Source organism: Medicago sativa, chromosome 4 (genome assembly GCF_051527215.1).
Source record: "Medicago sativa cultivar Bolivia chromosome 4, Bolivia_mono, whole genome shotgun sequence".
NCBI classification, from domain to species: Eukaryota; Viridiplantae; Streptophyta; class Magnoliopsida; order Fabales; family Fabaceae; genus Medicago; species Medicago sativa.
The window spans coordinates 27,690,603-27,762,691 of NC_140752.1; the positions used below are offsets into that span (position 1 = coordinate 27,690,603).

Sequence of the window (72,089 nt, forward strand, 5' to 3'; positions counted from 1 at the left end):
TATTTTTAGTTTTTTTTTTTTTTTAAGTTGTTCATGTGTTACCTCATTGTTCTGAAAAAACAATAACAATTGAAAAATGCTAATAGCTTTTCATTTGAGTCAAAAATGAATTTTTTGATAAAATGGTTTTTCTTCAAAATCTTGAACAAACACTTAAAAATGACAAAATATATATTTTTACAAAACAAATTTACGTTTATACATGTATTTTGTATTTACTAAACTAAGTGTTTCTAAACTATAACTTGTGGCGCATCAAAGGGGAATCCTGGCATCTCATTCTCAGGTTGTGGTGGAATTTTCAAAGACCATGCAGCTGCAGCTATTTTGTGTTTTGCAGAACCTCTTGGCTTTACCAACTCATACTATGCTGAGTTAAGTGCTTTCATGAGAGCTGTTGAGATAGCACATCAAAACAATTGGCATAATATTTGGATAGAGTCTGACTCAGGTCTAGTTGTCTTGGCAGCCAATAGTTCCAATCAGGTTCCTTGGGAGCTTAGAAATAGATGGCTCAATGTCATGGTCATTTTAAATACAATGAACTACTTGGTTTCTCACATTTTTAGGGAGGGGAATCAAGTAGCTGACCTCCTTGCAAATCATTCTCTTACCATTCCTTCCATCAATGTTTGGCAAGAAGTTCCTCTGTTTATTAAGGATTGTTATATCAAAAACAAACTAGAGTGGCCTAACTTTAGATATTGTATGTAATTTTGGAGTTTTGGTGTAGTCCCCTCCAGTCTGTACTTCTTGCATTATATATAGTTTTCTTTTATAAAACGATTCGCTAGCGTAGCTAGTGTGCTTAGCAAATTTTTCAGACTTTGTGAATATTTAGTTTTATCTTCTTTTCTTAGTTGTTGTTAGTTTTATTTTCTGAGAGTCGGGAAAACCATTTATTGAAGCTAACAGAGACGTAGTCAAACAATGGCTTATAAAGGTGCTACATCAGATGGATCTGGTGGACCTCGAGTGTAATGTTCAAAGGCAAAGCTCTAACACCTAAGACAATTGTTGATGATCTTCATGAAATCTATGACTTCCCTCCTTTTATTGAAGAAGAACTTGTGAGTATTTCTCTTGAGCATCTGATACTCTGGAAGTGTTGATCTGCTACCTTCCTCATCTTTTGTTGCTTCTACTTCTGAACTTGAAGCTTTTAAAGAAGAAATCATATATGAGATGGCTGCTCAGAGGGCAAAGCAATAGGCAATGTCAGCTAAGCAAGAGAAAATGGACTTGAAGCTTGATGCTGAAATTTCCAAGCAAGATGCTATGGATGACAAGCCCTCAAAGATGTTGAACTTGCTGAGAAGAAACTCATAAATTTTTTTCTCATCTTTTATTGATTTTTGCACAAGCTTTGTATTGTTAATCAACATTTTGACTTGTATTGAATGAATATTCTCAGTATCTTTTATGCAAGTTGTGTGCTTTGATTGCTTATATTTTTGTTGATGACAAAAAGGGGAGTAAGAAAATATAAATTTAACTCTTTGCTAATTAATTGCTTAACACTATGCAAAAAAATAGATTTTACAACTTCTGATGCTTTAACTTATTTGATTATGAATTAATTATGTAACACCCCGTTCTCCCAACAACGTAATATTAATTAATATAATCAGAGTAAACCATACAACGGAGTGTCACACTGCTAATCAAAATTTCATAAATAGAAAATATCTATTTATTTAAATAAACATTTAAAATATCTCCAAAACTGCAGCGGAATAATTCTTTAGAAAATACTATTTCAACCAAATCCAACATAAAGGGAAAATCTTGGCACAAAGGCCTCAACGTAATCAACATTATTTTCGACAACGATAAACTCCATTATTAAGTCTTTTACCAAAAATATGATACATAAAAGAAATGAAGAAAACGAAAACAGTTGCGACGAATCCCCATCCTAATATGTATCAGAGCCCTAGACACTTGAGCCGACCAAACCTACAAGCCATCATTACCTGCAAGTTACCCATACGAAGGGCAACGTTTTCAAGCAGAAGGGGTGAGAAACTTATCCAATAATAATAATATATAATTCATCAAATTAATGAAAACAACAAAGCATATCACAACAGGCATCATTAATAATGTATATAAATAAATACATAAGCAACAACATAATTATTTTCAGCAACAAGGTACAACAACAACAACAACAACATTATCCACAACGACACCGACAACTCGACCATGCAACAACGACGACAACAACTCAACAATGCGACTACAACTTCAACAACAACTTAGACAACTTCATTATGCATGTGGTACCACCAGGGCATTAAGCCCCCTTCGCTAAGGTCATAATTGGACCTGTCGGGCATTAAGCCCGCATCGCTAAGGTCATAAAGGACCTGTCAGACATTAAGCCCCCATCGCTAAGGTCATAAAGGACCTGTCAGGCATTAAGCCCCCATCGCTAACTATGCAACAACACAACTCTAAATGCAATGGACTCAACTAGTGTATATCAACATACAACTACAACAGCACCTACAACAACAACATATGTGCCTAAAACAATTATGACACACTCCCCAACTTCGACATTAGACGATACAACAACGTCAACAACGGAAATCAACAACATAACATATATATAAATCAATTACATTCATCTCAAGGTTCAAAACATCCTTCAATAGCAATTAAGTTTTGATCAATAGAACATAAGCCAAATACCCATAAAACACCTCAATTAAATCACTAACACTTAAGTTTGAAGTTGGGAAACCAACCATAAGTTTTTGGACTAACTTGGGATTAGTTATGCTAAGTTTTCTTGAAGTTTTCTGAAGACCCACCTGGACTATTTTTATCATAACTCAAAATCTACAAATAATTTTCTAGTCACTCCAAAGCCATTAGAAAGCTAACTCAATTATCTACAACTTTCATGTTTACACCGAAGGCTAATTCAAAACAGAAATGGGTGAAAAATGTGAGTATTTCCTAGATTGGCCTGTCAGAAAATCGGTGGCCGATTTTGACACATCGGTGGCCGATTTTTCCAGAACTAAAACTGGAAACTTAGATTAGAAAATGGTGGCCGATTTTGACAATTCGGTGGCCGATTTTGGGCTTCTCAGCAGTTCAAAAATCAGTTTACCAATGCGTTTTTCGCTTAAGAATCACTATTAAAAACCAATTTTCAATCACCCAAACCCCCAAAATGATTTAGAACAATGTTTACAGATTCTATATACAACATAGCAAGTAAAACAACATATAACCATGCATTCAACAACATAATTCATCATAATTCATCAATTATCATAACTTCTCTAACACTAACCTCAAGAACAACAATTCACCAATTTTCAGAATTACATATCAAGATTATTGAAAGGAATCCCACCCTTACCTTAGATTAGTTTTTCTGAATTCCAACAACCGCGTTCTTCGTCCAATTAAGGTTCTCTCTGACTTCTCTGCTTTCTCTCCTCTTTTCTCAGTTATACGCGTTATGTTTTTCTTTCCCAATTACTGATTTTATTCTTTCCCTAATTGCTCTTCTCACCACAGTCCTACTCTTTCCCTTAATAATTAATTATTTCTACTAATAATAATATTTCTCCCCCACTTAGAAAAATACATATTTAATAACTATTAACATATATTTCACCAATATAACATATATTAATAATATTTCACATAATATTCTAATAAATCAATTCAAATAACAATTATGAAAAAGTGGGTGTTACAACTCTCCCCAACTTAAAAGAATTTCGTCCTCGAAATTGTACCTTAGATCAACGATCCTCATCCTCCGTTTGAGTACCAGACAAGGCAAACACCCTTCCCCTGGCCGGGGCCTTCTTTGGTTCAGTACACTTAGCAGAAATGTGCCCCTTTCCACCGCAATTGAAACAAATAATGTCGTCGTGCTTGCAATCTGAAATTGTATGCCCCTTGACGCCACAACGGAAGCACCCTTTCACCTCATCAGCACCACAAGCATTACTCTTGTGACCTTTTTCTCCACATTTGAAACAAATAATCCCAGCAGGAGTCTCATTCTTCCTAGGCATTCCCTCATTATTCACCCTTTGCTTGCCCTTATCAGCTGGAGCACTATAAGGCTTCCCACGATCTTGTTGCTGCTTACTCTTCCTCTCATTCACAATCTTATAATGAGCCTTTGAATCATCTTCATAGATTCTGCATCTTCTCACCAAAGCAGAAAAGTCACGGATCTGTTGGTAACCAATGGCTCACTTAATATCAGCACGCAAACCATTCTCAAACTTGATACACTTAGAGAACTCAGCATTGTCTCCAGTATAATGTGGATAGAATTGAGCCAGCTCCACAAACTTCGCTGCATACTCTGTCACCGACATGTTCCCTTGCTTCAGCTCAAGGAACTCGATCTCCTTTCTTCCGCGAACATCTTCATGTAAATATGGGTTTAGGAACTCTCTCCTAAACACAGCCCAAGTAATAACCTCATCTTCTTGCTCTAGGGTAGTTTGAGTGCTCACCCACCAGTCATCAGCTTCCTCGGCCAGCATGTGCGTACCAAAACGCACCTTCTGATCATCAGTGCATTGCATAACTCTGAAAACTCTTTCAATCTCTTTGAGCCACGTCTGTGCTCCATCAGGGTCATACCTTCCTTTGAAAGTAGGAGGATGATTCCTCAGAAAAGCCTCCAACATTCTTACATCAGCATTAACACCAGCACCAGCATTTTGTTGTTGTCCTATAGCTTGGGCCACAACTCCCAATGTAGCAGCCACCGCAACATCGTTTCCTCCAGCCATTCTAGTTCTTTTGTAACAGATAATATTCGCAGCTTCCAGGTCTCTACTCTTCATAACAACAAAAATCAGCACAACTAAGACAATATAAATTGTCAAACAACTCTACATGGCTCGACACGACTCTACTAATTTGTCGGACGGACCGACCTGCTCTGATACCAATTGTAACACCCCGTTCTCCCAACAACGTAATATTAATTAATATAATCAGAGTAAACCATACAACGGAGTGTCACACTGCTAATCAAAATTTCATAAATAGAAAATATCTATTTATTTAAATAAACATTTAAAATATCTCCAAAACTGCAGCGGAATAATTCTTTAGAAAATTCTATTTCAACCAAATCCAACATAAAGGGAAAATCTTGGCACAAAGGCCTCAACGTAATCAACATTATTTTCGACAACGATAAACTCCATTATTAAGTCTTTTACCAAAAATATGATACATAAAAGAAATGAAGAAAACGAAAACAGTTGCGACGAATCCCCATACTAATATGTATCAGAGCCCTAGACACTTGAGCCGACCAAACCTACAAGCCATCATTACCTGCAAGTTACCCATACGAAGGGCAACGTTTTCAAGCAGAAGGGGTGAGAAACTTGTCCAATAATAATAATATATAATTCATCAAATTAATGAAAACAACAAAGCATATCACAACAGGCATCATTAATAATGTATATAAATAAATACATAAGCAACAACATAATTATTTTCAGCAACAAGGTACAACAACAACAACAACATTATCCACAACGACACCGACAACTCGACCATGCAACAACGACGACAACAACTCAACAATGCGACTACAACTTCAACAACAACTTAGAAAACTTCATTATGCATGTGGTACCACCAGGGCATTAAGCCCCCTTCGCTAAAGTCATAATTGGACCTGTCGGGCATTAAGCCCCCATCGCTAAGGTCATAAAGGACCTGTCAGACATTAAGCCCCCATCGCTAAGGTCATAAAGGACCTGTCAGGCATTAAGCCCCCATCGCTAACTATGCAACAACACAACTCTAAATGCAATGGACTCAACTAGTGTATATCAACATACAACTACAACAGCACCTACAACAACAACATATGTGCCTAAAACAATTATGACACACTCCCCAACTTCGACATTAGACGATACAACAACGTCAACAACGGAAATCAACAACATAACATATATATAAATCAATTACATTCATCTCAAGGTTCAAAACATCCTTCAATAGCAATTAAGTTTTGATCAATAGAACATAAGCCAAATACCCATAAAACACCTCAATTAAATCACTAACACTTAAGTTTGAAGTTGGGAAACCAACCATAAGTTTTTGGACTAACTTGGGATTAGTTATGCTAAGTTTTCTTGAAGTTTTCTGAAGACCCACCTGGACTATTTTTATCATAACTCAAAATCTACAAATAATTTTCTAGTCACTCCAAAGCCATTAGAAAGCTAACTCAATTATCTACAACTTTCATGTTTACACCGAAGGCTAATTCAAAACAGAAATGGGTGAAAAATGTGAGTATTTCCTAGATTGGCCTGTCAGAAAATCGGTGGCCGATTTTGACACATCGGTGGCCGATTTTTCCAGAACTAAAACTGGAAACTTAGATTAGAAAATGGTGGCCGATTTTGACAATTCGGTGGCCGATTTTGGGCTTCTCAGCAGTTCAAAAATCAGTTTACCAATGCGTTTTTCGCTTAAGAATCACTATTAAAAACCAATTTTCAATCACCCAAACCCCCAAAATGATTTAGAACAATGTTTACAGATTCTATATACAACATAGCAAGTAAAACAACATATAACCATGCATTCAACAACATAATTCATCATAATTCATCAATTATCATAACTTCTCTAACACTAACCTCAAGAACAACAATTCACCAATTTTCAGAATTACATATCAAGATTATTGAAAGGAATCCCACCCTTACCTTAGATTAGTTTTTCTGAATTCCAACAACCGCGTTCTTCGTCCAATTAAGGTTCTCTCTGACTTCTCTGCTTTCTCTCCTCTTTTCTCAGTTATACGCGTTATGTTTTTCTTTCCCAATTACTGATTTTATTCTTTCCCTAATTGCTCTTCTCACCACAGTCCTACTCTTTCCCTTAATAATTAATTATTTCTACTAATAATAATATTTCTCCCCCACTTAGAAAAATACATATTTAATAACTATTAACATATATTTCACCAATATAACATATATTAATAATATTTCACATAATATTCTAATAAATCAATTCAAATAACAATTATGAAAAAGTGGGCGTTACAACTCTCCCCAACTTAAAAGAATTTCGTCCTCGAAATTGTACCTTAGATCAACGATCCTCATCCTCCGTTTGAGTACCAGACAAGGCAAACACCCTTCCCCTGGCCGGGGCCTTCTTTGGTTCAGTACACTTAGCAGAAATGTGCCCCTTTCCACCGCAATTGAAACAAATAATGTCGTCGTGCTTGCAATCTGAAATTGTATGCCCCTTGACGCCACAACGGAAGCACCCTTTCACCTCATCAGCACCACAAGCATTACTCTTGTGACCTTTTTCTCCACATTTGAAACAAATAATCCCAGCAGGAGTCTCATTCTTCCTAGGCATTCCCTCATTATTCACCCTTTGCTTGCCCTTATCAGCTGGAGCACTATAAGGCTTCCCACGATCTTGTTGCTGCTTACTCTTCCTCTCATTCACAATCTTATAATGAGCCTTTGAATCATCTTCATAGATTCTGCATCTTCTCACCAAAGCAGAAAAGTCACGGATCTGTTGGTAACCAATGGCTCACTTAATATCAGCACGCAAACCATTCTCAAACTTGATACACTTAGAGAACTCAGCATTGTCTCCAGTATAATGTGGATAGAATTGAGCCAGCTCCACAAACTTCGCTGCATACTCTGTCACCGACATGTTCCCTTGCTTCAGCTCAAGGAACTCGATCTCCTTTCTTCCGCGAACATCTTCATGAAAATATCGGTTTAGGAACTCTCTCCTAAACACAGCCCAAGTAATAACCTCATCTTCTTGCTCTAGGGTAGTTTGAGTGCTCACCCACCAGTCATCAGCTTCCTCGGCCAGCATGTGCGTACCAAAACGCATCTTCTGATCATCAGTGCATTGCATAACTCTGAAAACTCTTTCAATCTCTTTGAGCCACGTCTGTGCTCCATCAGGGTCGTACCTTCCTTTGAAAGTAGGAGGATGATTCCTCAGAAAAGCCTCCAACATTCTTACATCAGCATTAACACCAGCACCAGCATTTTGTTGTTGTCCTATAGCTTGGGCCACAACTCCCAATGTAGCAGCCACCGCAACATCGTTTCCTCCAGCCATTCTAGTTCTTTTGTAACAGATAATATTCGCAGCCTCCAGGTCTCTACTCTTCATAACAACAAAAATCAGCACAACTAAGACAATATAAATTGTCAAACAACTCTACATGGCTCGACACGACTCTACTAATTTGCCGGACGGACCGACCTGCTCTGATACCAATTGTAACACCCCGTTCTCCCAACAACGTAATATTAATTAATATAATCAGAGTAAACCATACAACGGAGTGTCACACTGCTAATCAAAATTTCATAAATAGAAAATATCTATTTATTTAAATAAACATTTAAAATATCTCCAAAACTGCAGCGAAATAATTCTTTAGAAAATACTATTTCAACCAAATCCAACATAAAGGCAAAATCTTGGCACAAAGGCCTCAACGTAATCAACATTATTTTCGACAACGATAAACTCCATTATTAAGTCTTTTACCAAAAATATGATACATAAAAGAAATGAAGAAAACGAAAACAGTTGCGACGAATCCCCATCCTAATATGTATCAGAGCCCTAGACACTTGAGCCGACCAAACCTACAAGCCATCATTACCTGCAAGTTACCCATACGAAGGGCAACGTTTTCAAGCAGAAGGGGTGAGAAACTTATCCAATAATAATAATATATAATTCATCAAATTAATGAAAACAACAAAGCATATCACAACAGGCATCATTAATAATGTATATAAATAAATACTTAAGCAACAACATAATTATTTTCAGCAACAAGGTACAACAACAACAACAACAACATTATCCACAACGACACCGACAACTCGACCATGCAACAACGACGACAACAACTCAACAATGCGACTACAACTTCAACAACAACTTAGACAACTTCATTATGCATGTGGTACCACCAGGGCATTAAGCCCCCTTCGCTAAGGTCAAAATTGGACCTGTCGGGCATTAAGCCCCCATCGCTAAGGTCATAAAGGACCTGTCAGACATTAAGCCCCCATCGCTAAGGTCATAAAGGACCTGTCAGGCATTAAGCCCCCATCGCTAACTATGCAACAACACAACTCTAAATGCAATGGACTCAACTAGTGTATATCAACATACAACTACAACAGCACCTACAACAACAACATATGTGCCTAAAACAATTATGACACACTCCCCAACTTCGACATTAGACGATACAACAACGTCAACAACGGAAATCAACAACATAACATATATATAAATCAATTACATTCATCTCAAGGTTCAAAACATCCTTCAATAGCAATTAAGTTTTGATCAATAGAACATAAGCCAAATACCCATAAAACACCTCAATTAAATCACTAACACTTAAGTTTGAAGTTGGGAAACCAACCATAAGTTTTTGGACTAACTTGGGATTAGTTATGCTAAGTTTTCTTGAAGTTTTCTGAAGACCCACCTGGACTATTTTTATCATAACTCAAAATCTACAAATAATTTTCTAGTCACTCCAAAGCCATTAGAAAGCTAACTCAATTATCTACAACTTTCATGTTTACACCGAAGGCTAATTCAAAACAGAAATGGGTGAAAAATGTGAGTATTTCCTAGATTGGCCTGTCAGAAAATCGGTGGCCGATTTTGACACATCGGTGGCCGATTTTTCCAGAACTAAAACTGGAAACTTAGATTAGAAAATGGTGGCCGATTTTGACAATTCGGTGGCCGATTTTGGGCTTCTCAGCAGTTCAAAAATCAGTTTACCAATGCGTTTTTCGCTTAAGAATCACTATTAAAAACCAATTTTCAATCACCCAAACCCCCAAAATGATTTAGAACAATGTTTACAGATTCTATATACAACATAGCAAGTAAAACAACATATAACCATGCATTCAACAACATAATTCATCATAATTCATCAATTATCATAACTTCTCTAACACTAACCTCAAGAACAACAATTCACCAATTTTCAGAATTACATATCAAGATTATTGAAAGGAATCCCACCCTTACCTTAGATTAGTTTTTCTGAATTCCAACAACCGCGTTCTTCGTCCAATTAAGGTTCTCTCTGACTTCTCTGCTTTCTCTCCTCTTTTCTCAGTTATACGCGTTATGTTTTTCTTTCCCAATTACTGATTTTATTCTTTCCCTAATTGCTCTTCTCACCACAGTCCTACTCTTTCCCTTAATAATTAATTATTTCTACTAATAATAATATTTCTCCCCCACTTAGAAAAATACATATTTAATAACTATTAACATATATTTCACCAATATAACATATATTAATAATATTTCACATAATATTCTAATAAATCAATTCAAATAACAATTATGAAAAAGTGGGCGTTACAACTCTCCCCAACTTAAAAGAATTTCGTCCTCGAAATTGTACCTTAGATCAACGATCCTCATCCTCCGTTTGAGTACCAGACAAGGCAAACACCCTTCCCCTGGCCGGGGCCTTCTTTGGTTCAGTACACTTAGCAGAAATGTGCCCCTTTCCACCGCAATTGAAACAAATAATGTCGTCGTGCTTGCAATCTGAAATTGTATGCCCCTTGACGCCACAACGGAAGCACCCTTTCACCTCATCAGCACCACAAGCATTACTCTTGTGACCTTTTTCTCCACATTTGAAACAAATAATCCCAGCATGAGTCTCATTCTTCCTAGGCATTCCCTCATTATTCACCCTTTGCTTGCCCTTATCAGCTGGAGCACTATAAGGCTTCCCACGATCTTGTTGCTGCTTACTCTTCCTCTCATTCACAATCTTATAATGAGCCTTTGAATCATCTTCATAGATTCTGCATCTTCTCACCAAAGCAGAAAAGTCACGGATCTGTTGGTAACCAATGGCTCACTTAATATCAGCACGCAAACCATTCTCAAACTTGATACACTTAGAGAACTCAGCATTGTCTCCAGTATAATGTGGATAGAATTGAGCCAGCTCCACAAACTTCGCTGCATACTCTGTTACCGACATGTTCCCTTGCTTCAGCTCAAGGAACTCGATCTCCTTTCTTCCGCGAACATCTTCATGAAAATATCGGTTTAGGAACTCTCTCCTAAACACAGCCCAAGTAATAACCTCATCTTCTTGCTCTAGGGTAGTTTGAGTGCTCACCCACCAGTCATCAGCTTCCTCGGCCAGCATGTGCGTACCAAAACGCACCTTCTGATCATCAGTGCATTGCATAACTCTGAAAACTCTTTCAATCTCTTTGAGCCACGTCTGTGCTCCATCAGGGTCGTACCTTCCTTTGAAAGTAGGAGGATGATTCCTCAGAAAAGCCTCCAACATTCTTACATCAGCATTAACACCAGCACCAGCATTTTGTTGTTGTCCTATAGCTTGGGCCACAACTCCCAATGTAGCAGCCACCGCAACATCGTTTCCTCCAGCCATTCTAGTTCTTTTGTAACAGATAATATTCGCAGCCTCCAGGTCTCTACTCTTCATAACAACAAAAATCAGCACATCTAAGACAATATAAATTGTCAAACAACTCTACATGGCTCGACACGACTCTACTAATTTGCCGGACGGACCGACCTGCTCTGATACCAATTGTAACACCCCGTTCTCCCAACAATGTAATATTAATTAATATAATCAGAGTAAACCATACAACGGATTGTCACACTGCTAATCAAAATTTCATAAATAGAAAATATCTATTTATTTAAATAAACATTTAAAATATCTCCAAAACTGCAGTGAAATAATTCTTTAGAAAATACTATTTCAACCAAATCCAACATAAAGGGAAAATCTTGGCACAAAGGCCTCAACGTAATCAACATTATTTTCGACAACGATAAACTCCATTATTAAGTCTTTTACCAAAAATATGATACATAAAAGAAATGAAGAAAACGAAAACAGTTGCGACGAATCCGCATCCTAATATGTATCAGAGCCCTAGACACTTGAGCCGACCAAACCTACAAGCCATCATTACCTGCAAGTTACCCATACGAAGGGCAACGTTTTCAAGCAGAAGGGGTGAGAAACTTATCCAATAATAATAATATATAATTCATCAAATTAATGAAAACAACAAAGCATATCACAACAGGCATCATTAATAATGTATATAAATAAATACTTAAGCAACAACATAATTATTTTCAGCAACAAGGTACAACAACAACAACATTATCCACAACGACACCGACAACACGACCATGCAACAACGACGACAACAACTCAACAATGCGACTACAACTTCAACAACAACTTAGACAAACTCAACAACAACTTAAACAACTTCATTATGCATGTGGTACCACCAGGGCATTAAGCCCCCTTCGCTAAGGTCATAATTGGACCTGTCGGGCATTAAGCCCCCATCGCTAAGGTCATAAAGGACCTGTCAGACATTAAGCCCCCATCGCTAAGGTCATAAAGGACCTGTCAGGCATTAAGCCCCCATCGCTAACTATGCAACAACACAACTCTAAATGCAATGGACTCAACTAGTGTATATCAACATACAACTACAACAGCACCTACAACAACAACATATGTGCCTAAAACAATTATGACACACTCCCCAACTTCGACATTAGACGATACAACAACGTCAACAACGGAAATCAACAACATAACATATATATAAATCAATTACATTCATCTCAAGGTTCAAAACATCCTTCAATAGCAATTAAGTTTTGATCAATAGAACATAAGCCAAATACCCATAAAACACCTCAATTAAATCACTAACACTTAAGTTTGAAGTTGGGAAACCAACCATAAGTTTTTGGACTAACTTGGGATTAGTTATGCTAAGTTTTCTTGAAGTTTTCTGAAGACCCACCTGGACTATTTTTATCATAACTCAAAATCTACAAATAATTTTCTAGTCACTCCAAATCCATTAGAAAGCTAACTCAATTATCTACAACTTTCATGTTTACACCGAAGGCTAATTCAAAACAGAAATGGGTGAAAAATGTGAGTATTTCCTATATTGGCCTGTCAGAAAATCGGTGGCCGATTTTGACACATCGGTGGCCGATTTTTCCAGAACTAAAACTGGAAACTTAGATTAGAAAATGGTGGCCGATTTTGACAATTCGGTGGCCGATTTTGGGCTTCTCAGCAGTTCAAAAATCAGTTTACCAATGCGTTTTTCGCTTAAGAATCACTATTAAAAACCAATTTTCAATCACCCAAACCCCCAAAATGATTTAGAACAATGTTTACAGATTCTATATACAACATAGCAAGTAAAACAACATATAACCATGCATTCAACAACATAATTCATCATAATTCATCAATTATCATAACTTCTCTAACACTAACCTCAAGAACAACAATTCACCAATTTTCAGAATTACATATCAAGATTATTGAAAGGAATCCCACCCTTACCTTAGATTAGTTTTTCTGAATTCCAACCACCGCGTTCTTCGTCCAATTAGGGTTCTCTCTGACTTCTCTGCTTTCTCTCCTCTTTTCTCAGTTATACGCGTTATGTTTTTCTTTCCCAATTACTGATTTTATTCTTTCCCTAATTGCTCTTCTCACCACAGTCCTACTCTTTCCCTTAATAATTAATTATTTCTACTAATAATAATATTTTTCCCCCACTTAGAAAAATACATATTTAATAACTATTAACATATATTTCACCAATATAACATATATTAATAATATTTCACATAATATTCTAATAAATCAATTCAAATAACAATTATGAAAAAGTGGGCGTTACAAATTAACCTTACTTAGACTAAGGGGGAGCTTAGAAACCTCACACTTTTGCTTCTTAGACTCAAAGGGAGCTTACAAACCTCATCCTATGAAGTTACCAAGTTAATTAATGAAGATAATTGTTCATGAAAATACATAGGTTTGTCATCGTTAAAAAGGGAGAGATTGTTAAACCAAAATGGGGTTTGAACAACGCCTCTAAAATTTTGATGATAACAACGTATATAAGAACAATTGGATATGCTAATGTGCGTTCAAGTATGCGGAACCATATAGTTAAATTTTGACTCTCAAAGTTAGTTTTAGTTCCGTAAAATCAAGACACTAAACGCATAAGAAAGCATCTGAAGCAAAAGAGAAACATACATGACTTGGAACAAGATCCGGAGAAAGATCAACCAAAAAGTCAACACCCTGATCAAAAGATGCTTTTCTCTAATAAGCATCTGAAGGAATGAATACTCTGAAGGTGACGTCAGCAGCTGAAGACTCTTATTCAGTTTAGGGGTGTTCAAAACTGAACCAATCCAATTGAAAAGCTGCAAAACGAACCAAATCAAACTAAAACCGCAATAAACCGCATTTGGTTTAGATGTATTCGGGTCAACTTTATACTCAATCGCATAGTTTTGTTCAATTTGAGGTTTTTATTTTACCAACCTAACCAAACCAAAGAAAACTGCAACATAAAAAAAAACATTAATTAAACTTATGTCACCTAGACCAATACTCGTAGAAACTCCATGAAAACTTTTATAAAATGACATTTTTCTCTTGTTAAGTTTCTTCTTTACTTTTTATTTTAAAAATGTATTTATGTTCTATTTGAACTTTTAGATAATGTCCAAATCTTTGTCTTTTACATTTATTACGTAATAATATTACTTTTTGTTCACGTTTTTAACTTGATGTATTTATGTTGTTGTGTAAAACAGAAAATGTAACGTTGGATGTAATTTAAACAATGTTGGAAACATTTTAGAAAATATGTTTTGTTTTAACTTTTTAACTTGATTTTAATGGTGGACACACAAAAATTGTATCTTCTTAAAAAACCGCATCAACTGATCCAACCCAAACCACATTGGTTTGCTTTGATTTGGATTTTATTTTAAAAGTCAACCAAACAAAACTAACCGCATGTATTTTTATCTTACGGTTCAGATGACTTTTAGCCTCAAAACTGAACCAAACTGCATCGCTAACACCTCTAGTTCAGTTTGTTGTCTTTTGAAGGAATGCCACTATCAGACTCAGAGTAGTAAAAACAAAGAAGGACATTCACGGACAAGATAATGTCACAGATCATTCTTTTAGAAGCAAAGGAATTTTGAATAACTACCCAGCCCCATTATCCATTTGAGGCAATATCTCAATGTCTCTAATTAAGCTTTTCAATGACTAATTTGATGCGCTGGCACTTCTTCAACAACAACTTTCTCATTCTCTCCTATATATGGACCTGAGCAGTTGAAGAAACATAACAAGACTTCTGTCATTTTACAAGTGCCCTTACTTTGTCAAATGAGGTATAGCACAAACACTTAGAGAAATTATTACAAACTTTCAATCTTAGAATTTCTTAAGTATTCAGAAGTCATCTGAACTTTAATTTGTTTTCACCCCTAATTGTATATCAAGTGTAAACACAACCTTATTTATTTGTATAGAAGTCTCTTACTTGTGTGTTTGAGCAAATGAAGTCTCATATTATGTGGTTGAACAAATAGTAAACTAGTGAGATTATAGTGAAATCCCTTGGAAGTGTAAGGGGACTTATGGTCAAACTATGAACTGTTTATCATGAACATTTAATTTAAAATAAATAAATAAAATCAACACAATTCAACCTCCCTCTTTTTATTTTTCCATTTACACATCCTCACTTATTGCATTTCAATCTTTTGTAATCAATAAACACTTAAAACTCGAATAAGACACCTAATATGAGATAGAATGAGTATCATACAACTAGGAAAAATGCTGACAATGAGGTGTAGCAATCGAGTTGCATCTATACATTGATTGCAATTATTCTCCTATTAATTCCCACGATGATTAACAGTTTTGTATGGCATGTGTACATTGATTGCAAATATTCTCCAATTAACTCCTAGGATAATTATCCCATAATAATGTGAGTGAACTCACAAAGACCAAAACTAGTACTATAAATTTTACAGTATAAAAGAAACCAGTCACTCTTGTGTTTTATGCACCATACTCAAAAATCACTAAGATGGCTTCCTTTCGCTTTCTTGTATTACTTCTGATTAGTTTGATGGCTACCGCTCACGGTTGTATTGATTGTGAAAAGTATCAACCTCGATTTGGTGCTAAATGTTGTGATCCACACTATTATGAAATACCAACTGAGAAGTTATCCGCCGTGCACAATCCATCGGTGGAGAAGCCGCCGGTTGAAAATCTACCGGTGTTTAAACCATCAATTGAGAAGCCATCAGCAGAGAAATCACATGCATACAAACCACTAGTTGATAATCCTCCGGCTACAAGATACCATTCGAGCCACCATTTTACAAGCCATCTATTAAGAAACCTCAGGTGTAGATGCCTGAAATATATGATCTCCTTGTAAATTATGAATAAGAAAGAACTTCAAATTATGAATAAGAATGAACTTTACGGTTCAGATGTTGTGTTGGTTGACCAAATCGTGATGTAACATATTAATTTCTTTCTATATCGCCTTGATAAACTGTGCCCAAATAATTTAGTTGATTTCTTTTCATAACGTAATTAGGGACAAATGTGCGCATGAATTGAAGTTCAGTATTAGAGCCGACATAAAGTTAGAATAACTAATTTAGGTAAGGCTAAAATATGGTCTTGATCCCTGCAAATATAGCCAATTTGGGTTTTGGTTCCTGGTAAAAAAAAAATTGAAATCAATCCCTGCAAAATTTTTTGTTTTTTAAAAAGGTCCTTCGCCCCACTTTCTTGCCTATGTGTCTGATTTTTGCCTACGTGTCACTTGCTGACTGTTCACTTTTGCTCATGTGGCAGCCAGGTGTAAAATTAAAACATATTTAATCATTTCATTTCAATTTTTAAAAAACAAAAAACAAATTTACTTAATAAAATTAAAACAAATAATTTTTATTAATTGAAATATATATATATATATATATATATATATAATTGAAGAATTGGTGGGAAAATTCTAGGGTTTCTCATTTCCCCCTTTTCTTCTCCATCATTCCATCTTCTTCCATTCCTGTTCATCTTCTTCCATTCCTTTTCAAATCAAAGTCATCTAAACTGAAATCTAACACAATCGATTCGTTTCAGGTATGTCGTGTTCGTGTTCATCGCTAAGTTGAATCCGTTTTCCCTTTGTTCGTATCCGTTTTCCCCTTTTTTGTTGTGGTTTTGGTTTGGTTAATGTATGGCTGCGATTTGCAGGCTCTTCTTGGAGTGGGGCGAAGCTGCAACCGACGGCTAGGATCTTGTTAGGGTTTCTTTATACTGTAAGTTTTCCTAAAAAACAACATATTTAATGTTGAAAATAGTAGTAGTTGTGTGTATTTATGCACTGTTTTTTCGTTTTCCTTGTGGGGACCAAATTGGAAAAAAATTTTGATTTTTTTTTTGTTCCATTTTGCATGTGTAGCATGTCTGTAACTGTTGGGTTTCATCATGGTGGGTCTTTTGTAAGGGACTGGCTTATCTATTACAAAGATGGTGTAGAGTCAGTCATAGATGTTGATGCAGATAAGTTTTGCTATTTTGAAGTTAAAGGAATAGTGGATGAGTTAGTGAAACAGTTTAAGTATGGGGAAAATTATAGGTTGTGGTGGCAGGTTGATGAAGAAGTTGGGTTTAGACTGTTTAGGTTGGATGAAGTTGCTACTGAGATCATGAAATATGCAGCAAGAAAAAGATGTAAGGTTACCATATATGTTGAGCATGATGTAGTTGATAAGGATGTTGATGTCATCTGGATTCTTCTTATCACGGATGAGCCAGATATGGGCCACACGCACAAACAACTTCAAATCCTTCTTCCCACCTTTGATGGCTGAAATGGGGGTGAAAATGTTGGTCATCTTAAAGATAAAAAAAAAATATTTTTGCTTACAAAACATAATAGATTTAATCTCACAACTAAGTGGTATTTAAACAGGTAATTGGCAAGCTCAAGGTGAAAGTTTTAAATGTCGATTCTACTGGTACTAATTATTATTCATTGCAGCCATAAAATGCAATTACTGCGAATTGATTTGTTATGCTCTCATACCTGAATTTTCGAGTAGCAATTACTGTATTTTTAATAGTAAAGGAATTACATATTGGCATATTCACTCGAGTGTATACATAGGAAATTTATATATAAATTTTTTTCTATTAAAAGTAACTCTTATTAAATGCAATTACTACATATTTATTGGCGTCATAAAAGCAATTAGTGCAAATTAAATGTATTCTTCTAGGAAAGTTATTTTGTTAATATGATCATTGCAGTCATGAATGCATTCAATACGCACTAATTGGCAGAGCAATTAGTGCATACTGCATAAAAGAGTTTACGATTAGATCAAACATGTTGCATAAAAGAGTTTAAATTTTTATTCGAACTCTTTTGGCAATTTGTACACTTTTTTTGTTGCAGGTATGATTTGTTAAATGAATACATAAAAGTTTACGGAATCCGTTTAAATAGAAAAAAAGTTTACAGAATATCATATCATACCTAACAAAATTATAGACAGCATAGAAAAAGTTTACTAATTCTATATGACAGCATAGAAAAAGTTTAAAAAGGATCAAATTTTATTTAAATAAAAAAATATTAAGGGATCGAACAGGTGACCTTAAATAAAAAAATATTAAGGGATCGAACAGGTGACCATGTGATGATTGTTAACACACTTTGCCGCTCGGCAACATGAAATTGACTGATATGTAGCGCTTTTTTAATAAATTTAAATGCTATCTTTCTTAAACTTACCATAGCGTTTTTAAAAACGCTATTTAAGGTTCAGCCATAAATGGCGCTTTCTATAGTAAACGCTATATAAGATTATTCTTTAATTTTTAATTATATTTATCGTTTTTCAATAAACTTATGATTACGCTTTTCCAATAAAACGCTATATAAAGTTACTACCATAGACAGCGCTTTTTTTAAAAAGTGCTATCTAAGACCTCCATGTTCCCATTTATAGCGCTTTAGTGTTAAAAGCGCTATTAATGAGGCGCCTTATTTTCCACATTTTGTAGTAGTGTTTACGGAATCCTTTTAAATAGAAAAATGGACTATCTTATATATTTATATATATATATATATATATATATATATATATATATATATATATTATTGCAGGTATTATTCGCTAAATGAATACATACGATTTGATTGGCATTAACTACGATTTTATTCACGAAATGAATACATATGATATGATTCCCTAAATAGAAAAGTTTACTAATCGTTGGGAGTTATGGTGATTTGATTGACATTAACTACGATTTTAATAGACATTATGGCGCATCTGTATGAGATAGGAAATGAGTAGTTTGAAACATAGCCTTTGAATCAACGACTGAGATTAGATTAACAATGAATTCACATCAACGGCTGAGATCATATAAATGTTTAGGAGGGAAAAATAGGGAGTGATTAGGGCAAACATGATAGCTTGGCAACTCTAACTTTTATAATAAAGGATGAATAGATGCAAATTAACCCTTGATACCAATTGAAAATTCTTGTTCATTCATATGCTTAATTCTAATCTTAATTTCACTAAGGAATTATGAGTTATTTTAGAATTAACATTTTGTCACTAAGGAATTAAGGCAAAAATAATTTAGAGAATTCAGTAATGTGATTCAATAGTCACATTAAGTTGATAACTCAAGTCAATCATCTAGTAAAACTCATCTCTGAAAATTTAATTGTTATAAATTTCAAACAAATTTTATTTTGCTTACTTTTCATTATTGCTGTCAAACAAACGAAAACTTTTTGTTCAATTAAGTTATGTAAATAATATTCGACAATATAACGTGATCCTCGAATTCAACACTCGATCTTACTGTTTTAACTTTACTACTTACATGATTTCGTATATCTGAAAAAATCACTATCATTAAACTAGTTTATAAGTGAAAAGAAATAATAATATTTTTAACTTGTTTATCACTATAAAAAATGAACAAACTACTAAATTAGTGCCGGTCTTTGTAAATCACTTTTAAATTAGTCAAAGTTTCTCGATTAACTCTTTGTTTTATGTTTTTTCACATGATAAAATATATGTTTGAGAAACTTTTAACGACTAATTTGAGAGTGAATATGACCAATTTAGGAGTTTATTTCACACAAAAAAAGATTTAAATGTTGGTATCTATTCCATATTCCTATCTTCTTCTATTCATCGCGTTGTGGTAAGCCAGTTTGAGTGCCACACAACACAATGCTACTATCCATGGCTATGGCTATTTCATCATCTCTACCTCACAACTTCACCTTTCTTCCTTCACATCTTTCTCCACTATCTTCTTCACCTTCTTCAATTTCTACTACTAAATCTCTTCGAAACACTTTATTCAAAATCAAATGCATTAAAACCGAAAAGGAAGCTACTGATGCTGCTAATTCACTCAATTTTGCTCTTCAAGATGGAAAACTGAGACTCGAAATCGATTTCCCATACGTTTATTATTCATTCTCTTTTTTAGTTACTATATTTAGTTTACTTGAGTGTAAGTGCTTTATGTTTGGATACATTTATGTAAGAATTTAATTAGTATATTATGCATGTAATTGTTTTACACATGCATGTGTACAATTATTTTACATATGCATATGTGTCGTCACGTCAACTAAAGAATATAAAAACACATGAATTGTGCAATAATTGTACACTAAGTGAGACACCGACATGTAGACACCGATAATTTGAGAAAATAGCAATGATTGAAGGTAATCACATGTGTCAGGGTCGTATTATTCAGTGTCGTGGCGCATACACATCTTGAACCGGAAGTGTTAGTGCTATGTACTACATAGACTTTACATATACCTAAGGACAATCGCAGCGGCAGCAGTGTAAATGAAGATAACACAGTCCTCATAAGCAAGAACTTCTTCACTCTTCATCATTGAGAGCACTGAAATCAGGTTCTGAGGGCTTTGGGATATTCACCAGTTCTCTTGAACTTGGTACTCGAAGTCTATGACCACGAAGATTAGCAGCAAACCGAGAAGCATAGACTGTTGTATTAAGTCCAAATTTTGACGAACTTTGAGGACCCGGAACCAACGCCCTTGCAGAATCATCACTTCCCGGGTAATCAGATTCGTAGTATTCTTCTTCCTCCTTCCTTCGCCTTCGCCTTAAATGCTTCCTCCATGCAGCTTGAATATAGATTGCAGCCTTTGTTCTCCATTGTTGCGAATAGAAACGGAATGTATGCTGAACCTGTCTACTATGTATGTGTATAAACTGTGATGCAACATACTTCCATTCCTCTGCTTCTAAAGCAAATGCCTCTACCTCACTCATAGCTTTCACGGTTCTTGTTGATGATGGTAAGCTTGCTGCAGATTTTGGATCCAATGCCCATGTTAGCAACTCTTCACCACAAAAATCACCTTCCTTCAAAACTCCTCTGTTGAAGAAGCCACTTCTTCCACCATCTGTAGTAACACTCTCTAGACGACCACGAATGATGAACAACATCTCATCAACTGGATCACCTTCCCTAACTATGTAAGTTCGCTCTGTATATAAACTCGGTTTCAATCGCTCACATATCGTGTCAAGCAAGCGTTCGTCCATAAGAGAGGAACCTGAATAATATATGTCATACACAGAATACTAAAAGGGCAACCCGGTGCACTAGAGCTCCGGGAAGGGGTCCCACCATTTGGTGTATTGTACGCAGCCTTACCCTGTTTTACACAAGAGGCTGTTTCCAGGATATGTCATACACAGAATACTAATGAGAAAATAAAGAGTTAGAAGCAACACTTTTCTGTTGCAATGAGTCTCAGAAAGGACAAACTAGTTTGCTCAGTACTCACCCTTCTGACTAAATTCAAACAAAGATGACGTTTGATATCTCTTCTAAGATCTTTTGGAAGACTCTGAACCAAATTTTCTTCATCGACCCCTCGGGTGTTCAACCACTTGTATTGGTCGTAACGTCTGACTCTTTCCCTTAGGTCTGGAGGAAGCAAGCGATGATGCATCCACTGCTCGGAGTCACGCCTTTTGATCCTCATTTCCTCCAGACGAACCGACATTGATTGAAGGTAGGTCTGTCCAATTGTATTTATAACACAGGGATTAAAGTATTATAGTAATCAAGATGCTATAAATCAATGTTTACAGTAAAAAAAACTCTGTTTACCTGCATGTTTCCAATCAGAAGAGCACAAGCCCCATAATTGCTATTACTATGGAAAACAAAACCTCTCCAGGGTAGGTACTAGTCAGAAGCCCCTGACCAAGTGTACTGTGAAAAGCAAAACAGAAGGATATTTGGTCAAAGTGTGAACATGTTATCATCTTATGTGTTCATATTTTGAATCAATAAGAATCAAAGCATATTTATAAAGGATGATATAGGTTAACCCATCATCAAGTGAATCTACAATCTAAAATTCTATAAATTATAGATTTAAGACATATGAAGCACCGACTTTGATATGAAGACCAGACACACGATATGGGCACATGCACCTCTACATGGCTAATGTGAAAAACATAGGACACCGACACTAATACATATATATTTATTAATTATAATTACATTTATAAACTGAGTGTTTTATAGGTGTTATGAAGAGGACTCATGTAGATAATATATAGTTCTAAAGAATCATAGAAAGAACATACCTTAAATTCTGAAGTCCCCACCATAACAAAATTTGGGGAAAACTTCTATGGAAGCAACAATATGAGATTCTATAGCTTGAGAAAAGATTCCATAGTTAAAAGCTGAGTTATCATCTTCAACAAAGCATTTACTTTTGAGCACAGATTGACTGACATTTCTCCAACTGTCATACCCTGGTATATGCTTACTTGAACTTCCACAATACAAGAAATGTGAATTACATCCCTCAACTTCTTTACATGCTTTCTTCCAGCATGTGTCGTTACGTTCTATCGCTAGCAAGTACCACACAGAACCCGTTATCTACAAAATAATAGTCAGAAAGAAACATTGATCATTCGTGTCGGTAACAAGAATGCTAGAGCTTCCGCCTATAGCGTAATCTATTCTAACCTTTATGTCAGAATATCTACAAAAGCATCATAATTAAAACTCAAAAAATTGAATATAAATAAATTTTGGTGTCCAATAGGGAAGTATCAAGAAGTGTATGAGGAGTATCAATTTTAATGGGAAGTTTCCATAGAAAAATTGGATGCTTTTTGGACACGTATCGAGAAATATCCAAAGAGAATATGTGAATGATAGTGATACAGATACAACACCAACATTTTTTCTTTTATGGAGTATCTGAGCTTCATAAGTGATACAGAAGCAATGGAGAATTAAAACATAAGAATTGTCTTAAGAAATGAACTTACATGGCTAGCAAGCATATACCAGATCAAATAGTACATGGCACCAAGCAATGCATTTTCAGAAAAAACACCAGCTGTTTTTTTAACTTCTGAAGCCAAAGGTATGAACCGTACCATTCTCGGAAAATATTGCATGATAACATGTCTCAATAGTGATGTTTTTGTATCCAATACCTCCATGCGTCTTGCACTATAAAGATACCTCCACACTACAATCTACAACAAACATTAAAACATATTGGCAAAAAAAAAAAAAAAGACGAGACGATATGTAGTACACAAAACATAGAGCATGGATTGTGTCTCAAACTTGTGGCAGTGGCATTACAGACCAGAAGTCAATAATGAAATAGCACTTTGCGATCAATCCAGGATCTATGACAAGTTCACCTCTTCCAAATACTCGAGATGAAGGTGCAATGAAGGCGGTGCGGAATTGGAAACTTATGCGAATGACATAAATACAATCACATATTGTTCTCAATGTAACAGTAAAACTTGCTAGCTTGTTATCTATGGCTAAACAATACGATTTGTGGTTGAAATAAGGAAGATAAAAAAAGAAAGGATCACAAGCTACAGAAAGGATGCATAGAATCTCAAAAAACTTGTTCCAATGCAGAAGATTCTTATCTTGAGGATCAAATACTTTTTTCTGTGACACTTTAAGATCTTCTGGAAAAACTCCCCAAGTGACTCCACTTTTGAGTGATCTTCCAATATTCATTAGTCCATCTGATCCCTTTTTCACTCCGACTCGAAACGATTTCGACGAATTTTTTTCCCGCGGCCGGGAATAGGAAAAGGCAAACAATCTAAATTAAATCTTAACTTCTTCATCCCACTTGAGCTAGATGGCATTGACGAATTGGAATCCAAATCATCCAACCTACATCATCCACTGTATATTAGTCTGAAAGATGCTTATGTTAACAAATTGGACATTGCATACCCTAAACTTAAAGTGGAATATAACAAAAAAAAAATGCAAGTAAAATCAAAATTTAGTCCATGTTCTTAAATTAACCAATAGAACCAAGTGGTTAATGAACTTCCGTTATTGACAAATCTATCGAAAGTATATCCAGGTTCGGATCTTGACTGGAACAATCATTGATCAAACTTTACTTACATCCTGACCAAAATCCAGATTAATAGAGTCTCTTTCCCCCGAGAACCAGAGAGTTAAGATAACGGAAAAAAAAAAAGTAACCAATCACATTGATATGTTACCCAAAAATAAAAATACCTCACAAATTTCTCCTTCTGACCTTCAATATACTGTGACTTGTAACCAGAATCAAACATTGTGAAGAAAATAACATAGAGATCTACCAGAAATACTAGATATGTCTAGCAATTTCCTGTCATAAGAAATTCATACAATGCATAAGCTCTAGTAGAATATGAAATTCAAACAATTATAATGTAGAATGAAAAAATAGTGAAATTTAAAATAATCGTTACAAAATAAAAAGGATTAAAAAATCACACACAAAGGAAACTAATGAATTATATGATGAAGCATGGACACTCTTCAGATTAGACGTGTCCAGTGTCGTGTCCGACACCACGTGTCCGACACCGACACATATAATTACAATGAATTATATGATTTACTCAAATTATTAGCGGTGTCAGCGTGTTAGTGTCCGTGTCCGTCCCGTGCTTCATATATCACAAGGAAACCTTGAAATAATAATTTTGATCAAACATGTCTCTTTTTAGATTTGAACAACCTATGTTCCTATAAACCATTTTTGTTCATAAAAATGATTTCAAACACAATTCTTAGAATAATTTATTTATAATGATTTTCAACAATCCAATTCCCAGGTATAAATTAAGAAACAAAATCATCTTCAGGGTTGTTCATATCCAACAATGAAAAATAATATATTTTCTATTTCTAATCTATGAAAGATGAAAATTGGATTTAAAAAGGTTCTCTAAATAAATAAAAAATGAAGAGAAAATATATGCAGAAACTTACTGTGAGAATGTTTGAAGGCATTGATTATACCAAAATATGGTACATTGAGTTTTCTGGAGAGGAAAAAGAGAAAGAGAATGCATGGGAGAGGGAGAAACCTTGTCACCATGTTTTTCGACTTGATTTAGGAACATTATAAGACCGTTATGACAGTTACATGTGTAGCCCCCACATTTCAGACACGTTTCAGATTGCTTTTTTTTGGAGTTTTTTTTTTTTTAAATAAAATGTAGCTACCATATACTTTATATAATTTTTTTAAATCAAAATATCACCGCTTACAACCAACCTCAATGTAATTTTTTTCCTCTTAACAACAACCAAAGTTGAGTTACAAACAAATGAAATTGTACCACAGTTGTTTTCAAAGAGGAGATAAAGAATGACAAAGGGTGTTCATCAAAGGTGTGTCAGAGATGCATCCATTTAATTTACTTTCATTTTCATCCTTGGGCCACATCATCATGCCACTTGTCTAAAGAAAGATAGATGAACTTTTTTTGAAGAATTATCGTCTAAAACGAACGTCAAGAATGAATTGATTAACAAATTTACGAGTCAGGAGTTATTGTGTTTTTGTGTGAATCACAGACTACTATGACAACGAGCCAAATTGATGATTTGTTCATTTTCTTACTTAACAACTTTGTCATTTTCATCCATAAGGTTTGGAGTTGAATTATTGTCTACATCTAATTTTGCATATCCGCTAATTTTATACTTTAACGGTGTAAAACTTGTTTACATGTGCATCCAATCAAATCACACTAAAAATATAATTTTAAAGATATTTTAGGAACTAGCTTAAAAAGGTGGCATAATGATGTGATTTGATTAGACGCATATGTAAAACAGTTTTACACCGTCAACGTATACAAAGTAAAATCCTCATCTTAATACTAAAATACACACCATTTAATTTAAAATTTATACCTTGTTTAAGATTATGGACGTTTACCCAGTAATTGTGTTCAAGTGATTAACGAGCTTCACCAAAAGACGAATTGTTCAGAAGAACTTTAGTTTGATTTATAGATCAATTCTTAGTCAGACATTACTTACCTTTTGACTGAACTTTGGATCACGCCTCCTTCCCCTAGGAATGGAAGGTTACCACGCAAAAAAAAAATGGATGTTAACCATGCCGAAGTCGGATAACAGTATTTCTTTTTACATTTTCATTATATTATTTCTCGTATTAAATTAACTTTATATTTAGCTCTTCAAAATATTACTACATGAGTCCAACAAGCCGACCTTAGTCAAGCCGACCTTAGTTCTCTCTTTTAGTTCTCTCTTTCATTATCTTCATTGAGGGGGTGATTTTGGATCAATATTTGATCTGAAATCACCTATCTTTATCTTTTTCTTTCAATTTCAATCTAAATAAGTGATTTTCACATAAATTCGTTTTTTTCTTCGTGATTTCGTCGTCTTGTGCAACGTTGTTTGCGGTGCTCATTTGATTCATATTGAAAGATCGACTATTCAATGATTTTGACCTCAATGTTGCATATCTTGAGCCATAGGTATATTGGTCACCTTAGAACAAAAATCACTTTTTTTGCATAAAAATGAACTAAATATGGACTAAAATTTAACAAATTTTATATAGGAAAAAAGTTTATTCCTTAAAATAATTGAGAATAACCTATGGTTTCAACTTTCAAGTGACTAATTAAGCACGTGTCCTTATATCATACTAGTAATAATTCATTTATTCACTGCGTAAGAGAAATCCCAGTAATTGAAGCAAGATGATAAGTGGGATTATTATTAATCAATTGCGTGATTTTGTGTTTACTGTCACTGCCTCATTGGGCTAGGGAAGTCAGAACAACGTTTAAGGAACGACATCTATGCCACCTAAATTTTATTTTATTTTTTTCTAAAGCAAAACACATTTTAAGAGACTATTTGTGTTCCAATAAGAATTCACTCAATTAGTGTAAATTATGAAAAATAAAGCGACTTATGATTTAAAACTGAAGGAGTGCACTTATAGATCTAACTAGTAACTACAATCTTTCAAATCTTAAAATTTTGCAATTTCATGAATAACTTCTTAAATTTTTTCAATTTCATGAATAACTTTAGAATATTACTACTTTAGTGGTCAAATTAGGTGCCCTTTGTATTTCATTTACTAAAATATCGAGTAAATAGGTGGTAATTTTATTTTTTATTTTTATTTTTTGATAAAAAAATTGGATTTTTTTCTGTTATAAGCAAATACCCCTGAAGTTTTGCACTTATGTGCAAAATGCCCCTAAACTTGAAAAATTATATTTTTTTTCTTATACTTATTCAAAAGATGTTAAAGGCAAACAATAAACGGCTAGCGTTAATACATTAAACTCTACAAACCCCCTAAACACTAAGCCATGGTGGAAAATTCATGCTTAATTCTGGATACTTTGGATGAAAATGATGTTGACTGCTGCCCGAGAGCAAATGCTATGGACTGTGAAATGATTTGTGCTAGAGTGTGCTTAGTTGATGAAGATTAGAACTTAATCTTCCACACATATGTAAAACCTCAAATCCTTGTTACTAATTATAGGTACTTCATCCTTTTATTGTATGATCGTTTACCTTTATTATCAAAAGAGAGAGTTAGAGTCCTCGTGAGCTTAATTCAGTTGGTAGTGACAATGCATAATATATGCAAGGTTAGAGTTTTTTTTTTTTTTGAAGAAACTAAAATGAAATTATATAACCAAACCAAGAAGCAGGTTCCCAAGCACAAGGTGTGCCTAGGAAACCACTACAGAGTTACATAGTTTGTACACAAAAGCAGCGAATAGAAAATTAGCCAATGCCCAGACAAACTAAAGGGCTTGACCACCACCTCTGAGTGCCAAACACAAACATGGCATTTTTTGCTTTCAGCCACTCTAGAGATAACAATTTGACTTTATCTAACAGACGGGGAACAGGAGTTACAATATTATTGAACAGACGGTTGTTACGTTCATTCCACACAACCCAAGTACACAATAGCCAAATAAGTTACATGAGCGAGCGTTTAGCTTTACCGCCACCTGTCATGTACATAAACTGCACCAAATGATCAGAAATATTATTAGACTCCACCCCAACGAATCCAATCCACTCGCGCACCTGCTGCCATAAAGATGCAAACATTGTGCATGAAAGAAAAAGGTGCTCTCCTGTCTCCACGTTACCGTAGCCTGAAACACACACAATGTCATCCGCTGCAATAACACCACGCATAGCCAGATTAGCTTTTGTAGGTAAGCGGTCTCGAATGAGTCTCTAAGAAAATATTGCGACCTTCAACGGAACCTGTTTATGCCACACTAACTCCAGAGCCTTGTCCATCTGAGAAGTATCACAATTGAGTAACAAATCATAGGCACCTCGCACAGAATATTCGTCAGCAATGTCTGGAAGCCAAACCCATTTATCTGAAACATTTGGAACCAACAAAACATCAAATAGTAATGCCCTACACTCCTCTAACATATCCTCCTCCCACGCCCACAACCTACGCCACCAACTCCACCCCTCCCCTTCCCGCTCCAGACCCAATGAGAACAAGTTAGCCACCGTAATGGTTTTATTCTCAGCCAAGTCAAAAAAACGACGAAACCGAACACTAAGTGGTATCAACCAATCCACCTATGCGACGAAAACAAAGTTTCAGCCCCATCACTCACCCTCCGCATAACATTGTGGCCGAACCACCCACCACCAGACTCACCATCTCCATCACGAATCCTACCTATATCACGCCACCAAGAAGAAACACTCCGGCCTCCCACCTCCAACCTCCCACCTACTTCGCCATAACAGGCGACTAGAACATGGTGCCACAAACCTTCTATATCGACTAACATCCTCCAACACCATTTGCCTAGTAAAGCAATATTAAACTTCTTCAATTTTGTAACCCACAAACCTCCATGCTCCTTGATGACAGACAGTCATTCGCTATTTTTAATGTCATTTTCATGATATTTCTGAGTTCACAAGCAAGATTAAGCTGCAAGAAAAACAAGAAAAAACTGAAGAAACTGAAAAAGGGCATCGTGTCAAGATTACTGAAAAACGTGTCACGATTTGGAGCTTTCAAGAAATATGCATTCAACATTGGTGAAAACATGTCACGATGGCAAAAATGTGACACGATTATGGAAACCTTAATTTGGGTGGTTTGTTACACAAGGCAAAATCGTGTCACAATTTATTTAAATCGTGCCACGATTTCAGGAGCAGTTGTTGCCTATTTAAGCTGAAGACTATTCTGAAAACAAGGGTTACGAATTGGAGAGAGCAAAGTGCAATTTTGAGACCTAAAGACGGCTAGGAGGGCAAATTCTTCAACCTTCTATCAGTTCATGTATGTTTTGATTCCATTATTGATTATGCTATTTGTAATCTCGATTATGAGTAGCTAAATCTCTTAGAGATTAAGTCTGAGATGATTCTTTGTAACCCTAATTGAACCATGTTGCTGTGAAACTCTATTTATTGTGAATGACAATCTAGTTTTTATTTCAATTCAATTGTTCTTAATGCTTTTTATATATTGACACCATATAAACATGATTTCGTGAGAACGAATGACTGCTGACCATAGCTTTCGACTTAGACCTAATTGAATTGTTCTAATAAACATGGTTAATCTAGGAATGGATAATCGTTTGTTAGTGATATTAGGTTAACGTGCTTAAATCTTCAAAGATTATTAGATCAGCTAAGGGATTAGGGGCTGTAGTTTGAGAAGAGGATCCTAACTCAAGGGATTGATTCGAAAGACCTGATCTCATCTCTCTCTCCTTATCTTTTCCAAAACTATCTTTATTTTCTGTTTATTTAATTTTATGCAATCAAAATTACTGCCTCGGGCACTAAAATAATTTACACATCCTAGATATTAACCTTGTTGCTAAATTGAGATTAACACAGTTCCTGTGGATACGAACTTATAAATTTTATTACTTCGATAGTTTTAGTACACTTGCTAAAAGTCTATCAAGTTTTTGGCGCCGTTGCCGGAGACTGTTGAATCATTTCAATTTGGTAATTTCGTTATTATTTAGGATTTCTGTCATTTATATTTTTGTTCATATATATAAAAAAAATTATTACTCTTGTTGCTTTTATTTTATCTTGTGCGGTGCTATGATGGTATCTTTTTCTTTTTGTTGTTTCTGCGAGGTCAAGCAAAATACTATTTGATTTAGGATGGGAGATATGTCATCTAGACGCACCTTAGGGGACTATGGTATAGGAACAAACCGATGTCTTATCACTCATGGGTTTCAACCGGCGAACCCAGTTGCCTTCAACATAAAAAATTCAATTCTTGTGGGTCTTAGAGAAAGTCAGTATGATGGAGGATCACTTCAAGACCCATACGAACACTTGAGTTTATTTTATGAATCTTGTTTGTTCTGCTGCCCAGATGGAGTGACTGAAGATCAAAAGAAGTTGCAATTGTTCGCTTTGACATTAACTGGAAGAGCAAAAGATTGATTGCATGCTATGCCTAATGGTACAATTCAAAAATGGGATGAGTTAGAAGAGAAGTTTTTAAAGCGGTTCTTTCCATTATCGAAGTTGTTGAAGAAGAGAGCAGAAATTAGTGGTTTCAAACAAGGTGATACAAAATCTCTCTATGATGCTTGGGAGAGGTTCAGACTGTTATTGAAGAGGTGTCCACCACATGGTTTTGATATACTGGAACAGATGCAAATATTTACACATAGGATGAATGTTCAAACTAGGATGCTCCTTGATGCCTCAGCTGGGGGTAGTATAAGAGAAAAAACAGACCTTGGGGTTCAAACCCTAATTAAGATCATGGCTCAGAATGAGTATTGTGTTGAGATTGAGCAAGGTGAGAAAGGAGTGCTTGAAGTGAATAAGAATAGTATTATCCTGGCTAGTCGGGCATTGTTGAGTAAACAAATAGAAGCACTTTCAACACAAGTACAAGCCATAAGTATAAGACAAGTTCAAGATCAACAGATTCAACAACCACAAACAAAGCCAACCGCACTTGAAGAAGCCTTGACTAGTTTCATCAAATTAACCCAAACCAACTTCCAAGAGATAAAGTCAAATCAAGAAAGTGTGCAAAAGAACAATGAAGCTTACTTTAAGAACCTTGAAACTCAAATTGGGCAGTTGTCAAAACTAATGGCAGCATAATCAAGGGGAGGTTTTGGTGGCAAAACTTCCAACAATCAAAAGAATGACACATGTAATATGATTGGAGTGAGTGATGGGAGAGTAGCAGCTATCCTTATGGGAGTGGATAAAAGTAAGAAAAATAAAGTTGAGTGTGAATCCAAGAAGGAGGGAGATAAAATAGAGAAACTCATAGATGCAAGCTCCATTTTGAGAAAGTCTAAAAGTCAGCTCCTCAAGGATGGTGATAAGCCTCGAGTGATTCCATACTATGTGAAGTTGCCTTATCCTCATTTCAGTAAAAATAAGGAGAATGTTGAATATCCAAAGAATAAAAATCGCCAAGTCATTGAATTGAGAACCATAAAAGTGCTCAAGCCGGTGAATCTTGAGAGTACCAACAGAAAGGTTGATGAAGTGGATAGTGAAGATGAAGTTGGAAATGAACAACAAGAAAAAAAATAAAAATGAAAAGAGAATGCTTGTGGAATCAAAATGGAAATATCCACCCTGACTTGGGTGTTGGTGCGTCAAGCTCAATGACGTAAAAGTAAGCGCTTGGAGGGAGGCAACCCATCCTTTTCTTATTTCTTTTTGTTTTCAGTATTTTATTTCTATTGTTGAGTCAAGCAATTTTTCTTTAATTTTCATTTTGGATTAACTTAGTTGTATCCCCCTGTTATGTGATTGAAACTGAACTTGTTTATTATTGATGAGTTTGCTTATTTTATTGACTTTTTCCAGTTTAGTAACAAATGTTTGTTCAAGTGGTATTCCAAAAGTTCAAAAGGAGGAGTGACTTGTGATTCAAAGGCGAAGTGTACGGCAGTTAAAGATAGGTAGTCACAACTCCCAGAAATCTAACACTGTAAGGTTCATGGCCAAATTTTATTTTTCCAATTTACTTATATAGAGTGTTCCATGCTTTTACATGTCTAGAACTTGCATTGTTTCTCTACTGTCGATTGATTTTTGTCATTAGCACACTGAGGCAAAAGTGCTTGGTCATGTGAGTCTTTTTGAAGCCTACCTTGATACTAATTGTTATGTTTATCCTTTTCTTAGCCAAATTGAGCCGGTAGGTTTAGATCTTTTTGTTCGGTGACAAACTACATTACAAGCTTAGAGACTTTTAGGATTTATCCCAAATTGTATTTCTGAGTTAGGCATTGTAGAATGTTGCTAAATAATAAGTTTGGGGCTGCTATCGGAATTTGCAACTAACTAAGTTTGGGGTGGGGGTACTAGAGAACATAGAAAAGAAAAAGAAAAAAAAAAGAACATTCTCATGAAAACAATATCCAAAAATGGTGTATTCAAAAAAAAAGAATAGAATGAAAAAGGGACAAAACATTGAAAATCCGAGTAACTTAAAACTCGATTGTCTCAATTGTTAGGAATATTCTCTAGTACCCTTGCAAGAATTGTTGTTCTAAAAGGTGAATGAACGATGGATTGAATTTTGTGCTTAACTTCCATAGGAATGCCTAACTCAAATTTTGTGTAGCCTACTTATCCAAATATTATCCCACCTTCACTAAGCCCCGTTATAACCTTTTAAGACCTCAAAGTGTGCATTGACATTGATTTTGATTGACGTTTAGAAACTTTTCAAGCGTATGGTAATATGTAGATTGCATGTTGACTGTGTGTGAACCCTTTCATATTGTTGCGTGCAGTTGTGAATTGGAGGATGCTAACAAGTCAAACTAGCTCATCTTTAGCTAGTAAGGAGTTGAATTTTTGGGTACTATCACTTGATCAGGTAATTGTTATTTTACCGTCGATTGTCAATATTGCAAGTAGATTCCTTGAGGACAAGGAATGGTTCAAGTTTGGGGTTGTGATGACAGTCAGTCATTCGCTATTTTTAGTGTCATTTTCATGATATTTTTGAGTTCACAAGCAAGATTAAGCAGCAAGAAAAGCAAGAAAAAACTGAAGAAACTGAAAAAGGGCATCGTGTCACGATTACTGAAAAATGTGTCACGATTTGGAGCTTTCAAGAAATATGCATTCGACATTGGTGAAAACGTGTCACGATGGCAAAAACGTGACACGATTATGGAAACCCAAATTTGGGTGGTTTGTTACACAAGGCAAAATCGTGTCACGATTTACTTAAATCGTGCCACGATTTTAGGAGCAGTTGTTGCCTATTTAAGCTGAAGACTATTCTGAAAACAAGGGTTATGAATTGGAGAGAGCAAAGTGCGATTTTGAGACCTAAAGACGGCTAGGAGGGCGAATTCTTCAACCTTCTATCAGTTCATGTATGTTTTGATTCCATTATTGATTATGCTATTTGTAATCTTGATTATGAGTAGCTAAATCTCTTAGAGATTAGGTCTGAGATGATTCTTTGTAACCCTAATTGAACCATGTTGATGTGAAACTCTATTTATTGTGAATGACAATCTAGTTTTTATTCAATTCAATTGTTCTTAATGCTTTTTATATATTGACACCATATAAACATGATTTCGTGAGAATGAATGGTTAGTCTAGGAATGGATAATCGTTTGTTAGTGATATTAGGTTAACGTGCTTAAACCTTCAAAGATTATTAGACCACCTAAGGGATTAGGGGATGTAGTTTGAGAAGAAGGTCCTAACTCAAGGGATTGATTAGGACTATTTTGTTAACTATCGCGGAACTAGAAAATCATTCATAAGAATAGGTGCAGTATACCAATTAGGGGAACATAGATGATTCGAAAGACCTGATCTCATCTCTCTCTCCTTATCTTTTCCAAAACTATCTTTATTTTCTGTTTATTTAATTTTATGCAATCAAAACTACAGCCTCGGGCACTAAAATAATTTACACATCCTAGATATTAACCTTGTTGCTAAATTGAGATTAACACAGTCCCTGTGGATACGAACTTATAAATTTTTTTACTTCGATAGTTTTAGTACACTTGCTAAAAGTTTATCACTCCTTTTTAGAACACACGGTATTCCAACCTATCCAAGTAATTTTGCGACAATCCTCACTCCCACCCCAAAAAAATTTATTCAATAAAGATTCAATGGAAGAGATTATACCTGATGGAGCTTTGAAGAAGGAAAGGGCATAGACAGGTAGAGAGGTCAGAACTGCTTTAAGAAGGATCAAGCGGCCACTAAACGAGAGAAACCTGTTGTTCCAACCCGATAGTCTAGGTTTAATGCGATTCACAATAGGGTCCCAAAACGATAGTCTCCGCGGATTACCACCAATAGGCAGGCCTAGGTACATAAAAGGAATTTTTCCCACCTTACAACTCAACACCGCCGCTGCCTCAGTCATCCATGAATAAATTATTATCAACCATGGATTTCATCAGAATGTTTAACCCTTCATCCGCAATTAGAAACAGAAAAGGGGAAAGGGGGTCCCCATGTCGAAGGCCTCTGTGTAAATGAAACTCATCAGTGGGGCATCCGTTAACAAGAACTAAAGTTGTTGCAGTACCCACGCATTCTCTAATCCATTTCCTCCACAGAACCGGAAAAGACATACCCTTCATAACCGAATTTAAATAGCCCCAGTCAACGGAGTCATAGGCTTTTTCAAAGTCCACTTTAACAACAAAAGCTCCTTCTTACGTTTACGAGCCTCATCAACAACCTCATTAGCTATAAGAATACCATCAAGGATTTGACGATTTTTAACAAAAGCAGACTGAGTCTCAGATACCACACTACTGATCACCATTCTCAATCTATTTGCTAACAGTTTTGCTATAAGTTTATACATGCTTCCCACCAAAGAGATTGGACAAAAATCATTAAGTCTCTGTGGATTGTCCACCTTCGGAATTAGAACAATGAAAGTAGAATTTATACCTTTAGCCAGTTTTCCATTGCGATGGAACTCTGATACAAACCTCATAACATCATCTTTCAAATCTAGCCACAAGTCTTTAATAAAACAAAAATTGACCCCATCCGGACCTGGGCTTTTAAAGCTATTGCAATCCAAAATAGCTTCCTTAACTTCATCCATTGAAAAAGGTTTTGTAAGGCTCCCACCCTCCACCACAGACAGCGTAAGAAAACGAAGATTAGACACGCTCGGTCTCACCTCAGCTTGCGACTTAAAATGATTGGCAAAGTGAGTGAAAATCGCATGCTTAACAGGATGAACCCTTCAATCCTCACACCATCAACCAAAACAGAACAAATGGCATTACGTCGACGCCGCGTAGACAAAATGGAATGAAAATATTTTGTATTCGCGTCACCTTCATGGAGCCATTGATTCCTCGATTGTTGCCAACAAATACTAGTATTTAACCGAGACAATGAATGGATATTAGCTGAAACTTCATGTAGCTCATCACAGTCATCCGCAGACAAAGCCGCAAATTCCCCTTTACCATCTAAAACCGCTTGCCTGTCTTTCAAGGCATTAATTTTCGCAGACATGTTTTGAGAGTGAGATGCATGCCAAGCTTTAAAAGCTGATTAGATTAACTTGAATTTTTGTTTAAGCACATAACCTCCCCAACCTTCGACCTGCAAGGACTTCCACGAGTTACTCACAAATTGTTTATATCCAGGCGTGTCTAACCAACATTTTAAGAAACGGGAAGATCGAGGTCCCCAATTTTCTTCATCCACCGCGAGAAGCAGAGGACAGTGATCTGATAACCCTCTTAATTGAGCAATCTGTAAACAATTCGGCCACACCAAGCACCAATCCTCGGACAATAAAAACCGATTAATACGACTCATCGACTTTCCATCACATTTGTACCAAGTAAAGTTACGGCCACACAACGGTAAATCAAGCAGCGCATTTTCATCTATAAAATGATTAAACGATGCAAAGTCCATCACCCCACCATAATATGTTACTGGACGTTGATAGACGTTTGGCAAGTGCACCAAATACTATCGAAGTAGTAAAAATATCGATCCCACGAGGACTAATTTTAACTTCAATAATTCAATCGCGTTATAAAAATAGGATGTATAAAAGTTTATTTTGGTTTGCCACTAGGCAGTAGATTTGGTTTGATTTTATGAAATCAAATAAAAGAAACAGATTTGATTAGGAAAATATGGAGAGAGATGAGATCAGGTCTGTCGAATCCTCTATGTTTCCCCTAATTGGTTACTGCACCTATTAATACTAATGATTTTCTAGTTTCACGAAAGTTAACAAATTAGCCCTAATCAATCCCTTGAGTTAGGACCCTCTTCTTAAACTACAGCCCCTAATTCCTTAGGTGGTCTAATAATCCTTGAAGGTTTTATGAACGTTAACCTAATATCACTAACAAACGATTATCCATTCCTAGACTAACCATGTTTATTAGAACAATTCAATTAGGTCTAAGTCGAAAGCTATGGTCAGTAGTCATTCGTTCTCACAAAATCATGTTTATATTTGATCAGGATATAAAAAGCATTAAGAACAATTGAATTGAATAAAGACTAGAAATTCATTAATAACTATAAGAGTTTCACAGCAACATATGATCAATTAGGATTACATAGATTCATCTCTGACCTAATCTCTAAGAGATTTAGCTACTCATAATTGAGTTTACAAATAGCATAATCAATGAAAGAATTAAAACATACATAAACTGGGTTAGAGATGATGAAATCCTCTCCGCTGCAGCCTTCTGGGTGTTAAAATCGCACTTTAGCTCTCCAAAATCGTAATCCCCTTTGTTTGAGACTGACTTCAGCTTAAATAGGCAAATCTGGATCGCCCACAATCGTACCACGATGGCACAATCGTACCAAGATGGCTTCATTAAACCCTAATTTACTTCAAAGCCCTTCTTGAAATCGTATCACGATTGGATGGATCGTATTGCGATCCAGCTCCTTCAAAAACATGCTCTCTGACTTCAAGAAATCGTATTGCGATGGTGAAAATCGCAATACGATTGGCAGCTTCCAGTTCTTCAAATTTTGTTGCTTTTAACATCTCTTGGATACTTTATATTGCTTAGAACTCTATCAAAATGTCAAAATAAGTCCTAAAAATTACGTAATGACAGCATGTCATCAGACGTCTTTCCTCCCTACATCTGACCGCGTTAAAGTAGCCACAAATACACACCTTCTTCCCCCTTGAAGCCTGAATACGTAACGATAAAGAATCCCAAAACACTTGTCTATCAGTACCATCACACGGAGCATACACATTAAACAAATAAAACTCCTCATTAGATACAATAAACCGATCGTGAATGTTGAGAACATGATCAAAACTACCGGAGGACCACACCTCAACCACCGTCGGATCCCATATAGTCAATGTAACGCCCTATTTCTATTAAAGCGATAAAACACGCGAATAATACATATATTAAAGAAATAGACGCTACGTCTCAACTAAATGCACAAAATCATGCATGCATAAAAATATCTCAACAAACGCAGCGGATACAATCATATATCTCCAACATATACATGCCATGGTCAATAATACATCATCATATAAAATCCTCCAAGTCCCGACAAGTGGACAAATCTCAACAAAATAAAACAGAATCTAACAATAACATAATGACACCTAATCAGAGCCTAAACCTACGACTCCAACCGATAGCGGAGATAGCTCCTGCTATCCAAGCACTCACCAACAGCGAACTACTCCTGCACAGCGTCTACCCATCCATACAGACAGGTAGGCGGTCAAAACCACTGGAGGTTAGCTTTACATCAATCATAATCAATAATAAACAACTTGACATAATTAAATCAATTCAATCTTTCACTAATCAACATGAGCAATTAACTTCCATATACATATTCACACAATAATTCCAATCATCACAAGTATGTAATCATCAACCACACTCAACATCAACATTCATCATTCAAGTGCAACAGTCAAGACTCATGCTAATATGATATGCGCCTATATTCGACACATAAATGCATGTGGTATCAAGCATCCTCAAGGTCGTCACCCGTGATGCAACAAAAACATCATAATCACCTTAATTGGATATAAAATCCACCACCATCAATCATGAATGAATGAACATATGACTCGACTACAAATGCATATGTTCACACAACAATTCACCACACCATCACCAACATTTAGTATATATGCATTCAATAATAATTCACCACCACTTGACATATATACAATCACCATCAACATTTACAATTCAATCAACATAGAGTTGTCACATATATACATCAATCAACTTCACATCATTATATTAACCTATCCATAAAGGATTCATAAGGCAATCGACTCTTAAAACCATTTTCAACAAGGTTCGTCTATCATTATTCCATTTTCAAAATAATTGAAGCTATTGAACCAAAACCAAGTAAACAAGATTCAACGCCTCAACTAAGTATACCTCTAGGCCACATATAAGTGCAGTAGAGCATACAATTACGTTTCACGGGCTAAATGCGACGAAATCATGAAAATCACAAAGTTCGCCTCTCTATATCACTTTTTCAAGAAAAATTCATTTTCAAAGCAAAACAAGTTAAGACTTGACGAAACCAATCACAACCATTTTTAGAAACCATATAAACAGTATACAACCTTAATCCTACTTCAATTTCCCGAGAAAAACGAGTTTCCGGAAAATTGACGTTCTTGGACCATTTTTCAAAAGTTTAAGTTTGATTCACAAAATCAAGTCCAATTCGACTCAAACGATGTTCCAGTAGGATTAAGTGTATAAACAAAGGTTGAACAAGTCAAAAGAAACATTTTAGAAAGCCCGAATTGGTCCCCAAGTGCACGAAACGAAAAATCAAAAGTGGCTGAACTGGGTGCTGCACGCTTAAGCGTCCTCTGTACGCTTAAGCGTCCAACTTCCAGTAGCTTCTGGGTTGGCTCGCTTGGAGCATGCTAGCAGCTCGCTGGCCGCTCGCTTAAGAGTGGTAGGCACACTTAAGCGTCCTACACCAGAATGTCAAAAGCCAGTTACGAGTTCTACCCCTTTTCACCCCAAACCCCCAATTTTGATCATTCCAAACCTCAAAACTTAATCCCAAAGATGTTTATAGGTCATATACACTTCAAAACACTTAAACCTGCATAAGTTTTGAGATTAAAACATCAACACAACAAAATTCACCAATTCACCAAACTTCCACAACTTTCAACAACAACAACAATCCTCATCACCAATTCACCAATTCATGATACCCAATGCATCAATTCATCAACAACACATTTAATAACAACAACAACAACAACATCTAATCATGAATTCATCCTTAATTTAACAACCACAACATCATTCATCATCAATTTCACACAAAAACACATCATGTTCTTATATACCCATTTTGACATACAAATTCAACAACAACAACACAATTATCATTCAATTCATGTACATAATCATGTCATCATAATTAAGCACGAATTTCTGCAACAAAATTCAAATTAACCACTTAAGCAAGGAATTAGGGAAGAACTACAATTATTAATTATGATTGAATTCTAACCCCCTTACCTTAATTCTTCTCAACCTCAAGCTAGGGCCTCACTTTAGCTCCAATTCTTGAATCTCTATCTTCCTCTAGCTCTCTCTAGCTTTCCTCTTCAAACCCTTATCTTTTCTTGCTCTTTCTCTCTCTACCTCTTCTCAAATGTGAAAAATGATGGTGTAAACCCTACTTCTCCAAAGAATATAGTTTATATAGGCTCTACCTAATTGGGCTCAACTCACAATGCCTTAATGGGCCTAACCCATTACTAATCTAATTCAAAATGTTACTACTCACTTAACGGTAAAATGTAATAATAACGGTCACTTACCGATTATAAAATGATTCGCTACAACTCTAGCACTTAGTAAAATAATACTAGCTCTCACTAAGCACTAAAAATAATCCTCATCAAAATTACTAAATTACCCCTGCTCACAAAATGACCAAAATACCCCCGAGTCTAAAATGACTAAAATACCCTTCTAACACCGAATTCTACAACTTCCAACCAAAAATTTACACAGAGGCAATTAATCACATATGAGCACAAATAAACACATATAAAAACAATTAAATTAAATCTAGCGAAAAATCGGGCTGTTACAGTCAACAATCCTCCATACGCCCTTATGGACGGGCGAAAGGAAAACTCAGCCTGCTGCCCATCCCACACCGACAAACACACACCCTCATCACACCTTTGTAATTTAGTTTCTTGAATACATAAAATCGACGGACGCTTCTCCTTCACCAAAGAACGAACTTCCTTACGCTTCTCCAAACTACCCAACCCCCTAACATTCCAGGATAACATCTTCATCTTCCACACCCTCACCCCTCACACCACTCCCTCACCACCAACTACGCACCCTCAACCGAACCCAATGACCCTCCGTCACCCTCAACCATGCCCTTCTTCTTCCCCTTCCCCTTTCTAGCCAACACACCAAACTGTTTTATCTTGGTTTTCGGGTGTCAAACATTGATTACGTTTGAACCTTTTAAACCGGTGATATCTTATTTTTTTCTTGGGAAGGGAAAAAGTAAGCAAAACCCTTGAGAATCGAGGTCCGGGAGTTGTTTTCGCTACGGGAAGGTGTTAGGCACCCATAACGACTATAGTATCCTATAGGAACCGTCTTTATGTTCTACGCGCGCTTTATTTTTAAATGCTATTTTGAAAGTGTTTATTTAAACCTAAGAGTTTCTAAGTGAAGAATTGGAGGGAGAAGAATGTTTTTGGATTTTTTATTTTATTTGAATTGAAGGAATTTTGTTCCTTGCCTACGTACCCGATTAAGGGATCAAATCCACCGTAGTTCTCTTCCAAAAATGTTTTTGTTTTTTGTTGGTTGATTTTAAGTTTGAAAATAGGATTTTGAAGAATGGAGATTGAGAGGCCTTGAAGGCATGAGAATTTAAGAAAAGAGTGGGGTTTGATTAGTTATTTGCAAAAACAAGTCAAAGTATGATTAAAGTTTATTGAAATTTGATTAAGAAAATGAAAAGAAAAATCAATGGGGTTTTAACCCCAAGGTTTATTGTGAAAATTATTTGAGGTGAAGTTTGTTCATATTTTTGGAAAATGGTTTTTCTAAGTATAGAGCCTAAACATACATCTAAACATACAATCCTAAACATACATCTAAACATGCATATTCTAACTATATAGTGATGTGTGTGCATGTGTCGGTGCTTGTGTCGGTGTACATCATTAGAGTCCATTGTCCTTATTACATCATTGGCCTAGATACATTCTATGGTCTTGCAAGAAATTTAAATTGTATGAAAGGTAAAGTACAAAAAGAATCCTAAGTTTTTACATTCTAAGTCGTTGCATGAAATGAAAATGGCAAGAAATAAAAATGCAAGAAATAAGGGATGAAAGTAAGATGTGAAACGCTATGGAAATGAGACATGAAACAAGAAAAGTTAGTAGCATAAGTGAAATACAAACTAGTATTAAAAAAGCATAGTAAAGCTATTTGTAACTTGCAAGAAAAGTAAACTAACAACTTTAGCAAAAAAAAAAAAGTGACAAAAGGACTTGAAATTCAATATAATCCTAAAGCAAGCTCAAAACCTAGATTCTCACAACATTAAGACATTTCAAGTGATTCACTTCAAGGGAACAAATATGAGAACCAAGGAAAGTTAACATGCCAAAAGTTATAAGATTTTCAAGCTCTTTATGCACTTTTATTTCACAAAAGATTTTCACATTATTTACTAACATAAAATTCACACCAAAAAAAACTATACCAAAGCAGCAAGCATATATCAAAATCAAAGGGAAATTCACTTTAAAAAAACACATATCCATGGCCACAATTATGCACCAAAATTCAAGAATAACATCACCTCACAATATTCACAAGAAACTTAACGAAGAGTGCACAAACACGAACACATATATTTTGAAGCAAGTTTCAACATGTAATTGCATTCCAAAGACAAGTATCAAATGCCAAAAATTGATCACAACAACTTCGCGAAACTTTAGAAATTCGTATCAAGATTTGAACAAAAATTAACACATGGAATTAAAACAAGACTAAAATATTTTTCACATATTGTGATCAATTTTTGACATGCAAGATACATTAAAAATTATCAAAAGAACATAAAAAGATTACTGAAATTTTTGTGGAATTTTTAAAGAGTTTTTTGGCATGGCAGGGGGGTGTAACTAGCAAGCAATTTCAATAAAACGGGCAGGAAGGGGGCGTGAACAGCATATAGAAAAAAAGGAGGCAAAAGTTGGGCTTGGGTTTCATGGATGTGGGTTGGTGGGTATGGGTCATGGGTTAGCCATGGGTTAGACATGGGTTAGTATAAAAGGCTAGATGTAAGTGCTGCTACTTGTAAAAACGTTCCTTAGTTCCAGACTTTCTTCTTTCTGCAACTATTACTATCGGAGAAGGAAAGGGAGAGATGACCGGAGTTCCTCCGACGCGGTGGTCCACCGGAGCGCCGCCGCGTCGGAGTTTCACTTCTACCTCCTTTTTGAGAATTTTTTACGTCAAATTAAAGCTCTCTTCCTCCTCTATCACTTTCTCAAAACGTTTTTCACAAAAAGGTCATAGAATCCACCAGATCTACTCTTTAAATGACGAATTCAAACTACTTTTCACCTTAATCATCTTCGAAACAAACAAACGCAGCATGAGCAGATTTAAGCACTTGAACGGCGATGAAATTTAACGAAGAAGAAGGTTCTATACCGTGATAAAGCACCGGAACTATTTCGAATTTGTCCTCCTTTCACGTGTTGCTTCAGGATCTGCGCCGTGCTCAATTCTTCTTGCTTCTTCACGGATTTGAGCTTGTAATGTGCTGACTCGGTTTGCGGCTTTGACGTTGATTGTGTGCGGTTTGAAACAATTCGAATTCTCCTTCTTCCGTTCGATCTGTTCAGCCCCTCGTTCTTGGATCTGTTTGCGGTTACATTCTGGACTTGCTTCGATTCCGTTTCGTCACCGTTGTTGTTTGAGATGGATACTCGAAATTGTTGTGTGTTTACGGACGAATTTGCAAAATATTGTACGATTGTGGTGAAGGAAAAGGGACGAAAATGGATAAGAAAAGTGGATCGGTTTTGATGAATTTTGGAGATTTTGTGATGAATGTGGTGGTTAGAAGTGGTAGTTAGGGTGGTTAGAGTGGTGGTGAGAATTAGTTATGGTGGTTAGGGTGGAGGAAAAGTTAGTTAGAGGTTGTTGAAGATGAGAGAAAAATGGGAGAGAAAATAATAAAAAAAAATGCTTTTTTTTTTTGGAATTTTTGGTATAAAAATGATTAGTTGTTCAACCTTGACCATGACTTTGACTTATTTATAGGTGATGTGGGAATGCTTGGACCAATGAAACAATGCCACGTGACACTTGACTTGTAACAAACCTTGACTTTGACTCTAACAAACTTAAAAAGGGATTAAAATGCAAATAACAAAAGTACGAGGACCAAAATGAAAATTAAACTAAAATTGAATTGAAAAAGTAAATTGAAAATTAACGTAAAGCGAGACGATTAAAAACAACAAAGCAGATGAGAGAATTTATGTGAAATGACCAAAATGCCCCTGGGGCTAAAACGACTGAAAATGACTCAGATGCCAATTTTAAAATGGATTGTTAACAGGAAATTAAAGCAAGAACTTATACAAGACTCAGAGACAATTTTTTTTAGAATTTAAACAGGGCTTTAACACATGAAAAGACTAAAATGCCCCTAGGGGCAAAACTGACTCAAAATGACTTCAAACGCAATTTTTAAAATGGATTTTGACATAGGATGCAACAGAGACTTATTCTAACCAAATGAAAAGACTCAAACAAATTTTCAAAAGACTGAAAGAAATCTTGACATAGGAAATGACTAAAATACCCTTTTCCATGAATTTTGCAAATAATATTGAAATAAAATGCAAAGGAAGATGTAATTGATCAGAGACATATCAAATGACTTATAATGCAAGAAAAGAAGAATTGAACAAGTATTTTTAGGTCCAAAATTAGGGTATAACACAAACATATTATGAGAACCAGTCAACTGTACACCTATAGATTCACCAATACTCCTCACATCCTCCCTCACCACCTTCTCACTCCCATGCAACACCACCTAATGTTTCCAGTCCTTAGTACCTGAATTAGGAGAAGAAGAATTTTCAGACATCTCCTCTGATATCATCCTCGCCGCTTTTTTCAATTTGGATGAGCCTTGGAATTTACACCCATTTTTCTTTAAAATTTGCATTACTGTTTTCCGGTCTTTGATAGGAAGTCTTGCCACTTTTTTCAAACTATGCACCGAATGCCTCAAAACCCCATCCAATTTCTTACGCTTCTGAAAGGAAACATCTGCCTGAACACCAATAGCTTTTTGTCGAAACCCTTTTTTTAGAGTTTTCCGAGATGATGATACTACCCCGGCCTCACTATGGTGTTGATCACATAACCATTCGAAACTCCAAGGACCAGACACTACAGAATGATCTGTCCTGGGAGGACATGAAGCCGTCTGAGTTGTTCTACGCTTGCAAAGAGATTCCGAATTAGAAGCAACAGGCTGCTCGGCTCCAAGGTTATTACCGTCTACAATTTTAGCCTCCATGTGGGATTCATGATTAACGTCTAGCCCCTGAACATCAGATCCATTGTTCGACGAAGCACACTCATCATGATGAGTCACGTTAGGCACTGAGAGTACTGGTGAAGCAGTCGTACCTATAGTAAACTCTCCATCATGCTTTTGCTTTGAATGGCTGCTTGTACACGCTTCAAAATCTGAATCTGTGTCATATGTAATCTCCACGTCAGCATTTGATTTCACGTGCCTTTATGAGTCCTCCAACTTCTTTACTAGTTTCTCTACCAAAATTTCAGCATTACCATCAAGTCCTGGATCAACTTTCCCCTCTTCCTTCTCAAATTGAGTGTCTGATCCATCCTCATCCTCGTCATAAAGACAATCATCATCACCAATATTAAACCCCCCACTCCTCCAAAATCTTCACCAATTCCCCATCAATCATTAGTTCGTCGGTACAATTAATAATCTCAAAAAAAGAAGTAGAAATCAATACTCGGGCATAATCAAATCTCTCTTTGTCCACCGAGCAAGAATCAGTGCGAAGAAAACGACCACAATCAATAATACACAGTTTAAAAAAGGTCTCATTCCAAGCATGAATCAGGATTCCATATAGCCTAAACCATGCTCCCCTCTGAAACGGCAAAAATTTCTTTTCCCACCGCACAAAATTAGTAAAAAAAATGCTCAAAGAATTCCTTTGCATCATTAATAATTGTGGAAACATGAACATCAGATGACTTGCGGATCAAAACTCTATCAGCACCCAGAGGTGTTACCTTAACATCAGAAAAACCAGCATCCTCAATACGATTTTGAACAACCGGAATAGACTCACCATTAATCACTGAAGCCACAACACCTCGACGAGCCCACTGGATATCCTCCTCCTGAGACCTATATTTACGGATCAATTTTTGGATTGAAGGTTGCCCGTTAACTGGTGGGTGATTGCTGACCACTTTACCATGATCTTCCTTCCCACTAACAACCGGTTTTCCTATAAGCTTCTTCTTCCCCAACCGCACCATCACATCACCTACCCGTAAATCCTCCACCATGTCAACCAATTTCACCGTCGCTCCTTCCTTCACCTTCACCCTTTTCTCACTTTTTTCTCCCTCGCCAGCTCCCTTACCACCACCCTTTCCAGCACCTACACTCACAGCTTGCACACCCTCGGTCACCACCTTCTTCCCGCCTACCACACTACCAGCACCCTCACTGTCGACCTTCATTTCACCACCCCCTCCCTTGACTAGATCCTCATTACCGCCCCATCTTCCCTCAATCCCCTTCTCAACCTCCCTCGCAGCCGCCTTCTCAAAACGAGCAACTAATCACATATGAGCACAAATAATCACATATGAGCACAAATAAACACATATAAAAACAATTAAATTAAATCTAGCGAAAAATCGGGCTGTTACAATCAACAATCCTCCATACGCCCTTATGGACGGGCGAAAGGAAAACTCAGCCTGCTGCCCATCCCACACCGACAAACACACACCCTCATCACACCTTTGTAATTTAGTTTCTTGAATACATAAAATCGACGAACGCTTCTCCTTCACCAAAGAACGAACTTCCTTACGCTTCTCCAAACTACCCAACCCCCTATCATTCCAGGATAACATCTTCATCTTCCACACCCTCACCCCTCACACCACTCCCTCACCACCAACTACGCACCCTCAACCGAACCCAATGACCCTCCGTCACCCTCAACCATGCCCTTCTTCTTCCCCTTCCCCTTTCTAGCCAACACACCAAACATATTATGAGAACCAGTCAACTGTACACCTATAGATTCACCAATACTCCTCACATCCTCCCTCACCACCTTCTCACTCCCATGCAACACCACCCAATGTTTCCAGTCCTTAGTACTTGAATTAGGAGAAGAAGAATTTTCAGACATCTCCTATGATATCATCCTCGCCGCTTTTTTCAATTTGGATGAGCCTTGGAATTTACGCCCATTTTTCTTTAAAATTTGCATTACTGTTTTCTGGTCTTTGATAGGAAGTCTTGCCACTTTTTTCAAACTATGCACCGAATGCCTCAAAACCCCATCCAATTTCTTACGCTTCTGAAAGGAAACATCTGCCTGAACACCAATAGCTTTTTGTCGAAACCCTTTTTTTAGAGTTTTCCGAGATGATGATACTACCCCGGCCTCACTATGGTGTTGATCACATAACCATTCGAAACTCCAAGGACCAGACACTACAGAATGATCTGTCCTGGGAGGACATGAAGCCGTCTGAGTTGTTCTACGCTTGCAAAGAGATTCCGAATTAGAAGCAACAGGCTGCTCGGCTCCAAGGTTATTACCGTCTACAATTTTAGCCTCCATGTGGGATTCATGATTAACGTCTAGCCCCTGAACATCAGATCCATTGTTCGACGAAGCACACTCATCATGATGAGTCACGTTAGGCACTGAGAGTACTGGTGAAGCAGTCGTACCTATAGTAAACTCTCCATCATGCTTTTGCTTTGAATGGCTGCTTGTACACGCTTCAAAATCTGAATCTGTGTCATATGTAATCTCCACGTCAGCATTTGATTTCACGTGCCTTTATGAGTCCTCCAACTTCTTTACTAGTTTCTCTACCAAAATTTCAGCATTACCATCAAGTCCTGGATCAACTTTCCCCTCTTCCTTCTCAAATTGAGTGTCTGATCCATCCTCATCCTCGTCATAAAGACAATCATCATCACCAATATTAAACCCCCCACTCCTCCAAAATCTTCACCAATTCCCCATCAATCATTAGTTCGTCGGTACAATTAATAATCTAAAAAAAAGAAGTAGAAATCAATACTCGGGCATAATCAAATCTCTCTTTGTCCACCGAGCAAGAATCAGTGCGAAGAAAACGACCACAATCAATAATACACAGTTTAAAAAAGGTCTCATTCCAAGCATGAATCAGGATTCCATATAGCCTAAACCATGCTCCCCTCTGAAACGGCAAAAATTTCTTTTCCCACCGCACAAAATTAGTAAAAAAAATGCTCAAAGAATTCCTTTGCATCATTAATAATTGTGGAAACATGAACATCAGATGAATTGCGGATCAAAACTCTATCAGCACCCAGAGGTGTTACCTCAACATCTGAAAAACCAGCATCCTCAATACGATTTTGAACAACCGGAATAGACTCACCATTAATCACTGAAGCCACAACACCTCGACGAGCCCACTGGATATCCTCCTCCTGAGACCTATATTTACGGATCAATTTTTGGATTGAAGGTTGCCCGTTAACTGGTGGGTGATTGCTGACCACTTTACCATGATCTTCCTTCCCACTAACAACCGGTTTTCCTATAGGCTTCTTCTTCCCCAACCGCACCATCACATCACCTACCCGTAAATCCTCCACCATGTCAACCAATTTCACCGTCGCTCCTTCCTTCACCTTCACCCTTTTCTCACTTTTTTCTCCCTCGCCAGCTCCCTTACTACCACCCTTTCCAGCACCTACACTCACAGCTTGCACACCCTCGGTCACCACCTTCTTCCCGCCTACCACACTACCAGCACCCTCACTGTCGACCTTCATTTCACCACCCCCTCCCTTGACCAGATCCTCATTACCGCCCCATCTTCCCTCAATCCCCTTCTCAACCTCCCTCGCAGCCGCCTTCTCAAAACGAGCAACTTTAGCCATTATTTTGAAGTTTCCAAAACAAACAGAATTAACAGTTTTCAACAATTTACAGACATCACAGACATTGGAATACCTCACAAATCCATAAACTTCCCCCTCAACATTACGCCTAGACGGAACCACGACTTCTTCTAGCATACCACAAACCTCTAACCCTTTGCATAAATAAAAATTCGATAGATACGGCGGAAAATTAGTGAAGTAAAAAGTAACAAACCGGCGGAAAGATTTGTCAGAACCGGTCTCACTGTGCTTCGAAGCTTGTTCACGTACAGTAGGCACAACTCTGCCATCTGCACGCTTGTTCTTTTCCGGCAATCTCCGAACGGAACCTTCACCCCTTCGTCGCGGCTCACCCAGGCGTCTTCCTTCCTTATGGTGTAACCAATCATCCTCTGATTCCCCATAATACCAGTCGACCCCCTGTCTTGATAGTAATCTTTGTGGCTACCGCAGAAACCATCCCGTGAATCCCTAAACCTAGACTGTCGATTGCCAGCATTTTCCCAATTTCTAAACCGCTGGTTCTCCAATTGCCAGTCCTGTCCTCGATCCCACTATCGTTGCGCTTTCGTCCTCCTTGGTCTCACATCAAGCCAATCTTCCCCATCCCCCCCCCCCCCCAGCCTGGCCAACTTCCCCCCTATGTGACCTCACCGTCGGCAATGAAGAACGCCGGTAGACCTGCTCACAGCGATGATGAAGCCATAGCCGGTCCTCTCTCTGTCGCTCTCTCATCTCTCTTTTGCTTATTTCCTGAACATTATTTTGTATGCAAGGTTAGAGTTCAAAAAAAAAAAAAATAGAGAAAAATGTCAAACAAAGTCAACACCATTACTCACTCTTCCTCATCTAACTCTGTTTGACATTTTTCAAGTATGATATAACTGGGTTGAAAAAAAAAATATATATATATATCGCATGAATTAATATTATAAAAAGAACAAATAAGTTAAGACATAGAAAAAATAACAAAAAGAACATTTAAAATGGAGACAAGGATTGCTACCGTTTGAGACCAAAACTTGTGCGGTGCTATAATTTCAAACAAAATATAAGTAATTCTTATTTTATTTGTTGTCGGTATACACTCACACGCATCCAATGTCGTGAAATGACTTCAACTTCAACCTTAAACTTGTTATGAATGTGTTAATTTAGTTCACTTCATACAAGAACAATACTGAGCTATATGGAAACTAGTGATAATGTCTCAATCTCAAGGTTGTTGTTCCAGTAACAGATCTGATGCTTCTGGAGTAGCTGAACTGAAGCTGTACAGAGCTTTTATATTCTCTGTACCAATTTTCTTCACTTTGATTCTTCTCTTTCTATTTTATGTTTTTTATTTGAGACCAAGAAGAGTTGATTGGTCTTCTATTAGGATGAGGTCTGTTTCTGTTTTACAACATCATCATAACAACAATGCCACCTCCACTGTAAGTAATCCTTAGCTTAATACACTACTTGTTGTAATAACATATGAATATTTACATGTTCTTGTTCTTCATTTACTTATGTAGCAAAGATACCTTAGAAAATGTAACTATGAAGGACCAACAGACACAAACTGATATTCGACACAACACACATAAGCACGCTTAATTGTTAAAAGTCCTACGTTGGATGAAACAAAGCTAGCAGATTGGGATTGCTAGGACCGTTTCTTTTCCCATGAGTTTCTCGTGCACCCTATGCAGTTCGGATTATAGAATCTGAACGACATAAACACCCCATAAAAACCTTCAAAAACACGTTGAGACATTTCGGATTTTAAAATCCAAATAGGGCATGCAAGAAACTAGAGACTATAGTGTGGGAAAAGTAATGACCCCATCTTTAACATTGCGGTTGGGCCTAGTGCAGCCCACAAAACCAACTTAAAGGATTGCTCCCAGTTATAAACATGTATTTCTACCATCTGTCAACCGATGTGGGACTCTTTAACGAGGTCCAACCCAAATTTTAATATGATATATAGCTTATCGAAGATTGGTCCCACTCTAGATGTGCAGTCATAGGCGTGACAGGTTTGTTAGGAGTTCCATATTGTATTAGATTAGACAATGTTCTAGCATAAGTTTAGAAATGGAGACGATACTCACCTTAGAAGTCGGTTTTGAATGGATTGAGTTAAACTCAACTCAAATTCTAAGAGTAATAGTATGAGAAAATGGAAATTGATTAAATGCACATAAATTGAACACATTTTCAATCTGAAGTATCATGTTTAATAGAGCAAATTGGTTCTAAAAGAATGACGAGTAACGTAGGGGTGAAATTTTGGGAAATGTCATTAGGGAAAAATTTCTTTTAGAATAGTAGACATAGATTTATGAGTGAGAATTTAGAGCGAGGAAATGATGCTTCATTCAAATGTTGAGAAAACCATTGTGCTGAAGCTCAACGCATTGAGGAAGTAAATTACATTTACCTAACTCTAAAGGAACTAGTCGGAACTTGTACGCGGAGCGTGTTCAAGATAGTTCCAGTCGTGCTACATGGGATAATCTGATAATCCACTGGGGTTAAGTTAAGGTTGACTTCTTTTAACTTTCTTTAGTTCTATTCTTTTTTCACAGTCTGATTTGGGATTGAAGAAAGAATTGAGAGAGATGTTGCCTATTATTGTGTACAATGAAAGCTTCTCTGTCAAAGATACACAGTAAGTAGTTCAGTTTAATAGCCATTGTCCTTTTCATGATTTCACTTTTGTAACTGTTTTTAATCCTGCCTGAAATTGAACTAACAATGACACAAATGCTACAAATACTCTTTTCATCCGGTTTTGAACAATAGTGTGGAAAATTTTAGAAGGATATCAAAGAATGTGTGTGATAGAATCTTTTGTTGTGGGCGTAGGAGTGTTTGTGAAAAATTACTTAACTAAAAGTTCATTTTTTCCGATACAACTGAACTAAAAGTTTATTCGATAAGCAATTTATCATATGAGAGCTTGTGCATAAGTTGTTTCTAAATTTACAAAAAAGTTAGTTTGAATTGTGCATAAGTTCTGTATAAATTGTTTCTCTGAGTTATTCTAATAAGCTTCTGCAAATAATTTATGCAGATATCAGAAGTTATTTGAGAAATTCGTCTAAACACTTATGCACATTTAGGGCTAAGGATACTGACACTAGAAGAAAACTAATTTCTAGAGATGTTTACCAATTTGACTTCTTTGGTTTCTCTTGATATAGTCAAGAGTTAATGTTGTAAACTTGTAGATGTTATATGCTTTAGGTCCTAATTCTTAGTAAAAGATGCCTGACTCAGAAAACATGTCTTGATATTCGTTTGTTGACATGCACTAATAGCAGGAAATAAGTTAAAATTTTGTTAAAAACTTCTTATGAGCTTACTTAGGTTGTATGTTGTGCATTGATATTTAGGTCCTGTTTGGATAAACATGTTAATAAGCGCTTATATCATAAGTGCTTATGTAAGTTCTTATGTATATGCTATTTCAACAGAAAAAGATAATACAAAACAAAACTTTTTTCATATAAACTATAAGTTGTTTTCATATATGCTATTTTGGATGCCTTATGAAAATAAGCTGAAAGCAACTGACGTATGGACATGTTATACGTTGTTTCCATAAGCTCTCCCAAATAGTCTCACCAGTGTTTATGTTCGTAGATAAGATCAAATAAGTCAATCCAAATATCCCCTTAAATTGGATTCATAAAACTTGATCTTGCTGATACTCTAAATTTATAGTCTTTTGCTCTGTTTTTGTTTCTTTGTTTCGTTGATTCAGTCAAAACCTGTGTTATCTTTCGCTTTCCTCATCCAAAAGATTGTTGCAGATGCTCAGTATGTCTTTTGGACTACCAACCAGAAGACAGACTTCAACAGATACCTGCATGCGGCCATACATTTCACATGAGCTGCATTGATCTTTGGCTTTCCAGCCACAGTACCTGCCCACTTTGCCGTTTGTCCCTACTAACTACTGCGAAATCTTCGACAGAAATATCCGAAATGCAGGTAAATGAGATTAATTTCCACAAATATGTATTGATAACTCTATTAGTCTTTTGTTCAACACTCATTCCAACATATATAATGATTTTAGAGTAAATGGTAATTTTGGTCCCGAAGTGAGTGAGGACCAAACTAACTTACGAAAGACACATTTTGATGATCAAACTGATTAATGAAATAAGCTTTTAAGTATGTTTTTGTAATTTTGATACACTCAATGATTATCATGATCGCGTCTCACACATTTAATGACCAAAATGATTGTTTATTCAATGATTTCGAGATTACATAATTGGTCATGGAATGTTTGCAAGTTGCTACTGAGCACATGTATTGATCACTATATGTAGACATAATTGATTAATTGTTGACAATAGAAACCATATTATATTCAATTTTTATATGTTTTGTGTTAGAGTTAAATGTAGTGTTGTTTAGATCATTGATCATGCATGGCAGATATATACTGACAAGTGAAACTCTCTGATGGAGGCCACAAGCAATGAAGAAATGGAGATGCAACAAAGAAATGAAGAAACGCTAGCCATGGAATTCTCTGACTCAAGATCAACTAGACATCTTGAAACCAGTGTCATTCAAAATGTCTCTGGAGAAGCTTCGATCAATGCTCACCGCGTTGAAGTTGAAGAGCGAAATGGGTGAAACAATCACTAGGAACATGAAGATATGAGAGATTCCTTCTGGTAAATGTTTGATTCAATAGATATTTTTGTTCAGTTGGGGTGCAAGAACTTGGTTTGGTGAGAAAATTGGTAATGCCATGGAGGATTGGATCAAACCATCAACATCACCACCACGCCGAAATCTTTGATGTATCCCTGTGCTGATTGGAAACAAGATCATGGACTTTTTTTTCCTTATGGTTCTTTACATTGTAGCATTGTACTTCCGTGACAGTTATGCATCAGTTATCGACATGTAATTTAAAATTTTCTATGAAGTTGAAGGATACATAAAGGGTTGATGTCACTTGATCATCTTTTGGAGAACTTAAAGAAAAAAAAAGTTGTTAAAGGATTGAAGTTATTTTGCAATTTAGATATTAAACATGATTTTTAACGGAAGCTACTCAAAACAGCTTTCCATTTTAAGTAGTTTTATGTTTTTTTTTTCCCTTCAGATATTCTAAAAGTGCCCATTTTGAAAAATATGATATAAGAAAAGTTGTAACAAGCAGATCCTTGTACCTTAGAAAGCTATCAACATTATTTACTTTCATTTTATAGTTGATATATTTTTTCTTCAAAAAGGAATTTCATGTAACATTTTAGGAGGTAAAAATCCTCTTTCAGAATATTAAAATAAGATTTCTAGGAAAAATAAAATCTGGAGCAAAATCAAATATCAGCATCCTGGTGTCTGAGGTTTTGATGCAAGAAATAAGACTGTGACAATTTTTCTGCTGAATGGATCTGATAAGCATTTTTAACATGTAATTAGTGACATAATATAATCCTAGTGACATAATATTTACTGACTATTGACTATAGAGCAAAACTAGAGGGAAGAATTATCCTTACCCCCCAATGACTTTGGATGTACATATTGAACAAAAAAACCTGAAATTTTATGTCGTCTGAAAGTATATTTCTATAAACACGTATGATTTTATAGATATGTGATGATGGAGAAAACATTAGCAAAACTAAAATATAATTGAACTGTGAACCCTCAAGGGTCTTTGTACATGAGACAGATTTGTACATCTTCAAATAAATCAAACCACATAAGAGTGACTGGTCCATATCGAATGCATGTGTATAACTTTTTACATTGTCAGTAAATTGACTAGTCTTTTTGTATATCTATATATGTTGTTTCAGTCAGAAACAACTCAACAAGATAACGTGTGAATGACTGATCACTCTCGATGAGCGCCGATGAAGTGAATCTCAGTCAGATATCCCTTACCCTCAACCCAACTTCAGGGCGCGGTTGGAGAGGCATCTTTGGACTTGAAGGAGGACTGTTGAGTTTGTTAACCAGAAGTTTGAAGCATGGTATCAACGTTAGGTAAAGACTTGCCAAAATAAAAGGTGAAGCGGCTAGCCAACCTAATAGCTGAACGGAAAAAAAAGATAAAGAAATCATTTCAAATGATTGTAACGGAACAACAATGACAACCTAGCAATATCCCACTAGGCGGGGAAGCTAAACATTGAAATGGAAGCGAAAAATCTCATAGAAGGTAAAGCGTAGATTCAAGCAAAAAGACAAGTGTATATGTATAGATACTGTATGCACCAAAAACTGTTAGTGTGTTTGGATGGGGGAATGTTTTGAGGGAATGTAATGTTTGAGGGAATTCAACTACTTTAAGGTGAATTCTATAGAATTCACCTTAAAGTAGTTGAATTCCCTCTAAACATTACATTCCCTCAAAACATTCCCCCATCCAAACACACTCTTAGTATTTGTTTAAGAAACAAGAAACAGTACGATAACTGACTGGTTTTAGAATAACTGTCCACTATAGCAATCGTATTTTTACTCATTCATATTAGTGCTTCAATAAATTTATGTTAGTTTTACTAGTTACCAAGGAGAAATATACTTTTAAACGAGTCATTGCGAAAGAGAGAAGATAAAATACTAGCCAATGATGGTGCATTTCAGCAAACAATGAAAACAATTATTTTGATTAATTTTGATTATTATCTCTACAGAACATCAGGTGAGTCTATCTAACATAAAAGGTAAAACAGAAACAATCTGTGCAATTTAGTCCCTTAAAATACTTAGTATATGCATATTCATAGTAAATGATAAATATTAATGCTTGTTTTATCAAGGGTGTGCTAGCTTGTAAACCTGCCATTTTTATCCATTGTGACTAATCTCCAGTTCAATTGCATTGATGCACGAGAATGAACTCGTTGGATTTTACAATTTACAACCTCTTAACAGGGACGCCTTCTAAGAGTAAAACTTAGATTCGTTTGGTAAGGATCGGAGTGAATATCCACTCAAATCAACCCTATTGTTAAAGAGTACACAGATTTATCATGAAAATATGTGTACATAAACAGTTGATACTTTACTTTCATATATATATTTAGTAAACTCCTAATTCAGAAGAATCAAATCACATATATGGTTTTATGGCATGAGCTACCTACCGCATTGGCAATGCTTAGTAGGAGTTCAGTTGAAGCTTGACCAGTAAGAACTTTCTTTAAAGCATCAGATGTTAAAGAGAAATGAGGTGAGCCAGAGATAAATTCACCGAAGCGCAGAAATGGTACAATCAAACTGAAATACGCCAAATAGATATTTCAATTAGGACTTAAACTTGTGTTAAAGTGTTATTTGACAACACTTTCTATTAAAATTGCGTACCGCAGAACGATATCATTTTGTTAAAATTCCATTATCCGTTATTTCACAACACAGACATAAAGATGCAGAGTGTGTGAAGCAGGTTACCTCAACTCTATGGGAGTAGCAATGCCGTTTGCAAGCAATATGATGGGAGCGTTAATACGCGATTCAAGCATCGCTATGGCAATACCGCAGAGGAACACAGTGACACCTGTTTCAAAAGCACTTTTTAAAACAGACTTTATTTTTACATATAATTCATATCGGATAGGTCATCACGTTCACATCAAAGAGAGAAAATCTCATAAAGAAGGACCAAGAACAAAAAGATGGGCCAAATTAAAACATAAAACCACGGAACAAGTCTGGCAAAGCATTACCAAGGACTACCTCCTACAATATATTTCATAGGTTCAGCAGATTACTTATAAAAGATACAATAATCTGTCATTTTCCTTGCCAAGAACTTCTTTCATGACGGAACCTTCATATGCTGCACAATAACCTACATTTCAGGGACCAAGTTGAAAAAAATACATTCGTCCCTCAATTTTGAAACAATTTATACCATTGAATGTCAAAACATTGTCTACACTTATTGTTTCGCACATGATCAAAGAGATGAAAATTCATCTCGTATGAAAAATAAGCTTGATTATTTGATAGAACGAAAAAAGTCCTTAGGATTCATATTAATTGATTGATAAAGGATTGTAAATCAATACATGAAATGCTCCATATAAAGTTGGCAGAGAATCAACAAACTCGCTAGCAATCAACAAACTAACTATCTACTGACAAACTTAACTGATTTTTCCAACTAACAACTACCTTAAACTGCTAACCATCTACTCACCTACCCACCTTCGTGTCTAGCGTGGGTCTTGCGACCAATTCTTACATAATCAGCCTTAACCTGGCTCTGATACCATGTTAAATGGGCTTAGATCTCATTATCAAGTTAACTCAAAGGATGAACATGCCCAACCACATATATACATCCGACAGCCCAGCCCGGAAACCTTGTCAATGTAGGACTCCAAGACAACTTCAATACCCACATCCAAATTGACCATCCGAAACTAGTTAAGACTGTTGGGTCACGAGGGAAGCCCGGGGGACCACCCACATTAGGCAAAAGCAACCATACTCGCCACACTTTTATTTAAAACCTTACAATAGGCTTATGGTCTTCTTACTTATAAAGTGTTCAACCTCTACCATTTTAACAGATGTGTGACTTCTAACTCATACTCGCTAAATACATATGGATAGCCTACCTCATAGCATATGCAAAAATAAAAAACTGACATTTTAAGAGTAAGATAATTCAACTGGTTTGAGTGAAGAGTTAAACTCAAAAAGGATCCATGTTTTAAGGACTTGTGTTCAAACCAGGAGAAAAATAATTAACTTAACCACTAACCAGTAATCTCGGTAAAAATAACTTTACTCAAAACAAAGTATGTAAATTACAAAAATACCCTCAATAAAGGTAAATTACGAAAGCAAGAAAGTTACCACAAATAGGAAATATTCCAAGTGTAATCCCAAGTGCAGCAGAGAAAGATAACTGCTTCGGTTCAGCACCACTGAACAAAAATAAAGAACTTTAGATTAAAAATGTTACTAAATATAATTAAATGAAAAACTTTAGAGACAAATATTAAAAATGAGAGAACAAAATAATAAAGCTTATAGAATTGATAAATATAGTATAGTACCCTCTGAGAACCAAGAGAAAAGGATCTGTGAAATTTTGTCGAAACCAATTGCTAAATCCCATCCTTAATCTAAAATGATCCAATTTAGGTTTGAAACTAATCAAATTCTAAGTCATTTTTGTTTTGTTTTGTATCATATTCTTCTTGAAATCTGTATCAAGTAATGAATATATTAAGATTTGTAAGTAAAAAATGAATGAATTATGGATGGTCGGTCGGTCAGATATTTTTTTCTTAATAATGGATCTTGCCATATCATAATTGGAGAGAGGAATAGATTCTCAATTTTTTTAAGAGGAACCCTTGAGTAAAGGGCAAGGTTGGAATTGGGCTATGATGTAGAAAGTATGTTTAGAAGTCTAATTACTTAATGAGTTTTTCTATTACGTGCAAATTTATACATATTTAAGAAGTTTAAATAAATAACTTTGATTTAGAATTTGCGTTTTTTAGTCTTCGTGAACATAGTTTAGTTGGCAGAGACATGCATTGTTATATGCATGGGTCGGGGTTCGAATCACCCCACTTATTCATCTTGAAAAAGGTGATTTCTAGTCATTAGGCTACATGACCAAATAAAAAAAAAATTGTGTTTTTTATATTAAACTAGTGTATCTATCCGGTATTGCCCGAGTCAGACATATAATTAAGGATGATCAAAATTCCGTATGCACGGTATCAACAAATAAAATCCACCACTACATACCGGTACGGGACGAATATCTTAATGAATTACACATAAATAGATTAAAATAAATCATATTTTAACTACATGTAAATTAATAGATACACATGAAGATGAAATTAAAACATATAGAATAAAATAGTACCATGTTGGGATTCAATGTGCTTCTTCCTCCTCCATGGGGTGTGTGTGGCTCTCCAAATTGCATACAAGAAGACCTTCAAACCGAAACACCATGTGCTGCCAAGGATTGTATCTTGCATGCTCACAATGGCCTTCATTGTGTCTACTGCATTATGCCTCTTTGTTCAAGCTCTTGTTAGGTGTGGTGTAAAATTCACACAAAAAAAGATAGATTTTCTATTGCATTTATTTTTTATTAAATATGTTTGGTTAGTTTATGAGATGTTGGTAAGAGTTTGATTTTGTAAGTTAAAAAGACTGGAGTTCAAATTCTATCTAAAAGGATATAAAATGGTCGTTAGTATTATCTTAATTAGTAATAATTTCTTCCTACTTCAATTTATTTATTTTTAAATATTCTTATTCATCATGTTAAAGAGTCTAACAACGGAAAAAATATAGCATGAATATGTGTTTATAAATGGAAAACAATACTTACTTTACAACCCGATTTTGTAGGATTGAGTTAAGCTCAACCATAATTTTAAGACCGGCTATAACAATCATGATGGGGCTATAACAATCAAATAAAGGGGTTCACCTTATTTGTTTACAATGTTCACCCTCGACTCACCCTATACAAAGAAACATTTGAGTATTACTTTTCCCACCCTATGTCTTTCCTCGCGCGCCCTATTTTTTTCCCAAAATACCCCTAGTCCGGATTATATAATCCGAACTCATTCCGGAATATTTATTCCGGATTTATTCGTGTATTTTGGCACTTCATGCACCTCTCTCAACGCATCCTCCAAATGTTGTCATTCCTCAGTCCCTTTCGGCACCAGACCGCTTCTCATCACAGCATAGATGTGGTCTTTGATGCAGGTCATCCTTCCACTAAGCTGTAAGTACGCAAGGTCTCCATCATCTTGAGCAGCTCGCGCATCAAGGAGCTCACGCTCTGGTGGCCTCGGTACCGGTACCGGCATGTTTGGAAGAATCATGCGTGGATGAGACACCTGGTAAAACCACTCGATGTATCCATCTGCTGCCTCCACACCTTGAACTACAGTCTCTACCAACTCCTGAGGTGTCAGCGCATAATCAAGTGCACGCTGAAAGCGGTTTGTGATCTGCGCCAAGTTAACATCAACAGGTGCACTCTGAAGAAGATGTCTCGGTATGGTCTGAACCCACCCAAACTGGCGAAGCACCCTCTCCGGTAGATATCTCACCATGCGCTCTCCGCATCTCAGCCATCCAGAGTAAAGGCTGACCCGCTCAAACTGACGGTGCACATCATATGGGGCCATGACAACCCTCGTCAAATCCAGCGCATCTAGATAGTTTCTGTAGTTGTCAACTGTGCCTCAACCCTGCAGTGGAAAAAAAATCATCGCGCGGGGATACTGATTATCTACATATCTTTCCCAGACATCCTTGCTTCTAGGGTTGGGAATAGGCCAGGCCAGGCTTTGATAGGCCTGAGCCTGGACTACGAAAATTTTAGCAAGCCTAAGCCTAGCCTATGGCCTTTCATAGGCCTATTTTTTTGGTCTGGCCTGGCCTATTTAAAAGCCTGGACTGGCCTGAAAGCCTATTTACAGGCCTATTTTATATTAAAGTCATTAAATACTCAATTTTATTTATTTTTAAATAGGCTAAATCGGCCTTAAAGCATATTTAACTATAAGGCTTATCTATCACTATAAGGCTTTAAAAGCCTATTTCACTATAAGACCTTAAAGCCTAATTAAAAAGTTTATTATTTAAGTTATTTCTCTATTTTTATGTTTAATATAAATTATATTTTAGTATAAATAAAAAATAAGTTTTATTAATTTGAATAAACAGGTCGGCCTATTAGGCTTCATAGGCTTTTTTTGATAGCCTAAGCCTGGCCTATTTACTTAAATAGGCTTTTTCAAAAGCATAAGCCTGACCTTTTTAATAAACAGGCCAGGTCAGGCAGGCTTAAACAGGCCAAGGCATAGGCCCCTGTAGGCCGGCCTGGTCTATTCCCAACCCTACTTGCTTCCCATACCTGGGAAGTGATGAAACACCCAAGCCTGCACCAAAGACAACCACATATAATTATACAAACCATATACACTTACATTTAAATAAATAAAACATAGTTCTTAATTTATACCTACAACAAACTCAGGTATCCTGCCACCTGACTGGTGTTCCAACGTGAAGCATTGTTAAGCTCCTTATACAAGTGAGCTAGTGCCACAGCTCCCCATGAATAACCGGCACAAAGATCAAGGTCTCTGAAGTACTTCAGGTAGACAACATCCACAACCCACTGGCTTTTGTCACTGAAGATCGTGATCCCCACCAAGTATAGCAAATATATGCGGACAGCCTGGTCTCGCAACCTCTGCACCTCCTCAGTCACACCATACTCGGTCGTCAAATCCCTCTGCTCCTTCAAACGCTCCTTGAATATCGTCTCCAAGTAGCTAAATCTGCAATGTGCACCTTTGGTCTTCTCGACCTCTTTAAGAGCATCACTCGTACTAGACCCCAAGTAATCCTCCATCCATTCCACCGCCTCGTCCCGTGATATGGACCTGTGGGACATGAGCATGCCGTCAATGGGGATATGCAGCAAAGAGGCCACATCATCAAGTGTGACCGTCATCTCCCCAAACGTATAGATGTTCCTTTTATATGGGGGGTGAAGTTCCTTTTATACTTCGCAATTGTCCGGATTCTATATTCCAAAAAACGTATAGATGTTCCGGATTATATAATCCAGAGGGCATGTTGGTAATTTGCATAGGGCCCGCGAGAAGGCCATAGGGTGGGAAATGTAAATCTCGAAACATTTTGGCTTAATTTGATACGTCGTCATATAGCGGCAGAAGAGGTAAGAAGATTTTATAGAAGAAGGGCATAAAGTCAAAAGATAAAGGTTTCATGGGCAAAATATGAAAGGAAACAAGAGTCGTCAAGCACAAAATAAGGAGGTGGTAATAGCATGTGAGAACAACACAAATAGAGGAACTCCACTTAACCAATCTAAAAAATGTTTGACAAAAACATGGAGCATTTTGAGTTATTAATATAATCAGGGACCAATTTGTAGATTTGGTACAAAAACAGGGACCAATTTGATGATTTACTCGAAAACAAAACCATTATTATTGGTGTTGTTCACGAAGAGAGTCTCCATTGGTTGGAGCGTAGTCATGTTGCGGAAACGAGGTGCCCTAGAGAGAAGAGATGGCTAAGGAATTTATGCCTTTAGTGGTACATCGAATTCGTGACTTTTATGCTTTGTTTCAAAGTTTGGTGGAATGACTTTAGAAAAAAGAATGAACAAGCAAAAGAACCCAAGAATTTCGAGAGAGGAAGGATTTGGGGAGTATGTAAAGATGGATTGTTTGTATATATGAGTCTTTACACTTTATATAATGAAACAGGAATAGTGAAATCGTTTTGTCGGGATTGAGGTTTGTTAACTAATTGTCTAATGTTCTTCCTTAGTTTTCGACCTTTAGCTCTTGTGCAAATAAGTTGACATGATGTATTAATAGTGTAGAATTGATGATTTGGCATGTTGAGTTTGAATTTTTTAATTCTTTTACAATTTTTTATTCCATCAGGAGTTGTTTTATTAAATAATTAATTTAAATAACTTAAAACACGAATTCTTTTAAAAGTAATTATAGATTCATCTAGATCTTCATCATCTCAGACATCAACAAAATCCATCTATAAACTTCATTCAAATTTAGAATTTTCAAATCAAACTACTCTCTATTGATTATTCTTCTTTCTCTTTTTCACCATGACCAATTTCCACCACCAACAACATCTTCAAATCTTAACTCTAATTCCACCTTCTCTCTGTACCACCATACACCATCATCTCCAAATCTTAACTCTAATCCCACCACCCCTTATTCATCATCAACCCTAACCCCAAAGATCCAAACAAATCGCACCAAAAACTTTCAGCATCCAAAAATGACAAATTAAAGCGAAATCAAACAAAGCACACACAGTAACAGAAAATCTTCACACACAAAAGAATAAGATAAAAACCGAAAACTCATCAATACCCATTTCAAAACCCAGTACGTATTATCACTCTCAACCACCCATAAAAATATATATAAAAAAATAGAGAAAGAGAGGGAGGGGAGGCACAATGACCACAAACACACACAAAATGTTATCTGCAAAATAACAACGATGAGAATTATTTGGTGTTGTCGTTGCTAGTGCCAAATATTTATATCTCACTGTTTGTATGGGTTACATATTTCATCGAAGCGGTTGAAGGGATCATCGAGGGACGTTAGGTAAGGGAGGAAATCATATTAGGTGAGAAAAGAGGTGGATTTGGTAGAAGAGAGGGGGGTTGTTGAAGATGGAAGAGAGGGATTGAATTGTGGAGTCTTTGGAGAAAAATGAGGAAGAGTTTGACGAAGATGAGGAGGTTATGCGCAAGATGGGAGGTGGTGGAATCAAAGAGAGTTTTAATGGTTTTTTTTTTGAAGTAAAGATGCTTATAACATTTGATTAATAATAAGATTGTTAATACAATGCGGTATATCAAAATAAATGTTAGGACTAGCTAATAATGTGGTCTCTCCTCCAAGGACAATAGCTACCACATTTGCATGGCGCCTATTAAACTTCTCTCGGTAGTTTGTAAATTGAGTTGAAAATATATTCCTGCAACCTGTAATAAATGACTGAATTCTATAACGTCAATCTGGTTTGTGTAAAACGCATTTGTTGTTGTCATAGAATAATCACCCAGAAAATCAACATTGTCAAACTGCATGTCGTGTATCCATTGCATCACATGAAATAAGCCCAACGCTTCTCCCACAACCACAAGGAAGAATGGTGAAAAGCTTATAGTTTTAGCCAATATAAAGGCTCTATCATCCTCATGCAAACACATGTCGATGCCTGTGTGGTTTCACTAAGACGAGAATGAGACATCAATATTGCACATAAATCGTCCTTGATGAGGTTTATGATAGCAAACATGAGTTGTTGTTCAGGAGGTGGATGACAACACCGGCGTTGCAACCGTATGTTTGGTGCAAGTTGCATTACTATCCTAAGTTTGATTAGCTCCTTAAGCTTCTTGGCATGTTTGTTGTCTGCCATTCGTCCACTAAATGTTGTGCTTGATCAACAACATGAGCACACAATTCATTCTCATTTCACCATATTTTAATGTTTCATTGTTTCCACACACTTCACAACATGGCAGCCATTGTTTGGCCAAGTTTCGATGTCAAATATTGCAATGAGAAAAATATGGCATCGACAGTGGATTCGATAGTAATAAGAGCATGATAGACATCAAACGAGCCATACGTCACACTTAATAGCAAAGGAGCAATCAAAGATAACATGTGCTAGATCTTCAAAAGTAGCATTATAACTTACACAATTTTCCGGGCACTACACACCATTGTCTTGGAGTCGGTCTATAGTTGTCAGGCATCCACGACATATTCTCCAAACTATATTTTCTACTCTTTGTGGCACTTTCAAATGCCAAATGCCCGACCAAAAACCTGGACGTCCCATATGGGAAATGTTTACTAACTCTTCCACATAAAGCCGATACCCACTTTAACATAATATAGACCATTTTTCTCCTCTTTCTAAACCAAATTATCATTAGGAACCTTATCAAACAATGGGGTGCTTAATATGTCAAAGGCTATATCATCACAAAACATTTGTTGAACCAAAGTTGTATTCCAACTCTTAAACGAGGCGTCAATTAAGTTATCCACCATATAAATTCGTACATAATGTGCCCATGGTAGATTACCATCTATGCATCTACCATTCAAAATCCATGGTTCATCAAGGATAGGAATGATGTTACCTGACTCGATGCACCACCGTGCACCACCACTGAAAATAAAACAGGCATGCAACTCGAAACATAGCTCGGGTTATGACCCAAGTTGGCCGTGAGATAACTCCTAGAGGGCAAGTACTGAGCTTTAAAAATATGAGAGACTAGAGAGTGCAGTTAAGTTTGGAATTTCCACCCTTTTTTACCTATCATGACCATGTTGAAAGCTGATAAATTCTTGAAACTCGTTCCACCATGGACTTTGTGGATCGACAACTTTCGCCAAAACATCAAGTGAAGTCCATGGCTATTGAAACCACTATGGACCCGCCAAAATAAGTCCATCTTCTCAATGGTATTCATAAGCGAGGTAGGTAACTAAAATATGCTCATAACATAGGACGCGATAACATGTAAGACGATTTGATCATCACCTCATGACCTACTTTAGATATGCATTTACTGCTCCAAAAATTTATTTTTTGCCAAATGTGATCCTTGGTATTAATAAATTATAAATGTCAAATTACTGTTATTTTTCATATCATTTATGGACTTGTTTTGCAAGTAATTCAATGCAAAAACCCTCAATTATATATAAATATTGTTTATATCACAAGACTGTGTCAGGAAGCTATTACATCTATTTTCCATATCCTTTTGTAGGTATTGAAATTGGTATCTCTATGTGGCTTAGGACTTCTGTCGGTAGTTGTTGGAGTTAATAAGAGTAGCTAGAATTGGTCAATTTCTAGTATGGCTAATAAAAGGATTAGTTGTTGTATAGATTAATGTATCAGTTATATATAAGAAGTTACATTCTACATTCTATTCATTTGAATAATACACAGTATTCTCAAAGAGCAATGATATTCTAACAACCAAAAATCAACAACTTTTGTGACAATCACCAATTTTCAAAGGAAAAGTAGATAGTGACACGGAAACCAAAACAATAGAGAGAGAAAGTAAAAATATAATGTGAGTATGAGAGATAAAGTTGTCACATAGGTTGTCACAAAATGGTTGTTAGAATATCATTTCTCATTCTCAAAGGATAGCGCTCTCTATTTTTGTTTCTTTCTCTGCACTTATCAATACAAAAAAATTATTTGAGAGGTTCATTATATTTATCAATAAATTGTTTCATTGAGATTTTAACTTCAGGATTCAAGTTTCCTACAACATTATGATTAGAGCATTAAATCACTATTATAATCGAGTTTGGGGCAACAATATAAGAATCTACTTCACAAAAAATAATTCTAAGTTTGAGGCCAATAATCTACATCGGAATCAAAATTGCCACAATTATATTTGAAAACAAAAAAGTTGAGTTTAAAAAGTATAAACGGTTTTTCTTAAACATGATAAGATAGAATGACCAAAAATACTATTTAGCCAAAAATATATGGTTAATTGTAAATATTTTTTTATCAAATGCTAATTTGTAGGTAGCTTGACTTATTTGAATTAAAGAAATAAAATTAGAGGTTTTAGATTTAAATCTGAACGAAAAAGTAAAAATTAATCTAATAAATTAACCTAACATTTTGTTATTAAAAAATGTCAATTTATAATTATTAAATTAATTTTCTTAAAAACAAAATAATATTAAACTTTTTTTTGGTAGTGAAAATAATATTAAACTAATAAACAAACACACTTACCAAAAAAACTAATAAACAAATAAAAAATTGCTAAAAAATTGTCTGCCAGGTTTTCTGACTGTTCTGAATTATTAAATTAATTTTTCTTAAAAAAATTATTAAATCAATTTTCTTAAAAAGGAAATAATATTTAACTAAAAAACAAACAAAAAATTTGCTAAAAAATGTCTGCTAGGTTTTCTGACTGTTCTGATACTGAGTACCGTCTGCAACAAATGCTTACCCCAACGGGACCTATAACGTCCGTGACTCTATCGTAATTTTCAAAGTGGGCCTACACTTTTATTTGCATTACAGTAATAACGATAAAAATACACTTTGTTTTTACTTAAAATCTACATGCACTATAATACAAGTACTAGGGTTTATTTATGGAGCAATGATATTCTAACAACCAAAAATCAACAATTTTTGTGACAACTACCAATTTTCAAAGGAAAAGTAGATAGTGACACGGAAACCAAAGCAATAGAGAGAGAAAGTAAAAAGATAATGTGAGTATGAGAGATAAAGTTGTCACATAGATTGTCACAAAATGGTTGTTAGAATATCATTTCTCTTATTTATGTGCGTTATTCATTAAAGTGATTTTTTACCATCGAAGATGCAACCAGTGATATGAGTTAGAACTTAGGAGGAAGAATTATCAGGAAGGATGGTGGGGTAGAGGGGAGTTCAGAATGTGATCTTTATTGCCAACAAAAAATTTTCCCGTAATAATTAAGAATGAACGTTTGTATATCCATATAATATAATATAATATACACATCTTTATTTATTAAACTACTTGACAAAAAATCTTTATCAAATAAAGGATGTATACATTATGGCTCTGTTTGGTAAAAATAGCGGATAGCTGATAAGCTAGCTGATAGCTTTTAGCTTATAAGCTAGCTGATGGCTTTTAGCTGATAAGCTAGCTGATGACTGATGACTGATAAGCTAGTTGAAGTGTTTGGTAAAATTAGCGGTTTAAGTAGCTGATAAATGTAAAATGACATAAAAGGGTATTATTAATTCAAAATATAAAGTTTATATAACTTGATATTTAAATATTCATGAATTCTTAATTCAATTTTGTTTTTTAAAAAGTAAATAGACATTTTTACAAAAGACTTAAAACAATTTTATATGGTTTAGAACCTAATAATTGACGGTTACAATGAATTTTTTTTGAGAGGACCTTCTTGAAATTTATTTTACTGAATTATTAAATACATTATCAATCAATAAGGGATAAATAGACATTTTTACAAAAGACTTAAAACAATTTTATATAGTTTAGAACAAGGGAAAAAAACAAGTGAGGTATATTATCATTTAAAAAAAAAATAACACACAGGGGAGGTATATATATATACACACACACGTCCATCATTATATTAGAGTTGTTGAACTGCAATATTAATGTGCTAAACAAAAGCATTGTACGCCGTCCAGTAGCATTTTTTTTAAAGTATAATATATTATAAAGGGTAAATATGGGTTTTAATTAAAATAATAAGGGTAAAAATGGAACAAAAGATGATAAGCTATAAGCTATAAGCTCAAACGCTACTTGGAATAGCGTCTGAAAAATAGCTTATAAGCTCGTGGAAATTCGTGAAATAAGCTATAAGCTCATTGTAAAAAAAGTTACCAAACAGAGCTTATTTTGTCAAACGGACTTATAAGCTATCCGCTATAAGCTATAAGCTCTTTTTATGGTCTTACCAAACAGAGCCTATGTATCCATACCAAACTTTGTGTTTACTGAAAATCATTCTTAATTTCTAATTTCATTTTACAAATTAAACTTTACTTATTTCAGAGGTGGCAAATATAAAAAAAATACTTTTAGACTGCAAATGAATGGTTCGATGTTGGGACGGACCTGAACAAGGCATGGTGTGGCAAGTGCCACACCAGTTCAGGTCCGATTTATTTTTTTTCTAATTTTGTTTTGTTCGATTCACTTTATATTTTTACTCATATATTAATACAGACATCTTATTTTTATTATGTTTATACGTCTGTCTATATTTTTACTCATATATTAATACAAAGACATATTTTTTTAATTTATATATATGTCTATATTTTTACTCATATAAGAGAACTTTTTTTTAATTTATACATGTGTTTATATTTTAACTTGTATATTAATACGGAGACCGATTTTTATTTTTAATTTATACGCATGTCTATATTTTTATTCATAGTTAATATGAAAATAAATTTTTGTACAATTTGTACATATGTCTATATTTTTATTCATATATCAATATAGAATTTTTTTTTATATAATTTAGGCTTAAATATGTTATTCGTCCCTGCAAATAGGGGTCGCTTAAAATTTCGTCCCTGCAATCGCTAATCCTTTTTTTTTGCCCCTGCAAAGTTTAATCAGTTAAAAATTCGTCCTTTGACCCAGTTAATCACTGCCACATCAGCAATTTACCAAAAATGGCATGGGAATTGACGAAAATACCCCTGGCTTATTATTTTTTTTTCCTTCAAAAATTTTCTTCCCCAGATTTTTCCCGGATTTTTTTTTACAATTTTTTCTCCGAAAAATTTCAGTTTTTTCAGTTTTAATTTTAACATTTTTTTGTCCGAAATTTTTTATGATTTTTAATTATTTTTTCAGATTTTTTTTAATTTAAAAAAATTTTCAAAATTTTGAATAAGCCAGGGGTATTTTCGTCAATTCCCATGCCATTTTTGGTAAATTGCTGACGTGGCAGTGATTAACTGGGTCAAAGGACGAATTTTTAACTGATTAAACTTTGCAGGGGCAAAAAAAAAGGATTAGCGATTGCAGGGACGAAATTTTAAACGACCCCTATTTGCAGGGACGAATCACATATTTAAGCCTATAATTTATATGCAATTGCGACTTGCTTCCAAATAAAGAGCGAAACGCTCTCACCTATCCGTATGCACGGGTATCCTGCTAGAGCATTTGACATCTCTTGTAACTTATATAGAAAGAAATGTTCTTAGCATAATTAGTAATGATATAATTTTAGTTCATTTTCAACAAATGAAAAATATATTATAAAGAAAAAATATTTAATTATTTGACAAAAAAAAATTGCTCCACTAGTATTGAAAGTCTAGGTCTGCCCCTGAGGTTGAATAATGAGATTTGGTCTAGTAATAAAAAATTGATATAAGATCTGAAGATTCTGGAGTTGAGTTCCGTTGATATATTTGGAAGCGGTAAAAGTAATTTTTTTTTAATGATTGTTCCTTGAATTCGACGGTGTTTTATACTTGAAAAAACTCTAGAGTATAATAGCATCTTCAACAAGTGTGTTTAACTGCATTTCATAGACCAAAGTATGCATGAGGCGTATAAATATCACATTAGAATAAAATAGGCTTAATACATGCTTTGGTCCCTTAACTTATTTTCGAATTTCATTTTGGCCCCTTAACTTTAAACTGTGTCAATTTGGTCCCATAAGTTTACCTCCGTTTACACTAGTGGTCCCTTCTGTTAGTTTTTTTTCAAAAAAACGTTAAGTTTGTCCAGCTAGGCAGTCCACGTGGGCATAACGTTACAATCAATTGGTCCTTTAACTTAATTCTTTTTTCAAATTGGTCCTCTAACTATTAAACGTTTCAATTTGGTCCTTTATCTTTGTTTTCCTCAATCAATTGGTCCTATCTTCTTCCTCATCTTCATCTTCATCTAACCTTCCTCATCAACATTCATCATCTTCAACACCAAAAAATGCAGAAGAAAAAAAACCTAAAAAAATAAAATAAAATAAAACATTAATTTGAATGTGAGCAATCTCCAATATAAACGGAGGAAGATAATTCACAAAACCACAACACAATACACGCCGCTGCTGCAATTATATAAAATGAATCAAAATAAAAATTGTGGCTTTGAAGTTGCAGACTTGCAGTGATCTGTGTGAAGAAGGGAGGAACATAATGGAAATGGGTTGGGTTAAATTTATCATAACCCCAGAAATTCATTTGACCCATCTTCATCCCCAATTTTTTTTCTTCAATCCCAAACCCATGAATCACAAAAATCTAAATCACTCAATCTCCCTAATCTCTCTTCACTGTCGCTCCCAAACTCATGATTCACAAAAATCTAAATTACTCAGAAAATAACAATTTCATAACAAGAGATGAATTCGATTTGCAGTGATGAATTCGATTCCACTTCATCGTTCTTCTCTTCTGATTCTTTCAAAACTAACCTTCACTAAAAATCACAAATAGATGGAAGCCTTTTTTCGAATCTGAATGGTAACTCGGAATTCCGATTGATTCCATTTGTTTTTCAGTTCGATTTGTGTTTCTGGGTTACATTCGTTTTTTTATTTTTGTTCTAAACATGATTCATTGCATTATGGCTTTCCCCCAAATTCATTTTCCAAACACTAACTCCATTTGAACACAAATTTTGATTTGACAATAGATGTGTTCGATTTGCAGGGATGAATTCGATCTGGTTTCTAATTGATGTTGTGTTGATGAAGTCACATAACAGGAAAAGGAAGAATATGTTCGCTGGAGAAGAAGAGAAAAGAAATTGGGATTTTTAATTTGGCATTAAGGGTATTTTAGGAGCTGGTCAACCGTTTAAACCAAAGAAATTGGGAATATGAAATTATTCTCCCTAGTTTTTTAGGTTTTTTTTCTTCTGCATTTTCTGGTGTTGAAGATGATGAATGTTGATGAAGAAGGTTAGATGAAGATGAAGATGAGGAAGAAGATAGGACCAATTGATTGAGGAAAACAAAGATAAAGCACCAAATTGAAACGTTTAATAGTTAGAGGACCAATTTGAAAAAAAAATTAAGTTAAAGGACCAATTGATTGTAACGTTATGCCCACGTGGACTGCCTAGCTGGACAAACTTAATGTTTTTTGAAAAAAACTAACAGAAGGGACCACTAGTGTAAACGGAGGTAAACTTATGAGACCAAATTGACACAGTTTAAAGTTAAGGGACCAAAATGAAATTTGAAAAATAAGTTAAGGCATGTATTAAGCCAATAAAATATGCTTGAGTTGTATAAATATGATAAAGCGTTATAAATAGAGTTTAACAATAACTTACAAAAAGCTGAAAGTAGGTTATTTTTATATAAAAAAATAAATATAAGACCATTCTAGATCTTCTAGGTGTGGTGAGCTTCTCTCTCTCAAAAAAAAAAAAAAAGTGTGGTGAGCCTTTACTTGATAAAGATAAAGGAGAGTGGGTTCACCTATAGCTATTTTCCAAATTTATTAAATAAGTGATATATCTGAATTGTATTATATTTCATATACATCAATTACTTAATGAATTTTAAAAAGCAAAAACTATTTATAAATGTAACCGAAGGAAATATTTGTTAAGAATTAAAAATAATTTTTTTTACAAGTAGTCTGGTGGTTATAATTCACCTTTTTCAAGGTGAATAAGTGGGGTGTTCAAAGTTCGACCTCGACTCTGCATATAACAATGCATGTCCCTACCAACTGAGTTATGCTCACGAGGATAAAATAATTTATAAATTTTATGTAAAAAAATTATTTTATAAACTTTATACGTGTTAAATATATCATTCTTAAAATAAAATTTCCTTTTAAAACTTTTTAACAAATTCCTTAACATTTCCTTAAAAAAACAAAAATACCCTAATATGAACATTTCTCACCATAAAACAATACTAAAAATGTGAAGCACCACCGTTCGCAAAAAGGCAATCACCGTTTGACTAATGTAAACAAACAAATCTCCACTTTCACACACAAAATGACCCTTTTGTGTTAACACGTGTTTATGCCTATTTATATGTGACACGGGTTCCACTTTGGTGCCATTAATGGCACCAATGTCACCATCCAATTCCATCTCCACCACACACACACACATCACACACACATCCCCACGCGGACCCACACACATCAACGGCTATGATCTCCC

General features: G+C 35.6%; 3 protein-coding genes and 2 pseudogenes across 6 annotated transcripts; 1 reads left to right on the forward strand and 4 right to left on the reverse strand.

The window, feature by feature from the left end:
- Positions 1-20,713: 20,713 nt before the first annotated feature.
- LOC146927441 (putative cyclic nucleotide-gated ion channel 8) lies at positions 20,714-24,732 on the reverse strand (annotated as a pseudogene). The gene is made up of 7 exons (XR_015005669.1): positions 24,659-24,732; positions 23,720-24,298; positions 23,413-23,625; positions 22,711-23,014; positions 22,223-22,327; positions 21,890-22,130; positions 20,714-21,659 (listed from the first exon to the last, which is right to left on the reverse strand). The product of XR_015005669.1 is annotated as a putative cyclic nucleotide-gated ion channel 8 (transcript).
- Positions 24,733-39,336: 14,604 nt separating this feature from the next.
- On the reverse strand, positions 39,337-49,484 carry LOC146927442 (uncharacterized; annotated as a pseudogene).
- Positions 49,485-49,789: 305 nt separating this feature from the next.
- On the forward strand, positions 49,790-53,808 carry LOC146927443 (RING-H2 finger protein ATL7-like). 3 transcript variants are annotated; one of them, XM_085700713.1, is made up of 4 exons: positions 49,790-50,214; positions 51,358-51,440; positions 52,588-52,768; positions 53,204-53,808. In XM_085700713.1, exons 1-4 carry the CDS (start codon positions 49,984-49,986, stop codon positions 53,240-53,242), a joined length of 534 nt encoding a protein of 177 aa, XP_085556839.1. In that variant the 5' UTR covers positions 49,790-49,983; the 3' UTR covers positions 53,243-53,808. The 3 variants fall into 3 exon arrangements, with proteins under 3 accessions (XP_085556839.1, XP_085556840.1, XP_085556838.1); XM_085700714.1 differs by having other exon boundaries at positions 53,225-53,808; XM_085700712.1 differs by having other exon boundaries at positions 53,258-53,808.
- Positions 53,809-54,422: 614 nt separating this feature from the next.
- On the reverse strand, positions 54,423-58,169 carry LOC146927444 (uncharacterized). Its single transcript, XM_085700715.1, has 5 exons — positions 57,832-58,169; positions 57,629-57,699; positions 56,213-56,318; positions 55,906-56,038; positions 54,423-54,847 (listed from the first exon to the last, which is right to left on the reverse strand). Exons 1-5 carry the CDS (start codon positions 57,891-57,893, stop codon positions 54,683-54,685), a joined length of 537 nt encoding a protein of 178 aa, XP_085556841.1. The 5' UTR covers positions 57,894-58,169; the 3' UTR covers positions 54,423-54,682.
- A 1,291-nt stretch (positions 58,170-59,460) lies between these two features.
- LOC146927445 (uncharacterized) lies at positions 59,461-59,955 on the reverse strand. The gene has a single exon (XM_085707079.1). It carries the CDS (start codon positions 59,953-59,955, stop codon positions 59,461-59,463), a length of 495 nt encoding a protein of 164 aa, XP_085563205.1.
- Between the last annotated feature and the right edge of the window lie 12,134 nt (positions 59,956-72,089).

What these genes read in the sequence shown, in the direction of transcription:
- LOC146927443 (XM_085700712.1), top strand. Translation starts at nt 49,984, where the DNA reads ATGTCTCAATCTCAAGGTTGTTGTTCCAGTAACAGATCTGATGCTTCT. An exon ending in TTCTCTGTCAAAGATACACA is followed by an intron (nt 51,441 to 52,587) that starts GTAAGTAGTTCA and finishes AGATTGTTGCAG; the next exon opens with ATGCTCAGTATGTCTTTTGG. An exon ending in CAGAAATATCCGAAATGCAG is followed by an intron (nt 52,769 to 53,257) that starts GTAAATGAGATT and finishes TCTCTGATGGAG; the next exon opens with GCCACAAGCAATGAAGAAAT.
- LOC146927444 (XM_085700715.1), bottom strand. Translation starts at nt 57,893, where the DNA reads ATGGGATTTAGCAATTGGTTTCGACAAAATTTCACAGATCCTTTTCTC. An exon ending in TTTCTCTTGGTTCTCAGAGG is followed by an intron (nt 57,700 to 57,831) that starts GTACTATACTAT and finishes ATTTTTGTTCAG; the next exon opens with TGGTGCTGAACCGAAGCAGT. An exon ending in TACTAAGCATTGCCAATGCG is followed by an intron (nt 54,848 to 55,905) that starts GTAGGTAGCTCA and finishes TTTTCCGTTCAG; the next exon opens with CTATTAGGTTGGCTAGCCGC.
- LOC146927445 (XM_085707079.1), bottom strand. Translation starts at nt 59,955, where the DNA reads ATGGCCCCATATGATGTGCACCGTCAGTTTGAGCGGGTCAGCCTTTAC.